General features: G+C 51.1%; 1 protein-coding gene across 1 annotated transcript; it reads left to right on the top strand.

Annotated features, from left to right (window-relative positions):
* The first annotated feature begins 27,302 nt into the window (after nt 1-27,302).
* On the top strand, nt 27,303-56,848 carry Sox13 (SRY-box transcription factor 13). The gene is given in 15 exon segments (XM_051147412.1): nt 27,303-27,655; nt 47,226-47,427; nt 49,493-49,604; nt 49,692-49,778; nt 50,526-50,698; nt 51,142-51,210; nt 51,907-51,933; nt 51,935-52,022; nt 53,229-53,311; nt 53,483-53,645; nt 54,212-54,321; nt 54,458-54,554; nt 54,893-55,036; nt 55,796-56,012; nt 56,572-56,848. Coding segments are annotated over 15 exon segments (1,986 nt in total). The 5' UTR covers nt 27,303-27,518.
* Nucleotides 56,849-57,049: the final 201 nt, after the last annotated feature.

Below are 57,049 nucleotides of genomic sequence, written 5' to 3'. Positions count from 1 at the left end.
TGGGCTAGCCTTGAAGCTTCTCCCAAGGGCTGTGTTCCCATCTTCCACATTTAATAAGCTGAGAGAATTGAAAACAGTTAAAAAAAAAAAAATGGAAGCTAATACAATGGACAATAAAAAGATAAACTAAAAAGAAATTTAAAAAGATGGTTAAAAACAGTTAAAGGAGAGAGGGGGACAGCAGGCAATAAAGTAGGGACTAAAAATAAGCCAAATAGACTCAAAAGAAATTAAAAGATAGAACAAAGGCACGATAAGGCAAGGGTTAGAAATAAGAGACAGTGATAAAAGAGATAATATAATAACAATAAATCTAGAAGATAAGATGAGATAAAAGGAAATAATATGAAATGGCCAGAAGAAAGACAAAACCAGATTAAAAATGACAGAGATAAGTAAAATCATTAAAGCCCAAATAATAAAAAGCTAAAGAGAAGAAAACAATAAAATGCATTCAAAGGCTAGCCAAGGCAGCCAAAGCTCCAGCCAGTATGGGTGGACACATCTATTACCTGAGTACTTGGGAGACAGAGGCAGAAAGATTAGGAGTTCATGATCATCTTCAGTAACAAATCGAGTCCCTGGCTAAACTGGCCACCGGAGACGCTGTCTCCAAAAAATAAAGAAAAAAATGTATATATGTTCATGTATGTGTGTGTGCATGTGCATGTATGTATTAAAAGACTGGGCTACAGGGGAGTGGAACAGGGTAATAGACTAATTTCCTTTCAAGTCAACATAATGCAGCATTGCAAGTACATAGGCCAGGCTCCCATCCACAAAGCCTGAGTCGAGGCAGCCCACTTACACACACCCTAGCCCCTGAGCATCTGTAGCAATTGCCAAGGCTCCCAATTGCCAAGGCTCCCTGAACAAGGCACCACGGAGCAAGCGAGGAGCTTGGGCATCAGAAATTAGTCGACCTCCCACCTCTGGAGTGGAAATCATGGCCAAGGGGAGTGTGGGGCTGGTTCCTTCCAAGGCTCTGAAGGAAGGTCTGTCACTGACCTCTATCACTCGCAGACAGTCCTATGACTTTGCATGTTATCAGCCCCCTACATGGCTCTTGGTTACATAAAGACACCAGTCAAACTGATGTTGGGCTTGCTCTAATGGCCACATTTTAACTAAATTGCTCCTGTAAAAGCCCTGTCTCTGCTTGGCACAGTGGTATAATCTCAGTACTGGAGGCAGAGGCAGGCAGAATCTCTGTAATGTTCAAGGCCAGCCAAGGCTACATAGTGAGTCTCTGTGTCAAAAAACTATCCCCAAATATGTGCTATTGGGGTGCTGGGGGGGTTATAAAATAGGAATTTGAACTGACACAGCCCGTCCTATAGCAGTACCACCCCAAGGAGACCTGGGAGGTTGTCATTCAGAGTGGTGAACAGAAAGCTTGGGTCTCCTTAGAGACCTTTCCAACCTTTATTATGATTTTTTTTTTCTTTTGGTTTTTCGAGACAGGGTCTCTCTGTGGAGCCTTGGCTGTCCTGGACTCACTTTGTAGACCAGGCTGGCCTTGAATTCACAGCGATCCGCCTGCCTCTGCCTCCCGAGTGCTGGGATTAAAGGTGTGCGCCACCACGCTCAGCTCCTTTTTAAAATTATTTTTATTTTTTATCTTTTTGAGTCAGTGTCTCACTGGTTAGCTCTGGCTGTCCTGGAACTTTCTATGTAGACCAGGCTGGCCTTGAACTCACAGAGATCAGTCTACCCCTGCTTTCTGAGTTCTGGGATTAAAGGTATGTGCCATGGTACATGGCACAATCTTAAGTTTCTAAGGCAACTGACTTTCAGTCCTGATTTTAGCTTTTGACACATATTCGTCATGTTACGGGGGCCCACATGGCAGAGAAGCCGCCTCAGAAGCACAGGCAGGTATGGCACCTTACCCCATCTTCCTGTGATGCTAAAACTGCAGAGAGCAGCAAAGGTGCCAGCCACAGTCTTCCTACTGTGTGTGTCCACGAGGCCAAGGCTGGTGGACCTGGGTTGTTCTGTTCTTCTCTGAAAAGAAACACCTCACAAACCCAACGTGCCTTCTGAGGAGACAGAATCTCCACAGTTTGGGGATCACATTTCAGTCTCCTCTGCCAGTGCGGCCTGATCACCATGGGTCATTAGATCACATCACTTTTTTGTTTTTGTTTTTGTTTTGTTTTTTCGAGACAGGGTTTCTCTGTGTAGCCTTGGCCATCCTGGACTCACTTTGTAGACCAGGCTGGCCTCGAACTCACAGCGATCCACCTGCCTCTGCCTCCTGAGTGCTGGGATTAAAGGCGTGCGCCACCACGCCCGGCTCGATCACATCACTCTTAAGAATGGGTTTCCTTAGCTGGGCATGGTGGTGCACACCTGTAATCCCAGCATTCTGGGAGGTAGAAGCAGGCGAATCTCTGTGAGTTCAAGGCCAGCCTGGTCCACAGAGCAAGTTCAGAACAGCCAAGGCTTTATTTGTTAGTTAGTTAATTAGTTTGTTTCTCTTGTAGGTGTGTCGGTCTGTCTGGGATTCTGGAACAAAATTTCCAGACTATATATATAATTTATAAACAACAAAAATTCTTGAGTTTGAGGCCAGCCTGGTTTACAGAGCAAGTTCCAGGATAACCAGGGCTACACAGAGAAACCCTGTCTCAAAAGGATGGGAAGGTGGCAGCAAAGTAGGAATCAAGTTAAGGGTTTGTTCCTCAAAGATAGCATCTTCTGGGGGGCTGGAGAGATGGCTCAGAGGTTAAGAACACTGACTGCGATGCAGGCATCTGCGATCCAGGCATGGTGGCACACGCCTTTAATCCCAGCACTCAGGAGGCAAGGGCAGGCAGATCACTGTGAGTTCGAGGCCAGCCTGGTCTACAAAGCAATAGATACACAGAGAGACCCTGTCTCGAAAAACAAAAACAAAGCAAAACAAAAAGAACACTGACCGCTCTACCAGAGGTCCTGAGTTCAATTCCCAGCAACCACATGGTAGATTACAACCATCTATAACGTGATCTAATGCCCTCTTCTGGCCTGCAGGTGAACATGCTGACAGAGCACTGACTGTATACATAAAAATAAATAAATCTTAAAAAAAAAAAAAAAAGGACAGCACCTTCTGTATGTCCTGGCATATCGGAGGAGGCAAAGCGACACCTTGAAGGCTCTTTGACAAGGGTGCCATCCCATTCATGAAGGCTCAGCCCTCACAACAAAGCTCCCAAAGTCCCTCCTCGGCATTCAGCTGGGGGTAGGGTGAGGGTGGGGGTGGGGTGGCAGAAACATTCAGGCCAGAGCACATAAACATGTGAGCAGAAGTGAAAATTCTTTTCGTCTTGGAGAGGAAGCACAGGATCATGAAAGAGGTCAGGCAAATATGGTAACGGTTCAATCACCTCAGGAGCTGAGGAAACAAAAATCCAGGTGGCCAACTTGGAGCGGGTGGCTCACAGCAGGACTCCTGGCACTCTAGGAGTGGAAGCAGGAAGATCACAAGTTTGAGATCAGGCTGGACTCCATATTGAGTCAATCAACGGAGGAAAAGACTTGCCCCAATGTAGGGTCCCAGTTGAACCCCTCACTCAAACTAAGTAGGCCAATGGAGGTCAGGCCCCACGCTGCTCCCTGCAGAGTTGGCTTTGCACTGGGAATCCTTAGCCTGCGACTTAACACTCTGCTGTCACCATTTAAAGTTCCTCGTTCTTTTTATTTATTTTTATTTTTCTTTTATGTGCATTGGTGTTATGCGTGCATGTATGTCTGTATGTCTGTCAGATCTTGGGAGTTACAGACAGTTGTGAGCTGCCATGTGGTTGCTGGGAATTGAACCTGGGTCCTTTGGAAGAGGAATCAGTGCTCTTAAACCACTGAAACATCTTTCCAGCCCCTTCATAATTCTTGATCCAGGGACTCTACAGTGGTCCCCTCTACTGACTGCCTCATCCTAGGACCAAGTCTACCACCTAGCCAGGGCCATCAAGCTGGCTTTAATCAGGCACTATCTATCCAGGGCAGATTTGGCTACAGCTATTAGGAGAAAGTAAGCCCTTCCGAGGGAGGGCTGGGATGCCTTTGATTTGGCCTTCCTTAATGCCCCAGGGGACTCTTAGGGACACAGCCTTGGAATGACTCCTCAAACCTCTCCTCTTGAGACTTGCCAGTCCTAGGCCTGTTCCAGTCAGGATCTCCCTGGTCGCCCTGGCAGGAACCCAACGTGGTGTGAGAAGGGAGGGAAGAAAGGAAAGTGAAAGGACCAGCCTCTCTGGATGGCCCCTACTCCTCCTCCTCCCTTGCCAGCCTCCCCCCCCCCACCGCGTTGTCATGGAGACCAGAACAAAGCCTCCCTTTCGCCTCTTTTCTGGATTGTTAATTGTCTTTACTCCATGGTGCCTTTGTTAATTGTTGCCAGTCCCTCCCAGGATGGGGATCTAGGTTTCCTCCAGACAGGAAAGAGGCTTTTAAAAAAAGTTAGGTGATGGGGGTGGGGCCCTCTGAGCTTGGCTGGGGTGGAAGTGAAGGGCCCCTGAGGCGGGTCTGAGGCAGCATTTCCTACACTGCTCAGGCTGCTGGGAGTCTGGAAAGGCTTTCTTCACCTTCTCCCCTTCCTCCTTCAACCAGCTGCCTTTTTCAGGTGGGTAGGAAGAGATGGGAGGGAATAAAGGAGAAAGGCAGTTCCAGCATCATGTGTGTGCAATAGGTGTTTGGGGGTGTCCTCTCAGGGGGAGGTGGCCCTCCCAAGTGGGGCAGTAAGACACATACAGCCTGCTTATTACTCCGGCAAGACGCTCAGACACAAGGGGCTGGAGAGATGGCCCAGCGGTAAAGAGCATTTGCTGCTCCTAGGGAGGACCTAAGTTCAATGCCCAGCACCCATGCTCACAAACATTGTAAGTCCAGTTCCAGCGAATCTGCACCCCCTTTTCTGACCTCTGTGGGCACCAGGCATACCTGCGGTACAAACACATGCAGGCAAAACACTCACTGAATGAAAACACAAGTGACACATGCCTTTAATCCCAGCATTTGGGAGGCAGGGGCTGGTGGATTGCTGTGAGTTCCAGGCCAGCGGGTGTACAAAATGAGTCCAAGGCTACACAGAGAAACCTAGTCTCAAATAAATAAATAAATAAATAAAATTTTAAAAAGAAAAGAAAAATAAATTGTACACAGTTGGGGAAGGGGTGGATAATAAGTAAAAGAAAACACACAGCCACAGGCCAGGCCCTAGAGTAAGAATGATCAGCACTCAGTTCCTCATGGCAGCTGAGATGTGAGGGATAGATTTTAGGAGAGAGAGAGAGAGTGACAAAGAGAGAGATAGAGGGAGAGAGGGAGAGAGAGAGAGAGAGAAAAGAGGGAGAGAGAGAGGAAAGAGAGGGAGAGGGAGAGGAAAGAGAGAGGGAGAGAGAGAGAGAGAGAGAGAATATCCCATGCATGCTGTGTGTATTTGTTGGGTCTTCCTCTTGGAAGACAGAGCTGTCTGCCACATGGAAAGCAGCGAGCTGCTTGCTTACCTAGGGTCCAGGGTACCAGCAACACTCAGCTGGTTTATGTGGCTCAAACCCTAAGTGTTACCCAGTGCGGCCCATTTTGCCCACCATACATGTGCCAATCACGGAGACACTAAGCTTTGCAAAAGGAGTTCATTTGTGAGGAGGTAGGAGCTTCCGAGTGTCAAGTATGTCTCCCTGGGGATAGGGTTTGGGGCATGTATGTGGTCTGAGATATGGAGACACGACTGAAGTGGTATTCTTAGCATGGCCTCCTGAGGTCAAAAAGTCAACTCTCTGACACCAATATACAGGCTCAAGTGAAGGGTAGTGGTAGCCCACCCTTGGAGAGCACTTGTGACTTCCATCTCTAGTATTTGTTTGGTCAGAATTGAGAAGACCTGACTGATATCATCAGATAAACCCCACTAGGTGGGCCTGCCCAGTCTAACCCAACCTTTGTGATGGCTCCATCTAAGCCTCACACAGGGGAGGACCAGCCAGGGGCTGGAAGCTGGCAGGGCAAAACCAGACAAAAACCCTATCCTTCCTCCCTTTTCTGTTTCAGCACTTTCTCAGGAAACAGCCCCTGACTGAGGAAAGCAATTCAGGCCTCCTCCAGGTTTAACCCTTTCATGGCTTCCAGCAGAAGCATTTGCTTGTGACATCACATAAGGTAAAGAGAACATCGGTCGGGAACCTTGCATACCTGGGTGGTCCAGCTCCCCCAGCATTTTAGCAGCTAGCTGCATGCAAAGCTCATTGGAAATTGGAGTGGTCATCCACACCTGTAATCCCAGAATTTGGGAGGCAGAGGCTGGGGTGTTAACAGTGATTGGTAGGGTCTGAATCGAGTGTTTCCAGTACCTTGTCATCTTATTCAAATAACTGAAATAAAGGTGAATGCTTGCTTCAACAGCACATACGGTAAAATTGGAGTGGGGGGAAAAAAAGGCAAACACAAATTGCAAAGTATTAAGGAAAGTATTCAAAAGCAAAACCATAGGACCGACAGCTGAGCTATGGCTGTCACTTGGGTCACCATAGTAAGAGACTATCATAGGGCTTGAAATTATTGTCTAGGGCTTGTTTTAGGGGGTTCTTTGGCAAAAGCAGGGGCTTAGTTTCTAAGGAGCATAGTAAGGCAGGTCTCTATTTTGATTGATAGCATATGCCTGTTCCCACAATGTACTTTTTTGTTTGTTTGTTTGGTTTTGTTTTTGTTTTTTTGAAACAGGGTTTTTCTATGTAGCCCTCCCTGGCTGTCCTTGACTCGCTTGGTAGACCAGGCTGGCCTGGAACTCACAATGATCCAACTGCTTCTGCTTCCTGCGTGCTAGGATTAAAGGCGTGTGCTACCATGCCCAGACTGAATACCTAATTTTAAAAAGTCATCTTATACTTATTTTACATGGGGGGGGGGCATAAGATGTTGAACAAGTGATTCTCCTTAAAAGTTCACGCTAATTGGTAACAGTTTGCCTTGTGCATACACCCAAAACTAGTTCAGGCCAGATCAGCCAGCCCCTAACTACCAACACTTGGATAATCTGGGACTTCATTGAAATGGAAACCGTACCTTAAAGTGATGAGCCAGCCTGCCCCATCTTAGGTTTGAAAGCCATCTTAAAGACAAACTAGGCTCCTTCTTGTTTATGATGAAATCTGTTTCTCAAGGATTGCACTATGCTCCTCCTGTGACCTTAACCATAAATGGTTCTGCACTGCCTGTTCGAGGAAACAACCATGCCTTTGTTTCAAAAAGTTGTTATGACCATTTTACAACTCTGTTTTTGTTTCAAAAGGTTATCATAGCCACCTGTTGTTATGACTACCTTGCTATAACCACCTTGTCATGTTTGCCTGCCAAACTCCCCATTTATAAGCCCCTTACCCCTAAGCTATAAAAACCTTTGTCTTCCTTCCATACAATTGCTGACTTGAACCCAGCCTAAGAGGGAGGCAGCCCAGGTACATGAATAAAAACTCTTAATTTGGCCGTGATGATTTGGGTCAGTGGTCTTTCTCCTTGAATCTTTGGGGATTAACACTAGGAGGGTTCTAAGTGGGTGTTAAGAGCAGAGGAGCATGTCATTGTTCAGAGTGTTGCTCAATGCGGGTTGTTAAGTACATTATCAGCAAAGGGCACTTGTGCATCGTACATGCAGGTAGGGACCCAAGGGTGCAAAGTGAATTGTTAGAACAGGGGTGTGGTATAACACAAGCCAAGTGGAGTTCTAGGTTACTAATCTGTGTATGCTTTATACTTGGTTGTCTTAAAATGATTAGGAGTTCAAGGTCATTTTTAGTTATGTAGAGAGTTTGAGGCTAATCTGGGCCACAAAAACAAACCAAAAACAACAACAAAAACACCACCACCACCACCACTACCAACTACAAAAACAAAAAAACCTGTCTGGAAAACCAAACCAAATCAACCAAACACAAATACATTAGAAGATGGCTTGTTGTGTGACTCACAACTGTAATTCTAGCTCTTGAGAGGCTGAGGCAGGACAACTTCAAGTGTGAGGCTAACCTGGGCTACACAGTAAGTTCCAGATCAGCCTAAACTATAGTAAGACACCCTATCTCATGATCCTCCTGCCTCTGCTCCTTCAGCAAATCCTAATGTCAGCAATCGGGAGTTTGAGGCCAGCCTGGTCTACAAAATGAGTCTAGGACAGCCAAGGCTACACAGAGAAACCCTGTCTTGAAAACAAAAACAAAACCAAAAAAAGACATCCTATCTCAGAAACTTGAAGGCTCGATTTTCTTTTTTTTTAATTTATTTTATTTATTGCATATGAGTGCTTTATCTGCAGAAGAGGGTATCAGATCACATTATAGTTGGTTATGAACCACCATGTGGTTGCTGGGAATTGAACTCAGGACCTCTGGAAGAGCAGGCAGCGCTCTTAACCACTGAGCCATTTCTTTAACCCAGGCTCAATTTTCTTAACAACTATATTTTGTTATGAACTGATTAAACGAGCCTAACTCATTTACAACCTGACTAACCCAAACAATAGGAAAAGGAGATTAAAGAACACAATAATGAAACCTTAAGGATATCAGTCCTGAGGAACAATTCTCCTGGCATAGTCAGCAGGATCTCAGCAAACCTGCAATTCAACCAAGGTTGCTGTCTTGAGGCCTTCCCTGGAGCAGTTCTCTCTATGAGCATCTCTAGAAGTGCAGCGATGAATAGCCAAAATGATCCCAAGTCCTCTCTCTCTGTCCTCTTGGTTTGGGCATCCTCTCAGAGTCTCTACTAGGATGTTTTCAGCTGGCAATATCCAAGCTCCCCCATGAAGTGGTTCGACTTCTAAGGGGATAAACACCCTGCTCTCTCACTAGTCTGATCCCCATCCCACACTTGGGGTCAACACAAAAACATGTTTATCTCTCCTACAGAAACTTGGTTTTGTTTTGTTTTCAAGACCAGGTCTCTCTGTGTAGCCTTGGCTGGCCTGGATTTACTTTGCAGACCAGGCTGGCCTTGAACTCATAAAATTGGCTGGCTCCTTATCTCAGAAACTTAAACAAAGGAACAAAGAAAGAAAAATGCAACAACAAAAACAAAACACATATACACCAAAAACAACACAGCAGAGAAATATTCCCCAAAGCCAACCTAAATCATCTCTTGAGCAATTAAATTATTATTATTATTATTATTATTATTATTATTATTATTATTATTATTATTATTAATTTATTTGTTTGTTTTTCAAGACAGGGTTTCTCTATGTAGCTTTGGCTGTCTTGGACTCGTTCTGTCTCAGAAACTTATTTTTTTGCATTATTTTGTTTTGTTTCCTCCAAGACAGGGTTTCTCTGTATAGCCCTTGGCTGTCCTGGACTTGCTTTGTAGACTACTCTGGCCTGGAAATCCCAGTGATCTGCCTGCCTCTGCCTCCCAAGTGCTGGAATCAAAGGCATGCGCCACCACACTCGGCCCCAGTTGTTATTTTTTTAAAGGGTTGTTTATCTTATTTATGTGTAATGGAGGATGTGCCTATGTGTACGAGGTGCCCACAGGGGCCAGAGGGAATGTCAGATCCCAGGCAGCCACTGGATGTGAGTCTGAATGCTGGTCCTCTGCTTAGAGTAGTAAACACTTTTAGCTGCTAAGGCATCTTTCCAGACTGGATATTTATTTACTTTAAAGTTTTATTTATCTTATTTTATATGTATGACTGTTTTGCTAGAAGACAGTGCCAGATCTCTTGGAACTGGAGTTGTAGATGGTTGTGAATGACCATGTGGGTGGTGGGCATGGTACCCAGGTCCACTGCAAGAGCAGCTAGTGCTCTTAACTGCTGAACCATCTCTCCATCCCCTTTGGATAATTATTTTTTGAGGGTTTACTGCACACTCTAGAAATTGAGGCACAGGGCAGACGAGATACTCCAATTCATAGAGCTTACCAAAGGGAAGCAAGAAAAGACAAAAACAAACAAAGTAAGTGCCCGCTGGGGTTGACGGCACAAGCACGCACATCAGATGTGAGGCTTTGTTTGTATCAGATGATGCTTTGAATAAAGTTTGGGAAAGCCCTCTCTGGTGAAAAGAAATTTCTATGGTTTTAGTAGTCTGTTTTTTTAGTAATTTTTCCATATGGCCCTCTGGTTGAAATAAGGTAAAATGTGTGGCACACCTATTAGGATTAAAAGACACAGTGAGAGCTGGTTGTGGCGGCATATACCCTTGACATCTTCCTTCAGCGGCTGTAGGCAGAAGGTTTTCTGTAAGCTTGAAACCAGCCTGGTCTATATAGCAAACTCCAGGACTCCATAGAGAGACCCTGTCTCAAATACATAAACACACACACAAACAAACAAACAAATAATAAATAGGACACAATGGGGGAGAATCATCAAATACAAACAAGCTGATAAGTGGTTGGTTTTCTCAGTTAAACGTGGCTGTTTATACAGACTATTTTTAGGTCAATTATTTTCAAAAAGTTCCTGAAACAAATAATGAAGTTATTTACTGGTTTTCAGTGTTATACTTCTGGAACAAATATCAGAGTCATGTGGAGGTAAGCAGGTGGCCTCAGAGACAGTGAGACATCCTGGCTAGGATGGGAAGGGTGACAACAGAGAAATAGATGGGCTGGCTTGTATATTTGGAGATAGAACAACATTGCCCACTAAATTGCCTAGATGGGAAGATGGCAGGATGGTGGTTAGGTTATTGCGTTGGACCACTGAGTTAGCAGTGGTACCCTTAGTTGGGATGGAAAAAACCAGAACAGGCCTACGTTGTGGTGTGGGTGTGTGTAAGTATGCTCGGTGAACTGATTGGTCTAGGAGAAGGAGTCTGTAACCCTAGTGACTCTGGATGAAGCAAAAGAGTCACGAGTTCAAGGCCAGCCTGGATAAGTTATTGTGACTCTGCCTCAAAATTAAAAACAAAACCAAAAAGCTGGGTGTGCACACGCCTTTAATCCTAGCATTCCAGAGGCAGAGGCGGGTGGGTCGTTGTGAGTTCAAGGTCAGCCCAGTCTACAAAGTGAGTCCAGGACAGCCAAGGCTACACAGAGAAACCCTGTCTCGAAACAACCACAACACAAACAAAAATAAAAAAGGGAGGAGCTGAGACTATAGCTTAAGGAAGAGCAACTTTTGCTTGCCTAGCATATGAGGGCTCCTAAATAGTTTAGTCACAAGTGGTGGTGGAGGGTGGGGGCATTGGTTGGGTCGTTGGTACATAGTACTGTTGGGAACAAGCAAAAGAAACTTGTCCTAAATACTGCCATTTTGTTTTCAGACTCCATTTTAATCATAGGGTGAATCTAAGTTCAAGTTCCCAGGCTGTAGGGGGCTGGGGACTTCCCAATAGCTGACCAGCTTCCTTTACTCATCTTTTGTTCCCCAAAACATAATAACTGCTCCTGACCACAGCTTCCGTTACTCCTCTTTGGTTTTCCAGTGTACAATGGCTGCTCCTGACCATGGCTTCCGTTATTCATCCTTTGTTGCACAAAACATAATGACTGTCCCTAACCACAAAAGAACAAATGGATTTGATTGGCTAGACTGTAAGACCTACCTCTCTATTGGCTGACATAGATGAAGCACATAAGGGAAGCCCCCTATCCCTAAATTCTGATTGGCAAGAACTGCAAGTTGGCAGAGATGTTTGTGGTTTTCAAGGTTAAAAGCTCTGTAACACTCTGGCTCAGGGTCCCGGTTCAGCTCCTGAGTCTGTTCTGCAGCCCTGATCGATCAGTAGCAGCTTGGTAACAATACATTTTTGTCATCTGCATTGACCTGGTGTTTGAGTTGTGTTGGATCTAAGCAGACCCCACAACAGTAACCAACATTAGGAGAACAGATAAAATTTCATCTCAGGAGACTGGAGACCTGGCTCAGTTTGTAGAAGGGTAGCCTAGGGTGCCCAAGGATCCTAGCTTCCATCCCCAGCACCATATAAACCCTGGAATGCTGTGCATGCCTATAATCCCAGCATTTGGGAGGCTGAGGCAGGAGGATCAGAAATTCAAGTTCAGCTTATAGAGTTTGGGGATAGCCTGGGCTACATGAGCCATTGTCTCAAATTAATTTTGTTCTCATCTTAGGAAAGAAGGAAGATAGGCAGGGAAGTGGGGCAGGAGAGGGTCTCAGAACACGCACCTGGGGACAGAGCAGAGAAAGGATGCAAGCAAGGGCGGCCGAGGAAGGACAAGCTGTGAGTCTGGAGGACATTCAGGAGTGTAGGGTGCAGAGCGAGTATTACAAGGCTAAAAGGTGCCAACTTGATGGCATGATCATAAGAACGAGCCAGTGTCTTTCGTCAGTTTCCTCCTTCCACGTACTGTCTATAACTTGAACTTCATTTTTTTTTTTCCCACCTCCAGAATGGTGATGACAGTATCAGTGTCACAGAATCAGAGTAAGATGCCACCAGATATTGTATGGGGACACCAGTCTAAGACTCAGCAGGCAGACACTCCAGAGCTTAATTTGGTGGTAGGGAAAGGGGAGGGCTGTGACAAATGAACTGCTGGGTAGTATGCGTTGGAGACAGAAATAGCTATCTCTCAGTTTTCTGTTGTTTTCAGAGGTGCTAGGGCCTTTGTTTTGTTTTAATTAATTAATTAATTTATTTATTTATTAATTTATTGAGACAGGGTTTCTCTGTGCAGTCTTGACTGTCTGTCCTGGACTCGCTTTGTGGACCAGGCTGGCCTCAGGAACTCACAGCAATCCACCTGCCTCTGTCTCCGAGTGCTAGGATTAAAGGCATGCGCCACCGTGCCCGGCTTATTATTATTATTGAGACAGTGTCTCACCATGTAGGCCCAGCTCTGTAGACCAGAGTGCTTTCAACACATAGTGATCTACCTGCCTCTGCCTCTGCCTCTGCCCCCTAGGGTTTAAAGGAGAGCAACTCCACACCCAGGTAGCTCTGCCCTTCCTATCTGTCTCTGTCTGCTATAGCTAATGGCAGGGATAGGGAGGGGCCCATAAAGAGGTGTGCCACTGAAGGTAATCAAAGGCCAGAGGGAAACCACACACAAGTCTGGAGGCACAGACGTGTTATCTGGGAGGAAGGAAAGATGGTGGAACTTGGATAATTCTTTCCCGGCTTCTGAAACGGTCCCATCCACTCACCCTGAATGCTGACTTTTCCCCATCTGCGTTCCCATACCCCTAGCTCAGGCCTTCATCCTTTTGGCTCTGGTCACTGGCCTACCTCCGTCCCTCAGCTGGTCTGATCTCATCAGAGCCTTGCCTGGAATTCCATTCTCTTTAATCAGCAACGGATGAACACGGATGTACTAGGGACCTGCTCTCTGCCAGGTCCCATCTAGACACAGGGATCTAACCACGAACGAGAATGTATCCCTGTCCCGCACAGCTCATCACAGACAAGTGAACCCCGGGTTCTCAGAGCCCATGGATGGAGCCAGGATTTGATCCTCAAGAAAGAATTTTTGAAGAGTTGATACCAGCCTGAGACCCAAAAGACAAGAGACAATCAAAGCAGTTGTCATCCAGGCGGTAAGTTGGGGAATGACAAAAGGTAGTCCCTAGAAGGCTTTGTGAGCTTGCTGGCTGGCCACAGTCCGCAACTGGCATTCCTTCAATGGGCCTACTCCCACAGGTCCTCAAGACCCACATCAGGCGCTGGCCTCTCTAAGGAGACTCTGAGTCCAGTCTCCATAGCTTAGTGTCCTTGGTAGACCCTATGGCTCTAGCACTTTCTAGAATTGTAGTGTTCCCTCACAACACGGGGATCCAGCCAGAGCTGCCACACTGTCGTTCATCTTGGTGGTCCCTGGCACCTGCTTGGGTCAGGTCTGGTGTAGCCATTCAGTAAAAGGCCTGAATGTGGAGAACCCATCCTTCAAACACGCCTTCCTCCTTAACAGGGCAGGAGAAAAACGAAGGCGAGAATCTGAAAAGGATGGGACTAGGGCGTGGTTGGAGACATTAGGAAGCGGTCTCTCCGTGATCAGACCGGGTTAAAAGCAGGTCTCTCCTCCGCTGTCCCTGTCCCTCGCCCCCCCCCCCGCAGGCTGATTTAAAATTGAGACCCTCCTGTCTCAGCTTCCCAAGTATTAATGTTATAGGCAAAAGCCACCCCCAACTTTAAGGGCTGCTCTCAAGTACAGTTTAAAAAAACAAAAACAAACAAACAAACAAAAAAACCCGCAATCTAACACAGGGCCAGGCCAGATAGAGCACGCCTTTAATCCTAGCACACTGGAGGCAGAGGCAAACAGGTTTCTGTGAGTTCGAGGCCAGCCTGATTTACCACTCAGAAGAAAAATAAGGTTCAATCCAGCCTGTCTCACAGGGGACTGTGAGCTGGACAAATAGCTTCTTAGGGCTTGTTCAAAGGAATAAGGATTCCCTTAGCAACTCTCAAACCCGGGTCGACGGAGTGGGCCGAATTCAGCTTCTTTCTACTATTTTCTCTCCACTGGCCTCGCTCTGGAGAACCTCCACTCTCTCTCAGCACAGGTCCCCAGCTGTTGAGGCCTGGCTGGACCAGCTGCTGAGAGGAGGAGGAGGAGGAAACTCTGTCCCTCCCTCTTCCATCTCCCCACCTCCCTCCTCCCCCGCCCGCTCGCGCCCTCCCTCCCTTTCTCCTCCGAGGCTGTCGAGTGGCTTTCGCAGAAGCGAGCGGCGAGCGCCCTGCTCCAGTCCCAGCTAGGAACTGAAGTGTACGAGCGCGGCTCCTGCAACCGGAGCTCAGGAGCGGCCGGCGGGGTCGAAGGCCGGGGAGGGCGCGCTCAGCTTCGGAGGCCCTGGCTTTGGACCGAACGGGCTCGGAATTGTGCGGAGGGGGAGAGCGCACGGCCGGCGCAGCGGCCGGGAGACCGGGAGCGGGACCGCGGAAGGCAGCACTGCTGCGGCCAGCCGGGGGCAGAGGGCACAGTGCCGAGCGGCCTGGCTCGCCGGAGGGCGCCGCCCGGCCCGGCCTCAACTCGGCACCCGCGACCGTGGCCATCGGAGCCCGGCTGGCCGCGAGTCCTGAGTGTCTCCAGCCCACGCCTGGGGGGGGGGGCGTGCCGCCCCGGCCCGCTGCCCGCCGTGTTGCGGGGCATGTGAGCGGGAAGGCCAGGCTGCTGGCCGCCGGGACGCACTGAGCCGAAGCCGGATCGCGGGACTGCGACCCCGGGCCAGCGCCTGACCGATTAGTAAGTGCGCCCCTCCGCGCCGCGCGCCCCTCTCCCCAGCCTTGGGAAGTTTGACACGCGCGCCCCCGCGTTCCTAGGGACACGCTAGCTCTCTTCCGCGCGCGACTTTACATCTTAGGCAAAGTTTTGCCAGGCGGAGCCGATCCTACCGGACCCCAAAACAACGCCGGCCGGTGGCGCCGCTCTGACCTGGAGAACAGTGGCCGCAGGCCGTTGGAGGTAGCGTGCGCGAGCCCGGTTTCGGGGGTCCTCAACGTTCCCGCCCTCTGCGACCCGCAGGCTCTAGGTCTTTCTCCTTAGCCTGATCAACGCGCCCAGTTTAAGCATTCCCACCCGAGCTTAGGTGTCCCGTGCGCGCTCCACGTGGGGCTTCGGTACCCGCGATACGGTGCGTGGGCCGCTGGGGTCCAGCGCGCACCCTTCCCATGGCTCCGGTTCATTCCTTGCGGACGAGCCGAGCTCCGCCTCCCGTTTTCCAGCCGTTGCTGCTCTCGTCCTCCCTCCACGCCAGCCTGCTCCTTGCCCCCCCTTCCTCCCACGGTGGAGTGTTGGAGGAGCGCCTTTCACCCTCCTTTTCATCGCAGAAATAAATTGAGCACAGGGCTGGTGGGATGAGGCAGGGGGTGGTCCCGTAGTCCCAGCGGTTCGCCATTGTTTTCCCACCCCACGTTCGGTACGTAAACACACACACACGAGTGTGTTTGTGTGTGCGTGCGCGTGTGGGCACGCGCCGGCTGCGGCTGCTCAGATTCCCCAAGAGCTCTCTAGGGTCGCCGACGGAATCTCCCCGCAGTCTGCCTACACGTCCTGGCAGGAGGTGCCCCATTACTTGGAGCTGAGGGAAGAGGGACGAGAGCGTGGGAGTTGCCCCAGAGTCCTTGGCGGGGCCGGAGTCCGGTCTGGGCTGGATATGAATTTTGAACTTCAGCCCTGGACCTTTCCGGGAGGACCCCGGGCGCTCAAGCAGCGGCTCCCGCCTGGGAGGGTCCCCAGCAGCTGGCGCTCTTGGCAGCGATCTCTGTGACAAGGCTTAGTGGAAGCCGAGGAGTTTTCCTGGGAAGTTTGCTTTAGCTCTGTGGGAATTTCCGGGCCGGGCGCCTCCGCTCTGGCATTGGCGAAGGGGGTCTGACCTAAGGCAATTAGAGATGCTGCCGCCCGGAGCTGGGTTTCTAGAGACCCTCTTTCCAACCACTTGCAGTTCCTCTCTGCGTGCTGGATTCAGCACACTTGGGTCTTGTTCCCCACTGAGAGCAGCCGCTTGAACCTGGCCATTTCCTATCATCGTCAGTACTTTCCCCAATTTAAAAAAAAAAAAAAAAAAAAAAAAGGACGGATATGTGCATCTATCTTTTAAACTGGCCTATGTGATGGTTTGAAGGATACTGTTCGGAAATCTTAAGCCTGCACCACGGAGAGACAGATAACCTAGTAGTTAGAACCAGAAAGCTAGAGCTGTACACCAGTACAATCGCCGGTGGTGCCACCATCGGCAGTTCAACACAATCCCCCTGTAAAAGGAGGTTACATTCTGGCAATATCTAACTCGTGGGGGTGGTATTAAGGATGAAAAGTCTTAATGGAATATCAGACGCAGCGCAGCACACAGTAAGTGCTCAGGAGTTGTTAGTTGTTGGGGTCCGGGTGTAGATTAGTAGTAGAGCTCTAGCTTAAAGTGAAGGAAATTCTGGGTACTCTATTCAGTGTGTGCGTCCCGGAAGTTAGCCGTTGATTATGATGATTAATTATTTGTTTATTATTAGGTTCAGGGTCTCTGCGTGGCCCTGGTTGCCCTGGTACTTACTTGTTGTGTAGACCAGGCTGGGCTTGAACTCATATTCTCCAGCCTCTGCCTTCTGAATGCTGGAATTAAAGCCATGCACTAACATGCCCAGGTAGCTGTTGTCATTATTGTAATCACAGTATTGTGGAGGCTGGGGCCTACTTTATGCTGGGGAAGCTACTACTCTGGAGCCACACCTCTAACTTGGGCAATATAATTTAAATGACCTAGTACAGAGCCGAGAAGAACTCCAAAGGGTTGTGTCCATTTAATCAGGTTTGGTAATTATCACTTCTGGGGAGGAAGTGACTGCACATTCCTACCTCTTGTTGATTTTGATCCTTCAGATCAAACTTACTTTCTTGCTACTCATCTGCTTTGACCTTCTTGGTCATATTTTCTTCCTTCTTCCCTTTCCCTCCCTTCACGGTTTTTGTGCAAGGCACTTGACTCTCTCTCCTTCCCTCATTCTTAAAAATTAATCTTGGCACCATGTAGCTAGCATTCTCCCTGGGAACAGCCCCAGGAAGGAAACGTCTTCAGAAGGGCGTCCCCTGGACAACCTGATCTGTGCTGCAGACTCGGGATCGGATGTGCATTTGTGTCTCAGGGACTGGATGGATTTCCACTGAGAGGATCCCAGGTGTCTGGGGTTCTAGGGAAGTCAGGTGGGACAGGCAGGCTGCCTGCCCCGGAGGGTTCTGTTCCCCAGGTAGTGTCTGTTTCCTGTTGTTGGAGCTCACTTGAGAACCAGCTAGCCTGGCTGCCAGGGCATACTGCATCTGGGACTTAGATAAATGAAGGGCGGGGGTGGGGGGGCAGTGGGGGGAGAGAGGGGGAGGGGCAAAGATGTCACCTCCAACCTCCCAGTGGCAGTTGGAGGGGGTTTCTGGGAGTGTAGGGTAGGCACAAGTTCTTGGCTTTATTGTTGCACAGCACAGCGAGCAGCCCTCCTCCTCCTCTGACCCTCTGACCCTCACCAGGCATGCGGGGGAGGGTGGCCAGTGTGGGAAAACTTGGTGTTGGGAAGGACTTGCAAGGAGGCAGTTTGCAGATGGAAACCACCAGTGCAGAAGGCATCCGCTTCATCCATTCCTTAACAGAAACTTGTGGAAGGAACGTGCCGTTTTCCTGCCAGGCCTGTGCTAGGTAGGCAGTGTGATGCTAGGCAGACAGACACACAAGTGGGCTGCCTATCTGTAGAGAGACTGGCTGCTTCCTAACCGGTGTCCGGTGAAGACAGTACCCTACGTGGGGAAATGGTGCATAGGGTGGTGGGAGTGCTGGGAGGCTAGTGAAGCCACCGTGGGAAGAACTCAGCTCAGTGAAGGCTTGAAGGCAGAAGGAGCCAGCTGCATACAGCTGGGAAGAGAGGGCATTCCTGCCTGAGGCACCCACACATGCTCGCCCGCGTCCAGGTCAGAACCAAGTATACAGCTTTGTGGTTGGAAAAGAGAGACTGGAGGATCAGGTGGGTCAGAGCCTGGCTTGAGGCACCTGGTGGAGTGACGGGGGGGTGGGGGGGGTGGGGGGGGTGGGGGGGGTGGGATGTATTTTATTGTCAGCTCCACAAGAAGCCACTGGAGAATAGAGTGAAATGACTGATATATGATTTTTTAAAAGATGATTTGATACTTGTGAAACTCTGATCCTTATTGCCCCAGAACAGGAAATGATGGCTGAGGGGGAGGAAAGACTGTGTTTTGCTGTAAATTTCTCTTTTGTAGATTTAGTACATGTGCGCACATACCAACTATGCCCCAAGCCCCAAAATACATCTAACAGAATATCTTACAACCTGGAAAAAGTAAACAAACAAACAAACAAACAAAACCCTGATATATGTACACACATTGATACATGTCAACTACAACCTGGTAAAGATAATTAGGGGTTTTGGGTTTTTTGTTTAATTTTTTTAAATTACACTTACTTACTTGGTCTTTGTGTGTTGGTGGTAAGAACCTGTGGGCCACTGCATTCATGAGGAGACCATGCATTGATGGCCCTTGCTTAAAAAAAAAAATCCCTATGTCCAGGTGGAGACTTACTTGTGGGGAGGGAAGCGTGGAACAGGTGTGGTTCAGGAGAAACCAGAGGGGAGGTGAGAGTGACCTAGGGTGGGCTCACCTGCATAGTGCTAACTCTGTCACAGAGTGTGATCCAGGAGTGCCAGGACCAGGAAGGGGGAAGAGGCTTTCCCAATCTCAGGTCCACCTTCCTTTATCTCAGGCCTTACTTCCAGATGGGGAAGAGGCCAAGCATGGTCTCTCTCTCTCTCTCTCTTTTTTTTTTTTTTTTCTCTCTTTCTCTCTCTTCTAAGACAGGGTTTCTCTGTGTAGCTTTGGCTGTCGATTTGTAGGCCAGGCTGACCTCAAACTCACAGCAATCTGCCTGCCTCTGCCTCCCCAGTGCTGGGATTAAAGGCCTGTGCTACCAAGCTTGGCTCCCAGCATGGTCTTTTTTTGCTGGAAAACTTAACAGATTTTAGAACTGTGTGCCGGATGAGAGGGACTTAGGCAGAACAGATGTCCTGTATCTGGTGTTTGAGGTGAGACAGTGGCCCCAAGAAGACCTGCCTCTCAGAGCCGCTGAGGGTTCTGGGCTGTAAGGTTGCCTGGTAGGTGTTGGTAGCTGCACCTACCGGCCCTGGGGACCCACGGTTCTTGCCCTTGAGGGGCTGACGCTGCCTCATGTGCACCAGCGTTTTCTCAGGAGGTTTGGGGTGGCCTTTCTTGGGCTTCCATGGGAGAGTTTGCAGGAAGGGGCTGCCATGGTAAGAGGATTCCACAGCGCCTGTCCTACATTCCTATCCTCAGGACATTGGATGGGTGAAGCTCAGTGTTTGAAAAGGCCTCTGTGTGGTGGTGGTCAGGGGGAGGGCTGCCCCCTTGAGTGGGAGCTACTTTCCTGTTTGCTTATGTCAACCAGGGTGGTGGCCAAAAATGCCTGTCACCAGGTGGAGAACTAGCACCTACAATCTCCCTGATACAAAGACAGAAGGCATGCTCTGAATGGGGGATTCTTGTCTGGTGGCCTTCTTAGCCTTGGGGAAGACTTGGGTAGGAGATTCAGCGTTTCCCGTTTGGGCAAGGTCACCTCCATCCTTCGCCGCTGTCCCTGGAGGGGATATGTATCAACCATGTGCATCGCGATGAAGATGCATCCTCCTAGGTGTGCCTGTTGAGTGCGGAGGAGACAGGAGACCCTGCGCCTGCACCTGCTCCTCCAGGGGAATTCTGGTCCTCATGACCCAAGCTTGGTAGGAGGCTCCCCCTCCCCTCCTTTAAGAAGACTGCTTGTTTTCATGGCTTGACGTTTAGGGGTTGGCGTAGAGGCCCGCTAGGACTGTCAGTGTGATACTGTCAAGAAAGACTCCAAACCCCAGAGAAATACCTAGAGAGAGGGTCGGTCATCAGACCTTATAGGCTGTGAGGGGAGGAAGTGGCTGGTTTCCATCCCAGAGCTGTGCAGTGTGTGGCCTGGTACCCACCGGTGCACCCGGGACCAGACCAGCTAGAAGAGGAACCCCAGATACTGAGGGGGCAAAGGTACAAGACTAGGGGCCAGAATTCCAGCGGCTGCTTTTTCCTAAGTTACATTCTCTAGGTCTCTAGGAAGCTGTCAATTCTGGAATCCGGTTCCGCAGATAGGAACCCACATCCCACCCCCACTGGCCTTAGCAGGAAGCCAGGTAAACTGTCCCTAGGGATGAGGTAGGGCTTGGGGAGTCCAGGAGGAGCATTAGTTTCGTCCCCCTACGCTGTTACCCTCCCCCCCCCCCCCCGGGGGCTTCATGGGGACAGGTCCTAGGTAAGGTTTCAATGTTCTGGCTTGAAAGAAAGGGAAGGAGCCGCCTGGGCGCTCCGCTGGTGCCTGGCCCCTGGTGTTTAGGTCTGGAATCCCCGCCAGGCTTGGCTCCCTGGGGACCCGCCCCAAGGCGGCCAGCCTGTCCTTCCAGCACCCCGCCTCCAGCCTGCGGAACCGCCCGGGCGGAGAACCGGTTCCTGTGGGCCGCCCCGCCCCTCGGAAGGACAGGGGGTTGGCGCCTGCGCGGCAGTTGTGGCTGAGGCAGGTGCCTTGGGGTCCAGGTGTGACAAATGGACGGAGTAGCTGACATGGGGGCTCCCTTTGCCCCAGTAGGCCTTTGCCTACGGCTTTTGCCGACTTCTTTTTTAAAGTTGTGGTTCATTGATTTTATTTTTTTCCTGCAGACTTTCTGTGCTGGGGAAGGACCCCAGTGCCTTGTTTGACTATGCTAGGCATAGCACTGAGCCACACACTCAGTCATTTCTAATCTCTAAAAGTAGTATCGTAGTGTGGTACTTTTGTTACCAGAATGAGAAATCAGATTTAAGATAAAGCTAGATTTGCAGGTGAGACAGAGAAAGGAATGGATGTTTCCATGAGAGACCTCAAGGAGTTGGGTGCTGAAAGGGGCTTCCTGCCAGGGGGGTGACCTTCACAGGATATGGGACCTATGGAAGCAGGGCCAGACCGTTTTTTGTAACACTTAACAGCACTGGCTGAGGTGCAGTCAGAACTCATCAGTTCAACGTTGGCCTTGGTGCAGTGAAACTAAACCAGAGGGGTCTGGTCCTCCTTGAAGGTTTCTGTGGGTGAGCCACCCCTCCAAGCTCTGCTGAAGGCGTATGAAGTTATTCAGCCAACCCAGGGAGGCCTAGGTGCTCAGCCTGTGTCTTGAGGAGGGTGGGGTAGGGTGGGGAAGGAAGGAAGGAAGGAAGGATGAAAGACTGGCAGGAAGTCTGCGTGCAGGTACAGTGGGGCTCTGAAAGCTGGAGGAGTGTTGGGTGGGACAGGACTAGGAAGTGTTGAAAGCAGAGGGAGCAGCCTGCCATTCCTTGGCTCAAGGGGCTCCCCCCTTTTTTTTGAGAGGAGGGAGGGGGGAAGTTGTGTGTGTACCCTGGAGACCCTGGTCCCTGGAGCCAAGTGGGGCATCTGAAAGCAACAGGGAGAGACCTTGAGGACATTAGAGCAAGGTCTCCAGGGGGAAAGCAAAGAGCGACTGGGAGAGAAAGAACGAACCAGAACAGAGCCCTTGGTGAAACAAGGCGGAGGGAGGTCCAGATTGGGGTTTCAGCTGTCTGCTGGGGAGGGGTGGTCAGCAGGCACCTTCTTGCTCCTGTTTTCTGAGGACTCTGTTTCCACAGTCATGGAGCCTCAGTTCCTGTCTCTCACTAAGGGTAGGGTGATGGGAGCAGGTATTGGGCCCTATAAGGGACAGCCTTGTAGAGCCCAGCTGGTCCCCAGCAGGGGTTACTAGGAAGGTGAGAGGCCTTTTCTATAAGGCTCAGTGTGTTCCCTAGCCAGTAACACTCTCCCCACCCCTACCCCCCATGGGGAGCAGGGAACAGAGGGTAGGGCTCTGTGTCATAGCTTGCTTTGGGAGTAGGAACTAGCAAGAGTGCTTTCTCTCTGCTATGTGAGAGACAAGGGGTGAACTGACTTGCTGACTGCCAGAGGACTGCGGCAGTGAGCCACCAGCTCAAGGTGAGTGCTGCTTGGAGTTTCTCAGTGCGTGGCCTGCAGGGCTGTATGTACACTTGACCCTGTTGCAATTGCCTGCCCCGGGGACCTGTTGAGAGACTAGGAGTTAGGCTCCCTGGTAGGCAGATAGATAAGGAGAGGGCCCGCCCCCCCCTCCCGGCCAAGATAGTAAAGATAAGCCTGGCGGTGGTGGTGCACGCCTTTAATCTCAGCACATGGGAGGCAGAGGCAGAAGGATCTCTGTGAGTTCGAGGCCAGCCTGGTGTACAGAAAGGGTTCCAGGACAGCTAGAACCGTTACACAGAGAAACCCTGTCTTGAAAAACAAACAAACAAACAAAAACAAAAAGTAAAGATAGTGAACTTCCAGTATGACCATCTTCTTCACCCTCTTGATCCAGAGTCAAAAAGCCTGGCAGCTTGAAACAGGCCTTTGTAGGCTTTTGTCTTCCACCAGCAGGACCCTGCTGATGGACTGGCCCAGCACATGACGAGGCTGCATCAGGACACATCATGCAACCGTTTGCAAACTGACATGACTTTTCATATTGTACCTCCCCTGTGTGTGTGTGTGTGTGTGTGTGTGTGTGTGTGTGTGTGTGTGTGTACACATATTCAGGAGTCAAGTCTTTCTGCCATGTTGGATCAGGATTAGTCTCAGGCCATCAGGCTTAGCAGGAAGCACCGTTTTCTGCTGGGCCACCACTTGCCACCCGTCTTTCCTATCCTACTAGGTTTGTCTGGTCTTGGATCAGGGTTCCTCAATGTGACACCCCAAGCTGGTTTTCTGAGATAGGGTTTCTCTGTGCAACACCCCCTCGTTTTCCTGGAACTGGATTTGTAGACCTGGCTGGCCTGGAGCTCACAGTGATCCTCCTGCCTCTGCTTCTGGAGTGCTGGGATTGTAGGCGTGCACCACCACTGCCTGGCCTGATTTTAGCTGTCTTTTTTCCTCTTTCCTTGGCTTTGGTGTGAAATTGTGGAGAACCAGAGTTTTGAGGGGAGGGCTTGTGTTCAAGTGTGACACACTCTGCAGCCTAGAGAGGGACTGTGGGCTTCTGGCTACATGGACACAGGAGTAAGACTCCTGATGCCCGAGGCAAGGTTGATTGGCCAGGAGTGCTTGGATGGGGCCCCAACACAGTGAAAGGAGCATGGCAAGTGAGAGGGGTCTTCCTTGCCCCTGTGGCTTCAGCACATGGGATCATGGCATCAGAGCTTTCCTGTCTTCACCTGTCTTCAGAACTTGTCTATCCACGTCCTTCATTGGGGGATGCTCTGGCGTCTAAAGAGCTGACTCTCTGGCCAGTCTAGGCACATGGGGGTGGCAGCAACTTCACGGGTAACACCGTAAGGTAAGGCCTTAACCCGGAAGCCAGCTGGGGCCTCGTTAATCCAAAGATTAATGAGGGGACAGAGGCTGGGTAGGGCTGGCTGTTACTACAGGGGCTGGAGGGAGCTACCTTCCTTTCTAGCAGAGTTTGGGCGGTGTGATACCAGTCAACTGGTCCAGTCTCTCCCAGGCAGCACAGGGTTAGTGTTGCTAGCCAAGCTGGTGTGAAGTGCTTGTGCTGTTTGCCCACCCTTTGCTGCCCTTCCCAAACCCAACAACAGTGTCAGCGCGGGCGATTGTGTTTGACTGGAGCCTCTGGGCTGCCAGGACCAGGCAGGTGCTGGCAGGGACTCTGGAGCCCCACGCAGGGGTCAGGCCACCAGTGCCAGCACTGCAGGATAAACAAGGCTGCTCACAGGCTCGGGGAAGGAGGGAGGCCACAGAAGGCAGGAGAGAACAGGTGTCTCAGGAGCTGCTGACACAAAGGGCCTCTTGTTCCATCCTCCTGCCTCGAGGCAGTCCGTTCCCTCCCTCGGGCCTGCCCAGAGTCCAGTAACCAGGTCAGATGAGGTGCTGTCCCTCAGCCTGTGTTTATGTTTGCTTAAGACAGAGACTGCAGGTACACCCCAGGAAGAAGGGGACCAGCTTCTCATAATCCCATAGCCCAGAGGTCTCTATGGGTCTGAGTTTCCCCTGTTGATGCAGTGAGCCCACAAGGAATAGGTGAGAAGATTGAGACAGGGTAGTGAGTGTCAGGAGTGGGAGATCCCAAGGAATCCATGGGGGGGGGGGATCTTGGGGTTTGAGTAGCTAAAGTGTGATGCCACCTCCTCCCCTCCTTAATCACTCATGAGAGATCTTTACAGCTTGCTCTGTTCTAGGGGCTGGGGAGACAGTGCCAAAAGTCAGGAACACTAAGACTTAGTTCCTCATCTGTAAAATAGGGGTGAACCAGGTAATTGCAACCCAGTTAAGCATTAGAGAGCTGGGATGCCCAAGGTGTGTCTGCAGGATGAGCTTGTGGACAACCGACACTTACAGGAATAGGGAGGGGTGGTAAAGGGGGGGAGAACTTTTCAAAGGGGTCTTGAGTGAAGTGCAGGCGTTTGCTGCTCAGGGATGCAGGCACGTGCAGAGGTGAGTTCATGATGTATGGAATGCAATGTTGGGAGGGTGACGGTTGAAAGGTGGCCTGGACCCTCCTGCAGGCGTGTGAAGCGTTAGGTTCGGGCCCCTCCAGCTCAGGTACCAGTTTCTGTCCTCGCAGCATCCTTCATCCTCCAGCTCCATTGAGTGGTAGCTCTATTATAGAGAGGCCGGGTAGCCTAGTGAAAACACCCTGGGGTGAGAGTCAAGCTGTTTTAGACTTCTAGGATTTGAATGTTGATTTTTGGCTATTTACCTAGTTTTGTAGTTACTGTTTTTAATTTGTTTGGTGGGTTTTTTTTCCTTTTTTTTTTTTTTTTTTTAAGTTCCATCTTTCTTATCTACAATATGGGAGTGTTGGGGGAGTGGAGATTGTTATCTCCCACACGGTTTGTGTGAGGACGGAGAGGGAGTGTGGCTAGGTGTACAGTACCCGGTAGGTGAGGGTGCTCCCTAAGGTATGTGCTGTGCAAACCTGTTATGTCTGTAACAAGGAAATAATGAACTGTCTCTTTTCTTTGGCTTTCTAGAGCTGAAGGCCAGGCTGTCCATTGCCTGAACGCATGGGTGAGGCTGGGAGGTCTAGGACTCCTGTGGCATTGTTGAGGACTCTGCTATCTCCCTGTGCAGAGCTGAATGGAGAGGTCTGCTCTCATGAGTGGGCATCATGAGGCATCAGGCTGTGCTTGGAGCTGCCCAGAGCTGGTCCTGTGCCTTTCTTACTGGGGAGGAGGACTCTGGTATCTCCCCTGATAGTTGTATGTGTTGGGGGTGGAGTACAGCACTGTGGGCACCCTGCCGTGTGTGGGCATGTGCATCTTAGGCCTGTCAACTTGTCTCTTGGAGGTTTTCTTTCAAAGGCTGATGGTGAGAAGGCCTGGGAATATACAGAACCTTCTGGGCTCCAGGGGCTCCACCCCAGTGGGAAGCACACAGCAGCCCCCAACAGATGCAGGCAGATACCTAAAGGTGCCCACCCACAGGGGGGCCATCCACCATCTATTCTGTCTGTGTGAAAGGGCCTTTGAGTCTCCTAACAGCCACAGACTGCCCATCCCAGACATCTTGAAGGCCATGTGCTAGGCAGGGGCCACTGCTCATGTCCTTGCCTGTGTCACTTGTCCCTGTGGCTATGTCCAGTGTGACCATAGATAGTCCTTTTTTCTTCCGTCCCTGAGTCATGTTTCTTAGGTGAACAGAGGCCAAAGAGATGGAGTTGCTTTGAGGGTGAATGCTGGGAAGTAGGGCTGGGATACTACTCTGAGTTTACATGGCCAAGTGGTGAAGATGGCTGCACAGGAACCCTGAACACTGCACCAACAATTGAGAGAAGCGGAAGGAGCCGTAGGGACCCCTGGTCTTTCCCCCAGGGCCTTGTCAGTATTTAACGTAGCACAGCCAAGTGCTCAGAACGTAGAGTTACAGCCCACGTCCAAACACTCAGGTTTGTCTCTCAAGATGGGTGCTTCTTCTGGCTTTTTCGTCATGTCCATGTCTTTCACTCCTGCTCTCCCCGCCCTCCTCACTATGGAGGGCAGGTGCCTATTGTCTCCACCTGCTAATGGCCACCTCTGTGCTGGGGTCACGGCTGTACGCAACAAGTATTTAATAAACAGGACCTAAAGCAGAATGGCAAGCCAGGGGTGGTAGCACATGCCTTCAATCCCAGCAGAGGCAGGAGGATCGCTGTGAGTTCCAGGCCAGCCTGGTCTGCAGAGCGAGTCTAGGACAGACTGGGCTACACCAAGAGACCCTGTCTCAAAACAAAACAAAACAAAACAAAACGAAAGAGCAGAGTGGCAAGGAGCAAACTTACAGGTTCCTGTGGCCTGACTTGTGCCTACTAAGAAAGGCTTCCTGGTGAGTGAGGGGTACAGGGGAGGCTGCCAGAGGCAGAGGTGAGCCTGCAGGAACCGGTTTCTCTGGAAGTGACTGGCCTAAGGGAGCTATCTCTTCCCTGGCTTCATGAGGACTAGTAGTGTTGGGCTCTGAGAGGAGCAGAGAGGAAGAGGCCTACGGTTTTGTTTTTCAGACTGAGTCTGCTAATAGCAATTTATTGCATCCGGGTCTCCAGCCAAGCACATTCTGTTCTCCAGTGCCGGGGGAGGGGGAAGACACTTGGACATGGCAAGGCTAGACAGGAAGGAGGAAGGGATCAGCAGTTGTGATTGACGATGGTGTCTTGGGCGATGGAGGAGGCGCCAGTTTCGCCACATGCATACTAGCTTGAGCCTGGCCTGTGTGAGGAGATGGATGCACGCGGGGCTGGGGAGCTGAGTGGGCAGCTCCTGTCCTGCACCATTGCCTGAGGGGCCTTGGACTTGAGCTTTCTGTTTGTCAGACGGGAGTTTGGGCTGTGATGCTGAGCAGGCCTGTGGTGATTCTTGAGCACTCTGGAGAGACCCCTATAAGGAGAAGGAGGACAGTCGTGTAAGAGAGCTCCAGAAGAGGGGGAGGCAGGCAAGATGGCCACCCCTGTGGAAAGAATGGTGCATGAGCAAAACGCCCCCTTTTTTGCGATGTGCTGAGCTGGCGGAATTTCACTCGGTGGCTGCAAGATCGGGCTGCAGATACAGGTCTGTGGGCACCTGGGGCTGTGTGTGTGTGCGCGCAGATTGTCATGTGGGGGTCCAGGATGGAGAAAGCAGGGCTGGCGTCTGGGGTGCCCCTTCCTCCCAGATGCTCCCTCTGCTTCCCAGGGTACATAACTGAACCCCATTCCTGGAGGCAAGTCCCCTACCTCTCTCCGTCTCTCAGGTAAGCAAACTTTATTCTTTCCTCGTTTCCCCCGTCGTCTTCCCAAATGTTCGGCATTGACTACAGGCCGTCCTCTCATTTTCTCTCAATGTCACTCCGAGAAGCCACACATGGTGGGGAACCTTGCTCGGGGTGGTAGAACCCGAGTGCCAGGGCTGCTCAGGGCTGCCTCCCAAGCATGGTGCCGCTTGATGGTCACTGAAGGTCGTGTTCACTTTTTGGTGAACACACTGTGTGTGTCAGGCAGAGGAGCCTAGGCATGCGTCTTACCTGTGAGGTTTGGCCAATTATTGTCCTTCGGGACAGCTGGTGGCCTCTTCACTCTGAGGCTAGTCGCCTGTTCTCTCTCTTCTCTGAACTGACCATCGTCCTTCTGAGAGCTCCAGGCTCCAGTAGCATCCCCGGTGTTTTTCACATCAGCATATGTTGGATGCCTAGGGCTAGGTACTATGTAAAGCAGCCCAGAGACTCAGGAGGGAGCCCTGCTGGGTCAGAAGGAGCAGAGGGGAGAAACATAGACTGCAGTTAGATAGAGCCCACCCAGCTCAGCCAAACCTTAGTCCTAGGCCACAATGCTGGGACTTTGTTGACAATGGGGAAACAGAGGGTATTTGAGAGAACTTTCAGAATGGGTGGCTGGTTCATTCAGGCTGAAGTGCCTCTTATTGTCCCATGAAAACTCCCAGCAGTCTCTGTTCTTTTCCTTTCCGTTTGAAGCCATTGTTGCTGCCTTCCGTCGTGATGAATGGCTGGTGACCGAGGGACCTTGCCTTTGCTTGCCAAGACTAGTAGTTGCTCTAGGCTTGTGGGCTCAGGATAGCAGCTTGGGAGCCATGTTGCTCTTAACTACCTGCCCTCCAACCCTTGGTGTCCATGGCTTTTTGGGTGTCACCACCTTGCCTAAGACGCCTGCAGAAGTGTGGGCTTTCTGATAACTGGGCAGATAGAATAGTTCAGGCTGGTCTCTACGTGCCCTTTGTAGAAGGCAATGATTTGGTGGCCAGGGTAACCCAGACTACTTCTGAGCTGTGTGGTTGAGGATGGCCATGCTCTCCTGATCCTAACTGTCCCCACCTCTCCAGTGCTTTCCTAACGGGTGTGTGTTACCGTGCCCTGCCTGGTTGGAGGTATTTTTTGAAGTGAATGACATTCCCATAAACTTTAACAAGACCTCATTCTGTGGGAAGGACTGAGCGAGGTGGCAGAAGACACTGCCAGGCTCCGTTCTCTCTGAAGACTGCTCTGTGGGACCTGACAAGGTTGGCGGGGGTGGGGTGGGGGGTCGTTTCCCATCCCAACGTTCATGGGTAGGGAGGTTGAGTGAGAGGCCTGAACTGTGATTTCTGACAAATACCGGAATCAAACACATATATATTCATTCATCCCCCTCCCCACCTCTGTGTGTCTGTCTGTCTGTCTGTCTGTCTGTCTGTCTCTGTCTCTGTCTCTATCTCTCTCAATTCAAGGATAAACTTACCAAATTTTAAAAGAAAAACCCCTGGGCAGGTAAGCTGTGAATCTCAACACCTGCTTAGAGGAGAGTGGAGAAGAAAAGGGGGAGAAATGTCATTTTATTTGAGTTAAGCCATCATGGAGGTCAGCTAGCCACATGGCGGACAAGCAAGCACAGGGCAGGGAGGGCAGTGGCAGAGAAGGAAAATAAGGGACCCCAAAGGACCAGAGAAAGTGTGCTTACAGCAGAGACAGAAGAAAAGGAAATTGTTAACACTTTTTTTTTTTTGGAGTGATTTGGAAAAGCAGGCCGACTTAGGAAGCTGCCAGCCTGGAAGCTGTTTTCTTACAGCAGAGTTTTCTCACAGTAGGAAAAGGAATAATAAAAGACTAAAAGATAAAAGGACTCAGCGAAGTGATCTGTGGTGATTGTGGGGGCATCTGGCCACTGAGGCTTGTCCTGGGCAGGGATAGAACTACCCTCCTGGGCCCTGACAGGACACCACCCGCACTCTGATCACGCTCTCTGGAAGGTCGGGTAAAAGAAGCTACCTCTCCAGGGCATGGTGGGCCCAGACGTTGGCATCTAGAATGCCTGTTTCAGCTTCCCACAGCCTTCTTCCTTTGGATGCAGAGAGCAGCTGCACCGTACACCCTGGTCAAGCTACCCCGTGCCTCGGTGCTTCTTTCAAGGGCTGGCCACCAGTGCGCGGAGGGTTCACAAACAGGCTTATGTGAACAGTGCCTTGGTTGGGGCCTGGTTTAGAGAGCTCTCCTCCAGGTGTTTGCTGCTGTTACTGGCTGCTGTGGCCACTGTGCTATCGGTGACCATTTCACCCAGAGAAACTGAGGTGAGAGCTGCTAGCCTAGGCATCCTCCAGCTGGGTTGGCGCATCGACCCTGAAAGAATAAACGTACAGGGTAAGTGTGACGAAAAAAATGACAGCTTGTATCTGTCTCCTCCAAACTAGAGGCTGTAGTTCTCACCAGGTAGATCCAATGGAGACACACACACACACACACACACACACACACACACACACACACACACACACACACACACACACACACACAGGAAGCTGGGCCATGCATTTTAGTAATCTATAGTAGTCAACAGCCTTCAGCTGACCTGTGGACCCTGCTGCTGGATGCTGCAGAAGACAAGCAGGAAGTGAAGGCTGCATGGATGGCTATATGGGTCTGCTTTTTCCTCAGACCATGGCGGCAGGGAGAAGTCTTGCTGGGTCACTGTCCCCGCTACAGGCAATTTCCACAGATGGCAAAGGCTCACTGGGGCCTGGAGAGTATAAATGACCCCCAAGCAGAGGTCCTGGTTTGTGGTTTGAGATTTGGAGTCAAGCTGACTCTAGCTGCACCCTGCTCCCACCTCTTAGTTTCAATTTCCTTGTCTGTGAAATGTGTCTGGCTCACAAACCAGCCCTGTGAAAGAGTTCAGGGATGACCAAGCTAAGCAGAGGCATGACACTGAGGATGGCTATGAACTGGAACAGATACAAAATCATAAACTTACTTAAGACAACACGGATCTTGCTGCCGCAGTTCTTATGTGTGTGTTTTTGTAAATTGGTTGTGTGGTTCTGTAGTGTGGACTCTGTAGATGACAAGACAATGTTAAAATGGTTTGAGATCACCCAGTAGACGGCTGCCGCTGAGTCCTTTCTCCACATGGCCTGCTCCGGGCTACACCCTCATGGTGGAAGGCTCCTCCCCGCCTTTGCATCAAAGGCCTGAGACCCTCACCTATAATTTAATCACTGGGAGAAGTAATAATTGACTCAGTGCAAATGTCTGAGTAATGTGCGCCAGACCCGTCCGTGAACTAAAGGTGTCCAGATGACTGAGTGCATGGGGCTGTGCAAATCATTCAGTGTATCAAGTGCTTGGACAGAAAATAAGTGTGCTGAGCCCCCTCCCCCATCTCAGGCAATTCCCTGACTCCTTGTACAGAGGGGGAAAGCTGAGGCTCGGAAAGACCTTTAAGAAGCTTGGCCAGAACTGCACCGGGATGGGGCTCACATCTGGGCAGGCGCTCTCTAGTGAGCTCACTCTACCCTTCTAGGCCCTTCTGCAGGTCTTTTCCCCATCCATGTAGACAGGTCTGTTAAGGTGGGTAGTCTCAAGCCAGGAGGAGGAGGGTTAAATTCTTCCTAAGTGCGGAGCCTGGAGCTTCCAGTGACCCCATCATTGACCCCCTGCCCTCCCCTGGGTCAGGTCTGCAGACTGTGGGGGGAGGGAAGCTGCCGGAGTTTCAGTGGTCTGAGATGCCCCGGGCTCATCGTCTTTTTCTTTCATCAAACAGAGATAAATGAAGATGCTGGTGGCTTTCCAGTCGGCATAGGAAGTCCCTAGGGTCCTTGGGGCCTGCACTCTTACAGTACACTCTTACAGTACAGGCCACTCTGTGGACATAGCAGACTCTGATGTGTTCTTAGCCAGCAGAGAATGAGGGTCTTTGTCAGTTAAGTACTAGATTTAAAAAATAAATAAATAAATAAATAAGAAAATGAAACATCAGATGGGTCCTTAGGGCTAGTGGGACTTTGGGACCAGTTTGTAATTTGTTGGAGGACAAAGATGCCCAGATGGCTGACAGAAGCCAGTGTCTATGACCTCACGTGGATTCTTTCCTCAAGATCATCGGGACAGCAGTGGCCCTGTCCTCCCTAGTGGCTCCTCCGCACAGGACAGCTGCTGTGACACTTTACTGCCCGGTGTCCTCTGTAGACAGCAGGGCACCCAGAAGTGGCCTTATTTCACAGCCCAGCATGTACAGCAAGTCTGCAACAGAGCTGTTCTGGAAACCAGCTAGCTCCAAACGGTCACCCTAGGGGGACCTGTGAAGAAGGAGTTTCTGGGAGAGGTAGCTTTGAGGGAAGACTGAATATCTTCCTCTGTCCCCTGCTTCCCACCTCCCAGCTGGAGGATCTAAGTACGCCTCGAGTCTGCATTGCAGGTGGAAGCCTTTAATCTTTCTTAGAGACAGTAAGGGGAAAGAGACCTTGATGGCAGAGCTGGGCGCACGCTGTCTGGCTCTGGCCGTTTCTAGACTCTTCAATTAGTGACTTTAATTATGGCCTCCTGAGCAGCCGTGCTACCCCCTGATGCCCCATCAGAGGCCAGTCACTAGTCTCTGGTGCTGTAAAGCTCTTGTCTTGGCCTATATGTGGAATAAATGTGTGTGAAGTACAGTTTATTGATGGCTTCTTACTGATGTGTGTGTGTGTGTGTGTGTGTGTGTGTGCGTGTGTGTGTGTGTGTGTTACTAGGTATGGAACCCAGGGCCTCGGCACATGCTTGGCTAGCACTTTACCATGAACTGCAGCTCTAGACTTTGCCTCTTGATTAAAAAGAGGAGTTTTGGGGGAGGGGGTGAAGTGAGCCAAGGTGGTGGCACACACCTATAATCTCAGCGCCCCGAGAAGCTGAAGCAGTAGCATTACCATGTTTTGAGTTTAGTCAGTCTGAGTTACAGATCAAGGCCCTGCTCAACGAAGCAAACAAATCATGTCAAAATACACATAGCATCAGGTTTACCGAAAAACCCATGGTAAAATGTAGCTCAAGGGTGTTCGCCGTCTTCACGCTGTTTGATAAGGATTGTTTAACTCTGCCATCTCTCCTATGAAGGGTTCATCAACCCTAAACTGTCCACCCATGGAATTCTCCGGTACACTTCTCTCTGTCCTTTTGGTCTCTGCATTCTTTTTCGAGACACAGTTTCTCCTGTAGTCCTGGCTGTCCTGGACTCGCTCAGTAGACCTGGCTGGCCTTGAACTCACAGAGATCTGCCCGCCTCTGCCTCCCCAGTGCTGGGATTAAAGGCGTGCAGCACTGTGCCCAGCTCGGTGTCTGCACTCTAAGCCCCTCAAAGGTGAAAGCATGCAACGATTGTCCCTTATGTCTGGCTTTTTTCACTTAGCGTGTTTCATGGCTCATTCGAGCTGTGATGTGTCATTTCCTTCCTTTTTAAGGCAGAGAGTCCGTAGCATCTATAAACTGCGTACTGTTGCCTTGTTTCTGTCTTTGGGTTGTCATAGTGTTGCTCTAGAGTTGCTCTAGGAGTAGAGCTAGTTTTCAGTTCTCGGGGGTTGTATATACCTGGAAGGGATTTCTGGATCGGATGGGAATTCTGTGTCCAAGCATTTGAGGAGCCACCACGCTGTTTTCCAAAACGGCCCCATTTTATATTCCACATCCTAGTTGATGCTAATTTCCATCTTTAAAAGAAAAAAGAAAAGCCATCTGAGGGGCTGAGGAGATGGTTCAGTGGGTAAGAGCGCTCGCTGCACCAGCACCAGGACCAAATTTCAAATTCCCGGGGCCCTTATAAAAAGCCATGTATTACCACACATGTCTGTAACCATCAGCTCTGGGTCGGTGGACAGTGTGGAGACAGGGTTCCTGGTGCTTGCTGTCTGCCAGCCTATTTCAAGAGTCAGTGAGAGATCCTTGTCTCATGGGAAGAAGAGAGCGGTAGAGCAGGAGGACATGAGATGTCTTCCTCTGGAAGTGAAACCCTGTGAAACACAGATGTACCTTTTTTTTCCTAGAAGCTTCCTGGCTCAGCTCATGGCCTCCTTGCTATGTTGTTACTAAGAGGAGGCAGATGAGGTCCACTGTAGGTGTTCTTGCTTTCCCACCTGTCACAGCAGCAGAGCAACCAATATACCAGCAGAGATGGTGGGGGTGGAGGTGGGGTATGACTTGTGGGAGGTGTGAAAGTGTATTGAGGTATGGGGTAGAAGCTGTGCAGCCATTAAAAATGGCTGCCTGAGGAGCTCCCAAGGCCTGGTGAGTACTGAGAAAACGGTCTGCCGCTGGGGCTGCATTCCCAACCCTTGGGTTTTTGAGATAGAGTCTTCAGGGTTAGCTCAGGCTAGCCTTGAACTCATTGCGTAGCCTAGGTTGGCTTTGAGGTTTTCTTGCCCCAGTCTCATGGGTGCTGGGATTACAGGCACTTGCCGCTACACGGACTCAAAGAATAGTATTTATTAACACAGGGATTCCTTTGGTAGCCATTCCATGGGAGAAAGAGAATAAGAAATTTATTTATTCCAGGCTCAGTGATGAGGATCAGGATTGGATGGGCCAGATGATCATTAGGATGTGAGCCAAGTGTCTTCAGAATTTCTGTCCTTATATCACTTTACATAAAGCTTTTATAGTTTTCTACAGGGTGTACACATTCTTTTTATAGTTTAAAAAAAAAAAAAAAGTAAGAAAAGAGTGACCACACCCATTCATGAGGCATCTACTCAGTGCTGTGGAGAGTTCTGGGGGTGAATAGGAAGCTTTAGGGAGGGGAGCGACAACATGGAGATAGGTGACGCGGAAGAGAGGTTGGAAAACAAAGCAGTGACCTATGTAAAGGCCTGAGCGGCCCTGTGAGCCTCATATGCCAGGAAGGTATTGTGGGTCTAACTGGGGCTTTGAGTCCCTTGTCCCTGCAAGAGCTGTGAGCAGGCCACAGTGAGCTCTGCACCTGTGCTAACCTGGGGTCTAGGATTGAGTGATGCTGTGGCCTGGGAACTACGCCTGCCAGGCTTGCTGTGTGAGCTTCACCAAGCCGGGGGCAGCCAGCGATGACCGATCAGGAGTAGGGCTCTCAGGCTCCAAGTGAGAGCTCTCCATGGCCAGGCTCTGGGCTCAGCCTCTTAGTCACCATCGGCTGTGACTTTTGCCTCTTTGTATCTTGTGTCCTCATCAGTAAGAGAGATGATTAAAAGTAACTCTTTCACAGCGCTGATGAATGACAGGACAGAGCTGAGGCTGGCACTCCGTGTTGTTAGTCAGTTCCTGTTTCCTGGTTGAGACGTGGATGGCAATGCTAGGCTGGCTGCCTGTGCTCAGATCTCCTTGGTGGTTAGCAATAGTGCCTGCCTCAGACAATCCCTCTGGAGCATAAATAGTTTAATAGGAGTAAAACCAATTTGGATAATGCTGGGAGTGAAATAAACACTCTAAAAAAGTTAGTATAGTTGGGGGGGGGGGTCCTTAGCCACACACGCTGGGGTGACTCAGCCACTCACTGTAGCCTCCATCTGCAAACTTGTCTGATTGCCTAATAGTCAATGTATTTAAATGTTTTTGGATGTCACCACCACAAGTTTTTCATCTTGGTACTGCCTCAGAGACTATGAAAATAAAAAAAGAAATGTCAGTTTCATGGCTGGCCCTTGGTAGGTAATGGGAGTGGAAATACGGCCTCTGCAGAGAAAATGGACGAAATGCTGTTCGTTGGTGAATGGGCGTTGTGTGAGCGAAAGCAGCTGAGCTGGGGCTTCTGGGGAACGTGGGGCCGGGGAGATAGAGACTGTTAGCTTTACTTGAGACATGCATAGAAGCCCATCTAGGCTCCTGGGATGGGGAAGAGAGGTAATAGGGCCAACTAAACAGACATCAGTGGGTAACTGGTGTCAGGATTGGTGACCGAGTGCCATTGGCCACCTACTTTGTCCTTAGTGTCTACACAAGCTGGGGAAGTAGATGCTTGCAACCCTCTGGAGGAAGCCCTCGTGCCTGGCAAGGAAGATGCCCCACGGCTCTTAGATAGGTGGTCCTCACTGACTGTTGGCATGACAACCTTCCTGGTCACAGTGCCCATGGCTTGCTTGGTGACCAGCGTCAACTGTTGTCTTCATCTTTTGAAGTGTTTACACAGTCTTGATTGCTGACCCATGTCTTCGCTGCTGCAGTGGGGTGGCTGTTGGCAGCAGAGCGAGAGAACCTGGGAAAAGAAATGGACCCCCTTTCTGCAGCCTGCAGGGACCCCAGATACTGTGTGGAGGAGTTTGCCAATCAGGGGACAGGATGTGGGCTCCTGAACCACAGAGGCTGGTGTTAAAAGCCTTTAAGGGGTGCCTTCAGAATATATCCTGCCTGGGGCTAAAGCTCTGGGCCAGCCGAGACACCCACTTCCCACTTCATTCAACGCTAGAGTGCTAACTCCCACTCTGCCTCCTGCAGACTTGGGCTGAGCGCTTGCTTTACATACAGTAACTCCATGACTCTCCAGCCTGCTGCCTGCAAGGTGGTAGTGTGAGCTCCACCACAGGGGGAGACCAAAGTGTAAAGAGAGGTGGTCTCTGCTCACCAAGCAGGTTGGGCAGTTCCACATTTGTGCCCTCAAGCCTCCTAATCTATCTGATGGCTGTGGCAACAGGCCTCAGAGTTAACTGCTTAGGAACTTTGTCCATGTTATGTCATTTGCTACTCAAAACACTGTGTGTGTGTGTGTGTGTGTGTGTGTGTGTCCCCATATTGTCACATTTATAGTTAAAGAAAGTAGCAGGCTTAAAGAGTTAATACGTTGACTATTAAGAAGAGTGCTTGGCTGTGGTTACAGGACCCAGAGGATAGAAGCCAGGTCTAATCTGAAAACCTCCTTCCTGGGGACCATCTTTCATGATAACAAGAAAGCACCATGCTAGCATCGAAAGGAGGGAAGCCACTAGCAGTCCTATCCATCTACAATGCTTGTGAACCACCACCACCACCAGCATAGCACAATAGCCTTCTCGGTGTACTAGTGGCGCACATACCTTGGTGGTAACCAACAGCTCTTTAATGGGACTTGAGATGGTTCAACAAGAGTGAAATCATTCATGCCTGGTACTTAGAAATCTAGATGACTACTCAGAGGTAGTGGTAAAGTAGGAAGAAAGATACCAAGGGAACAAAGCCTTTTAGACACAACAGGACTAAGCCAGAAGGGCTCCCCATGCTGAGAGGGCAAGTGGGCATAGCCCCGTCCCTAACCCAGAAGCTATGACCTCCAGTTGATAACCACTTAGGAAGAAAAAAAAAATTCTCTTCAGTGGAGTCCCACTGGGAGTGTACACCACACCCAAGGGCAGGCCCCATACCCAGTAGTAGACGGCCCACACAAAAAGAACTTAGTAGTAGGCTTTTGTTTTTGTTTTTTGTTTTGAGCTTTGTTTGTTTGGTTTGTGAGGTGGTTGTCATCGTTGAAGTCATCTTGAGTAAATGTGTGAGGTGGAGCCGAAGGATGGAGATCTGTGTGGCAAAGACAGACTCACAATCTTTGCTTGTCTGACATCTCAGGGTGGCAGTGCTGGTTCAGGGAGCGAAGTCATTATTTGCCTTTTCAAAGTCCATTCCCGGGGGAGCGCTCAACGGTGGCCACCTTTGTTCCCTTTTGTCATTTCTTTTTTTTTTTTTTTTTTTTTTTTTTTTTTTTTTTTTTGCGGTGGGTGTGGCACTGGAACCCAGAGCCTCACACTTCCCAGGCCAGTGCTCCAGCAGTGAGCACCAGAGGTGGGGGATGGGGACCAGAGTGTAAAACTCCATCCTGTTCCATCCTTGCTGCCGAGAGGCTGCCAGCCCCGACCCAGATTGCTATCGTATGAAAAGAGATCATCACTTTGGAGAGTGCCAGGGTTTTAGGAGTCATGTGCCTAGAGACTGGTGAGGACCAGTTACACGTACCCCACAATTCCCGGGAAGGTCCAGGGAGCCCTTCTTGCTTCTCTTACTCCCTCTGTCCCTGACCATCTATGTGGCCAGATTCTTGACCTGTACATCACCCTTGTAACCACAAAGCAGGCCTTAGATTCTCTGTACACAGGAAGAAGCAGAAGAGTTTTTGTTTTCTTTTAAAAGAGGATCTCACGTAGCCCAGGCTAGCCTGGAACTTCTGACTCGTCAGCTCCTCTTTCAGAGTACTGAGATTACAGGCGTGGGCCGCCATGCCTGACTGAAACTAAAGCTTTGGGAAATAGTCTCTTCTACAAGTTCCCAAAGCTGCCTTGGTTTCTTTTGACCACTTTTTTCTTAGCCAGAACTCAGTGAAGAACTGACCTTGTGAGCCTGGTGTGGTGGCGCACGCCTTTAATCCCAGCACTTGGGAGGCAGAGGGCAGGTGGATCTCTGTGAGTTTGAGGCCAGCCTGGTTTACAAAGTAAGTCCGGGACAGCGAGGGCTACACAAAGAAACCCTGTCTCAAAACAAAACAAAACAAACAAACAAAAAAACAAGAAAAGAACTGACCATGACCTTGTGAACTATGCTGAACAGAGTGGTCTTTGTTGGGCTAAAACAAGGGTAGTGGGAGAATGAGTGGGCTTCAGCCGGTGGATGATGCATGCAAGATGCAGTTTTGGCATTGATGGCTGTGACTTCAGATATCCCAACTCTGCTAGATGGGATGCCCCAGCCTCCAGCTTCTGTGGTGTTCTTCTGAGAGACAGTGGAGTACCTACCCCACAGCGCTTGTGGCCAAGTAAATCCCGTACTGTGTAGCCTCTTGCATTTTGTTTCTCCTTCCTTTGGTTAATACCCAGGCCCAGTCCTGGTGAGGTTTTGACACTGTGGGCCGGTCCCTGCTGCAACAGCCTAGAATTCTTCCCTTCCCGAGTGACAAGGACGGCCCAGTTGACTCCTTGGTTCCTTTGGGATGGAGCGTGTCTGGAGATGCTCCCTAGAGAAGACTTCCTGGGGAGACATCACAGTGTGAACTCACTCTCCCCCCCCCTCACTTCCCCCCACCCCCTTCTATGTTGACAATAAATCTTCTAGCCTGGGAGGCCCTGTGGAGGAGGTAAGCCATCTTAGCCACTGTCTCTGCCAGGCCACTTCTTTGCACTGTACTCTTGGGAGCTCAAAGCTGAGGTGGGTTCTCACTGGTGGGTGGTCACCACCTCTCCCAGGCTTCAGGCAGGAGCTAGAATCCCACTGAGCACCCATCTGCCCAGGTGGATAGGTAAAAGATTTCTCCTGTCAGGCCTGAGGCTAGAGTGTAGGCTGTTCTTAGCCAGCTGAGACTTAGACCAGCCACAGCCGGATCCCACCCGCCACCAGGTTGCCAGGGCAAGGGAGCTATCAGGAAAGCGTTGTCCTCAGCCTGCAGCCAGCCCAGCTCCCAACTCTGAGTAAACACAGAGATAGGATCGGGTGGAGCCAGGAAGGGTGGCAGGGTGCCGCCTGTGGGAAGAATGGCAGGATGTGGCACGGGGCACCATTCTGGGCACCCACGCCTTGGGACTATTGTTCAGGGCAGCCCGAGGCTCTCAATTCTCTGGGGTTTGAGAGGAAGTGACATTCCCTCTGGAACCGGGGCCTGCCCCACCCCATGTTCCTTAACGTGGATCTCTTTTCTCTGGCGATGCCATTGGCATCAGCCACTCTGACAAGTTAGGGGAAGGGGCAGCAGTGGACATTTGCTGTGCACAGTGGCCCTCCTCGGAGGGTTGCCTAGCTATTTATTGCATTGGTCTCCCCTGCCCCCCAGGTCTGAGTCACAGTCATCCTATGGTAACTGGAATCTCTCTCTACATCTAGAAATGTGGGGGGACCGGGAGCGCTGTGGTTACGGAAGGACAAAGGCCCCACAGTGAAGTCTTTCCCTTGATTCCCCTTCGGGGGTGGCGGGGTCTGTTGTTGAGTGATTAGAAGAGGAAGTGGGTGGTGGTTTGTTTGTCATAGAAAGGGGGCTGGCAGAGGGTGGGAGTAGGGGCCCGGGAAACCTGCTTGTGGGGGAGAGCAGGGCTCCTACGTTGTGTCCCAGCAGCACTCTGCCCACAGGTCATCCTTGGAGGGGCTTCTCCGTGCCTTTATAACAGACAGTTTATAAATTCAAGGGAGAAGATGGCTGGAGACCCCTCATCCTTGGGGACCGCACCCTTTAAGGATGCTTAGTAAAGAGCAGGACGTGGTGGCGGATGCCTGTAATCTCTTCCCTCAGGAGGCAGAGGCAGGCCGATTTCTGTGAGTTCGAGGCCAACCTGGTCTACAGAGTAAGTGCAGGATAGCCAAGGCTACACAGAGAAACCCTGTCTCGACAAACCAAAAAAAAGAAAAAAGAAAAAAAAAAGATGCTTAGTGAGATAAGCTGAGGAGGAAGGAGTGTAAAAGGCCTATGGGCTGGGCTCCCTAGAAGAGTAGGGAGAAAACAGCTCAGCCTCCTGGTTGTTGGAAGGTCCCTGACTGGCTTAGAAGTAGGGCTGTCCCAAAGAGCGCACCCACAAGATGTCTCTAGCCCTCAGTATCTCCACTTATTTAAAAGAAAAGCTGTGATTCTGGACAAGAGAGAGGAGGGACCAGCTAACACAGGAGAACTTCCACTGAGTTGGGCGCCCGTGGGCTGCCTCAGGTATGGCTCCTGACTAGGACTTGGGGCTGCAGGAAGCGTAGAACCGGGGGAGCTGGTAATTGTCTCCTGTGCACTGACGGCTTTGGGCTTCTGAGCATCTGAGGAAAATCCCCTGTGCTTTGCAAGGAAGGAGTGAAGGAAGTTGATGGTCATCCTCGGACCCTGGAAAAGAAGGGCCTTAAAGGAGGCCCCTGGCGGGGGGGGGGTGTCTTTTAGAACCAAAGAAGGGGGGAATGTTTATCAGTCAGGGGAGAAAGAAAAGGGAAAAGGAGCCTGTGTGGGTGTCCCTTCACACGCGGGAAGGGCGGGGAGCAGCGTACGTCTCCCCATTTCCAGGCACTGTGCTAGGGTCTGGGCCTACAATGATGAGTATAAATGGGTCTATTTCCACACTGTCTTGGTTGTGTTCCCAAGCTACTGAGTGAGCCAGAAGCATCGGGCGATCGAAGACATCGCCAGCTGTGATGAGTCCTTTGAAGACCAAGTTCAAGGTGCCCTGAGAAGGTCAAAAAGGCACATTTGATAGGTTTACCATCTTCATCTTAGGTTCTCTTATTTCCATTGTACTTTTAAAAATTCAATGAAATATGAGATATGAAATATAAAATATGCACAGGGAGGCAAACTGGGATGGTGTCCTAACAGTACTGAGGAGGAAACAGGCCCAGCAGTAGTTGCTATTCAGAGTGCTAGCGCAGATATACCCAGGTCTGTGAGACTCGGAGACTTTGCTGCTATCCACCAGACTGAGCATCCTGAGCCATTCATATACAGGTATGGCATGCTCACCCTGCATTACTCCATCCCTACAGCCTATTGTGAGGTAACTGCCCAGTCTGCAGGAGAGAAGACAGGAAGTCCGCCGGGATCAGGCAAGAATCACAAGTCTAAACCTTGGTTCCTAGGCCCAGGTTGTGTCTCTCCTTAAGTCAGCTCAGAGCCGACCGGCCACGAGCCCTGGCCCTGCCTCTGACGAGCCAGGTGCCTGTGAGCGCTGAGGTACCTTGCCATAAGCAACAGGATCTGGTAGGGTTACCTTGAAGGCACCAGGCTAAGGTGGCTAGGCTCACAACTCCAAGCCAGCCTGCTGGCATACTGGGAGCCATTTCCTTAGCTTACCTGTGCTGTGCTGGGAGTCCTAAGATGCCACTGTCCTAATATCAGTGTGGACTGAAGGTGCTGGGTGGGTTTGGGTGGAAAAGGGCCTCGAGGCCCAGCAGTCGGAGGTGGTCTGAGGAGCACAGGGAACTCACATACATGGTGTTACGTCTCCCAGTAAGTACGTATTAATAAGTAAGTAGATAAAAAATGTTGGCTGGGCTGTTCAGTGGTAGAGGGCACACTAGCCTGGTGAGGCCCTGGGTGCAGGCCCCTTCGCAAACCAAATAAAATTATAAGAAGAATCAGGGAGATTCTTGAGTAGGGAGGCAGGTGGGTCTTGAGTTCAGTCTGGCCTACACAGTTAAGCCCTGTCTCAGAGAAAGGAAAGAAAAAAAAAGAAAGGTGAAATGAATTTTAAGAATGTTTTGACTAGAGCTAGGAAAATGGCTCAGAGATTAAGGGTTGGTGCCACTCCTGCAAAGGACAAGCAACCAGGTGGCTTAAAACCACCTACAGCGAGCCGGTCATGGCGGCGCACGCCTTTAATCCCAGCACTCGGGAGGCAGAGGCAGGCAGATCGCTGTGAGTTCGAGGCCAGCCTGGTCTATAAAGTGAGTCCAGGATGGCCAAGGCTACACAGAGAAACCCTGTCTTGAAAAACCAAAAAAACAAAAACAAACACCTACAGCTCCAGCTCCAGGGGCATCTGATGCCTCTGGCCTCCAGCATGTGCACACACATATGATACACATATAATTAAAAATAAAATAGATCTTTAAAAAGGGGGAGTGGATAGAGAGTGTTTTCATCTAACCTAATCCATCAGTTTGTGACCATAACTGGTCATGAACGAGCGAGTGAGCCTGTGCCTAAGTTTTGGGACCCTAGGTGGGTTTGATGTGGCACATCCCCACCAAGTCTGCCTGCATCCCCAGGGAGGGCTCTGTAGCCAAAGGTAGCCAAGGGGGCTGGTTCTGGGTAATCAGAACAGGCAGTGGACTCTTCTGCCTCCCCCTCAGGGGGGTGGATGGATGGTTCCCCCATGGCCAATGGGGCAGCATTTGGCCTCGGGGGCCCTCATCTCATCTGCTCTCAGGCTGCGGTGGCCGCAACTACTTGGACTGAGGTAGGAGTTGGAAGCCCTGAGGCTGGGCCTAATGAAAAAGAAAAGCTCTTGGGACCCAAGTCTGGCCAGAGGAGGCGACCTGGTGGCAGCCAGCGGGTGTGGGATGAGGTGGCTGAGAGGGATCAGAAGCCCACAGGCCTTCATTGTGCCCCTGTCACACTTCCTCTGGCTTTATTGCTTTTGTCCAACACCCTATTGTCTGGTTTCCTTTTGTCCCAGCTTTCAGCACCGCTGCCTTTTATTTTCCAGCCAGCCTGGTTGTTTTCATTTCTTTTGTCTGAAGTTCCTGAGAGGAAGGTTTTATTTTCAGCGGTTTGATTAATTCACAGCTTGAGCCCCGGTTTGTTTGTTATGTAATTGCTGCCCTCAGCTCCAGGATAATACCCCCACCCCCCACTCCTGCCCCCTGTGGGGCCTGCCTCCTAGCCCCTCCCCAGCCGGATGAGCTGAGCTGCCTGCTTTCTCTGCAGGTTCTCCAGGCACCCCCTGGGCTAAACTGGGCTGGGGGCTCTTTTCTCTTCATCCAGGTGAGGCGGGGGGACCAATTAGAGTCAACTAGCCTTCTCTCACCCTGCTGCTCTATCCTTGTGTTCCTGAGGCACCTCGAGCTCAGAAAGTGGGTGGGGGAGCCAGCTGTGGTCTGATCTCTAGTCCGTTCGCGTTTGTCTTAGTCCATTAGAACAGCCCTGTAGCTATTCTTAAATCACCTTATGTATTGTGTTGTATACACAGCTGTATGATTCTGTCCCCAGCACCAGAGCGGTTGTGTAACCTATAGGCTGCAGTGTATTCTGTGCTAGACAGATGTCAAGTACAAATGCACTGGTCCCCTTATTTTTAGTCTCGCTTAACATGGTTTCAGGTTTCCACTGTTGCTATGATTAATAAAAAGAAAATAAGGTGATAAGATAATAAGATGCCAAGCAACAGATTTTATGTTGTAGAGTTTATTAAATGAGCATGGGTGGGGGGGTGGGGAAGAAAGGGAGGAGGCAGAGACAGAGTGAGAAGAGAGGAAGAGAAAGATGGGTAAGAGAAAGGGAAGGAGGGAGAGAGAGAGAGAGAGAGAGAGAGAGAGAGAGAGAGAGAGAGAGAGAGAGTGTGTGTGTGTGTGTGTGTGTGTGTGTGTGTGTGTGTAGAGGGGTAAGGGGTTTGTCCTTTTATATGGCCCTGGGCAGGGCCACGCCCCCGTGGCAGATAAGCAGTGACATCACAAACAGGCTGACTGAAGCAGAAGCTAAGAACTGATCTGAAAGTATTAGATGGCAAACCTTAGAAGTGAATAATTCATAAAAATTTTTGTTTGTTTTGCTTTGCTTTGCTTTAAATGTGTTTATTGTGTGTGTGAGAGGGAAAGGGAGGTATTTGTGTCCAGCATGAATGGAAGTCAGATGGCATTTCTGGAGTGGTTCTTACCTTCCACACTTTTGTAGGTTCCAGGAATTAGGCTCTGGCAGCCAGGCTTGCACCGTTGGGCAGCAAGTGCCCAGCGTCTGCTGGCCTCGTTTTGGTGTTTTGAGACAGAGTTTCATTGGGCCCGGGCTGTGCCTTAACCTGCTGTATAGCCAAGGGTGACTTCGAGCTTGTGACCTTCCTACTTCTACCTCCTGAGCTCTGGGGCCACAGGTGTGCACCGCCACACCCAGTTTGTTGTTGTTGTTGCTTTGGTTTAGGTCTGTAGACCAGGCTGGCATCAAACTCCGAGATCTGCCTGCCTTTGTTTCCCAAGTGCTGTAATTAAAGGCATGCACCATGCTCTTTGGTTTGTTGGTTTGTTTGTTTGTTTGTTTGTTTTGGTACACTCAGTTTTATATGGTGCTGGGGATGGAATCCAAAACGCCAGACATGCTAGACAAGCTCTCTCCGCCGTGAGTTACACTCCATGGCTGTATGTTTATAAGTGGCACACTATTTGCAGTGGCAGAAGGAACTCTTTGGCTTCCTGGGCTGTGGCTCATGCTTTTTCCAATGTCTCTACAGAGCCTGTGGGTCCAGTCAGCCTGTTGCAGCATTTGTGTTTGGTCTACTCCTAGTTCATGCAACAGAGTCCCCACCCTGCAAGTGCAGTGACACTGGAATCCGAGTGCCTGATTGGAAGGGTGAAAGTTGAGGCTGGAGGGATGGCTCATTAATTAAGAGCACCTACCTGCTCCTCTTGCTGAGGACCCTGGTTTGGTTCCCAGCACCCACATGGTTGCTCACAACAACCTGTGACTCCATTTTAGGGGAATCTGATGCCTTCTCTGTCCTCTGTGTACACAAACAGTTCACTCAGGCACACATACATGCACATACAATAAAAGGTGAAAGTTCTCCATTGAGGGAAATTTTTTTGCTAAAGTTAATAAAAACCTAGTGAGAAGACATGGACCATGAAATCGTCCAGAAAGGAAAAGGATTTTGTGTCGTTTTTTGCTGCAACCCGAAGCTGCAAATGCAATAGCTTTTGTGTGGGACCATGGCTTGGTTAAGCTGGAGAGTAGGATGGCTACAGGAATCTGCTGGGGGTATGTCCCATAAGGTGGCACCACTGTGGCACACTGCCTCTTCTGTTTAAGGGTCTGTTACTGCATCTGATGGGATGCCCTGCACCTGCCCTGAAAACTGAATCCCTGTGCATGTAAGTGTATTTTCTACCATTGCAGAGGCTGGGAAGACAAACACCTTCTAGCTGTGTTACCCCACAGCAGGAGTACAAGGGAATTGGTTCAATTTTTCCAATAACACTCTGCCCCCCAGTAATGACCTTAATCCATTTGTGAAGGCAGATAGCTCCTGACCCAGTCACTTCTAATGGAGGTCCCACCTCCCAAGGCTTTTGCAAGAGGCCAGACCCTTGTGTGCTACCAGAACCCTGAGTCCACTGAGTGCTTGCCTGGGGACTGGGGATGGTGGGCAGCTGATGCTCTGGGCTCCTGACTGACAGGACCCTGGAAACTACTCTATAAAGTTCTGCACATGCTCACCCTCTAGTGGTGCTGGGCGGCCCTATGGCGAGAGAGGAGGCAGCTTCACAGGAGAGTCTACCAAGCATATAGCAAATGGGGTATGGTGGCACAGGCCCATGGTCCTAGCACTTGACTTCAAGCCTATCCTCGGCTACAGAGTGAGTTCAGTACTAGCCTGGGCTCTCATGAAACCCTGTCTTGGAAAACAAACAACTGTAAAAACCCAAGGGATGGGGGACTGGTGAGATGGCTCCATGGTTAAAAGTCCTTGTGCAGAGGACCTGGATTCAGTTTCTAGCACCCACATGGCACCTCACAATTATCTGTAACACCAGTTCAAAGGGATCCAGTGCCCTGTTCTGGGCTCTGAGTGCACCTGGCATAAATATGGTACATGTGTGTATACATATATGTATACACACACACACACAGTCAAAATACTCATACACATAAAAATAAGTTAATAGTTAAAAATGTAGTTTTGGAGGAAAAATACAGTCAAGGGGCTGGCAAGACAGCTTAGCTGCCCTGCAGGGGACTAGAGATCTCTTCCCAGTACCCACATCTGGTGGCCCATGACCACGTTAACTTCTCCATCTTGAGGAGATCCAATGCCCTCCTGTGGCCTCTCTTGGCATGCACATACATGGAATTAAAATTTAAGAGTAAATATATTCTTTTAAAAATCCTCATGCAATCCCCAAGCCTGGCACTACAATTATCAGTGCCAGCAGGGAGAGATCCCACTGAGGACCCCAGCTTGAGAGCAGAACGTATTTCTCTGAATGCCGTTCATTTGTGTTTTACAACGTGCATTGGGTACGTGACTTACAGACACATGTAAATATAAGAAACATTTCTCTTTGACTTGTCCCTACAGTGAGAAGAATAAGGAATTGGCTGTAGCTTCATGGTAGAACAGATGCTTAGCTTGTGTGGGGTCCTAGGCTTGATTCTCAAGGCCTTGAAAAAGAATAAACGTCATGTACTGGGGAGTTGGTTCTTGGCTTTTTTTTTTTTTTTTTTTTTGGTCAGGTTGGGAACTAAGGCAAGTTATACCGTCTGTGAGAGGGCTCCTGCCAATTCTAGCCAAGTTGGTCATTGCACTGGAAGTTCAAGTCCAAAGTGTTTTTGTTTTTGTTTTTTTTACGGGGGGTGGATGGTTGTTGGGGACAGATCTCACTGTGTAGCTCTGGCTGTCCTGGAACTCTCTATGTAGACCAGACTGGCCTCGAACTCACGGAGATCTGCCTGCCTCTGCTTCTGCCTCTGCCTCTCAAGTGCTAGGATTAAAGGCGTCCGCCACCACCGACCAGCCTACAAATTCAGACTCTTACAGTGCTGATTCTAGATTTTAAGCCATACTAACTAGTTCCAGTTTGTATGTTTACACATATAAAATGTTTAGTTCTCTTGGGCAGCCAGTTAACCCTCTCTGGCTGTCTTCCGGTGAGCCCATTATCTCACTAGAAACAACACTGCAAGAAGCCAGGAGTGAGTTGGGGGTGCAACACAGCTGTGTTCACCTAGCATGTGCAAGGTCCTGGCACTGGAAAAAAAAAAGGAGCCGGTAAATGTCAGAGGGTCGGATCCCTAGATGGATTTTAAAAATTAAAAAAATAAGAAATCAGGTTCTAAAGTAGGCATATATTACTAACAGTTTCTAACAGTAACTTTGAGAGGTGCCAGGAGGTGCTTGGGTTGGGGAAACAAAAGATGGAGGACACCTCCTGGTGGACAAGGTGGGCTTATTTATAACTGGGCCATGGACCTCATTCATTCAGTGTCCTGTGTCCCTCCCTCTTCCTGCAGGATGTCCATGAGGAGCCCCGTCTCTGTGCAGCCGGCCCCGGACAGTGCCAGCACCATGGTGAACTGCACCGTCAAGTCTGAAGAGAAGAAAGACCCTTGCCACGAGGCCCCCCAAGGCACAGCCACTGCAGTGGAGCCCCTCCAGCCTGGAGCCCCAGTCCTGGCTCCCAAGGATGCTGCCAACGCACAAGCTCCTCCTCAGGTGCCTAGCACTTTTTAGGGACCCCCACCCACACCCCAGGGTCACCAACCCCATTTTGCCTTCATGGCTTCACGCCTGATACCAATCCACCCTTTCCACAAGGCCTGCATACAGCAATGGTCTCTGCAAGAACAGGATGGGTCCCAGGTGAGCAGAGGGGAGAAGCCACCCTGGTCAGGGCCAGAAGCTGAGTCACCTGTCAGAGCAGGACAGGGGCTGGCTCCTTCCTTCCCTACCTGAATGACTGTTTCTCAGAGGGGACAGTCCTTGTACCTGATGACTAGGTGGGGAGACAGTCACCCCAAGTCAGTCTTTAAGATGGGGTAAAATTGCTGCTCACACACTGTAATTCCCTTAAGACTGGAGCTAGGGCTGGAGACATGACTTGGCAGGTAAGGGCGGCTGCACAAGCCTGAGGATGGAAGCTTGTTCTAGAACCTTTGTCAAAGCCAAGAAAGTGTGGCTGCTGCCTGGAGGCAGAGAATGGGAGTCCTGGGATCAGTGAGAGACCTGCTTAGTAAATAAAATGACAGGTGCTTGTCACGTATGGGCCTACACAGACACACACACACACACATAGGTGCACACATGCACATACACACACATGTGCTCACAATCACATGGGAACACATGCACACAGTCACAGACAGAGGAGAGGGGACTGAAATAGGTGGCAGGGATTCTGCAGGTCTTCTGTTTCCATACAGGAAATTTTATTTGATGACTCTAAGGAGGAACTCAGTTTGGAAGAGTGGGGACGGTCAGGGAACACGTCCTAGAGGAGTGGGGCTTAGGCACCGGGAGGCTTGGGGGTTAGATGGGACATGAAATAATGCTGCCGCTGCCGCCGCCGCCGCCAATTTATTTACTTATATTTTTTCAGATGTATGTATGTATGTATGTATGTATGTATGTATGTATGTGAGTTGTTTGCCTGAGTGTGTATAAGTGCACCACCTGCATGCCTGGTGCCACTGAGGTCAGAAGAGGACTGGAGTGGTTGTGAGCCGGCTTGTGGGTATGGGGAACTGAACCTCGATTCTCTGCAAGAGCAACAAATGCTCTTAATCACTGAGCTATCTCTTCAGCTCCGTGTGTGTGTGTGTGTGTGTGTGTGTGTATGTGTGTGTGTGTGTGTGTGTGTGTGTGTCTCCCCGTCCCCGTCCGTCCGTCCATCCGTCTCTCTGTCTAGGAGTATATGCTCCTGAGTGCAGTTGCCCTCAGAGGCCAGAAGAGGGTATTGGATCCTCTGGAGCTGGATGTGGGTGCTGGGAACAGAACTCTGGTCCCCTGCCAGAACTTTCAACTGCTAAGGCATTGCTCCAGCCCCAGGGACCACTTAGAGAGGCCACAGTGGTGGCTGTAAGCAAGTAGCCTGGCTGGAGGAGCACATGGGCTCGCAACAATGACTAACTGAGGGCGTGTTCTGCATGAGTTACTTTTCTAGTGCTGGGACAAACTGTCCAGACAACTTAAAGGAAGCAACCTAAAGAAGGCTTTGTTTTGGCTCACAGTACAAAGATATACGTGGTGGAAGGTATGGCGGCCAGGAACTTGAGGCAGCTGGCCATGGTGTGTCTGTAGTCCGTGTGTGTGTATGTGTGTGCGCGCGCGTGCATGCGTGTGCAAAACAGTCCAGGACCCTCCATTCAGAATGAGTCTTCCCTTCCCAATTAAACCTTTCTTTTCTGTAAGCATGGTCACAGACAAACACAGACGTATGCTCCCATGATCATTCCAAACCCATCATTGGCCCCCTCACTTAGTCCATGGATCCCAGAGACAGTTTTGACTTTGAGAGAGCTGTCAGGGGCTCTGTGAGATCCAGCCCACCGTGAGGCACCAAGCCAGGTCTGTCTTGTCCCCAAGTCTCTGTTCGTTTCAATGTATGATCTATCAGGTAATCTGAGCAGGGCTTGGGAATGGGAGAACGAACAGCTATTGGTTGGGCCCATAAAGTCTCAGGGTCCCCCAGAAAGGACACTTGTGGTATTTACTCAGCCCTTTCTACTATGTGCTCCCTTTCTTGGGGAGAGTGGCAGTGATAATTCAGAGTGTCTTGCAGGACTGTGCCTCACCAGAGAGCAGTGGGTCCCCAGACCCCAAGAGACCAGCAGCTTCTGAGGCCGCTTCGGGAAGCCAGGAGCGCCTGGACTTCAACCGCAATTTACAGGAAGGTAGGACACCTGTCTGGTCAGAGGTGAGGTCTGGGCTGGTATCTGTCTGGTGGGTCCTCACCCTGTGCCTACCTTGCCACCTTCCAGTTGTGCCAGCCATTGAGAAGCTGTTGTCCAGTGACTGGAAGGAGAGGATTCTGGGAAGAAGCTCTGTGGAAACCAAGGATGTCAAAGGTGCGGGCCCTGGTGCAGAGAGCAGGGGAGGGAGGGCATCTCAGTGCCTTTCCCTTCCGGTCTAGTCACGCATTCTAGGTAGATAGAGAGCAGTGCCCCGTACACCTGTCCTGTGCCTTGCCTCCCACCTGGTTCTGAGAGTTATTACCATGCCGTACCTGGATGTCTCTGTCTGGCACATTCCCACGTTGGAGAGGCCTGCCTGGAAGCAGATCCCATGGGATGGATCTTAGGCTCTCATTCGGTACCTTAGGTCTTCTCACTGTTGGTAGTTGAAGGCTTGCCTTCCAGGACCATACTGAGAGCTGTGGCTTACCAAAGAGTAGTCATTTTCTCAGTGTTGATGAGCACACCCACAGTGGGAGCTTTAAGTCCATGCTCATGCTCTCCTTCCCCCCTTCCCCCTGCCCCATTTGCCAGCTGGGAGCCTGAGCTTCCCATCTTGGGTATAAATGGTCCCTAGTTAAGCCTTAGGAATAAGCTGCCACGTCAGACAGCCAGGTTGGGATGTAAGGCAGGGACACTTCCAGGTACTAGACAGACAATATTTCACACTAGCGCGGTGAAGTGACTGTACCAATCAACAGAGTTAAAAAAAAAAAAAAATCCCCTAAAGTATAAAAGAAGTTGGAGACTGAGCTGGCAGAGTCCTAGGATGGAGCAGTCCGCCATCAAATGGGTGGCTGGGTAGATAGACAGGCGAACTAACAAAAACTCTCATGGCGGCGGGCATTTCACTGCAAGCAGGGACCCAAGAGAGTCTGGCGGAGAAGGAGCTGCAGCTTCTGGTCATGATCCATCAGCTGTCCGCCCTGCGGGACCAGCTCCTTACGGCCCACTCCGAGCAGAAGAACATGGCTGCCATGCTGTTCGAGAAGCAGCAGCAACAGATGGAGCTGGCCCGGCAGCAGCAGGAGCAGGTGCTGGCCGGGGCTGGGGCTTCCGAGTCCTCTGTGGGGAAGAGTGACCACCCATAAGAGGAGACCAGGTTCTGAGAACTGGTGCTCTGCTGCTGTGTCCCCTGGTGCTCTGCTCCCCTGGTGCTCTGCTGTGTCCTCCTCTGTCACCTGGTGCTCTGCTCCCCTGGCACTCCGCTGTGTCGTCCTCTGTTCCCTGGTGCTCTGCTGTGTCCTCCTCTGTCCCCTGGTGCTCTGCTGTGTCCTCCTCTGTCCCCTGGTGCTCTGCTGTGTCCTCCTCTGTCCCCTGGCGCTCTGCTATGTCCTCCTCTGTCCCCTGGCGCTCTGCTCTGCTCCCTTCCTCTCTCCTTGGCCTCCTGGGGAAGTCAGGGCTAGGCTGGGCCAAGCATGGGAGGGGGTCCAGGGCGGTCCATGACAATCCCCTTGTCCACTCCGTGCCTCACCAGATCGCCAAGCAGCAGCAGCAGCTGATTCAGCAGCAGCACAAGATCAACCTCCTCCAGCAACAGATCCAGGTGAGGATGGGAAGGGCCAGGCCCAGGTGACCCCAGCCCAGGGAGGAGCCATCAGGAAAGGGGGCTGCGGAACAACCCTCTACCCCCTGCCTGCCCCCCCCCACTTGATGAAGAGGCCATACTTTTGCTCCAGTCCCCTCCGATTCTGATGTCCCATTTTTTTTTCATACAATTTTATTTTTTTTTAATCTTTTTTTATTAATTTATTCATATTACATCTCGATTGTTAGCCCTTCCCCTGTTTCCTCCCATTCTTCCCTCCCTCCCATTTCTCCCCTTCTCCCCTCCCCTATGTCCGTGACCGAGGGAGACCTCCTCCCCCTATATATGCTCTCAGTATATCAAGTCTCTTCTTGGTAACTAGCTATCCTTCCTCTGAGTGCCACCAGGTCTCCCCATCTGGGGGACATGGTCAGAAAAGGGGTACCAGAGTTCGTGTGAGAGTCAGATCTCACTCTCCACTCAACTGATGTCCCATTTTTAAGGGGTGACCCAGGATGTCTTAACTTCTGCCCCCACTGAGACTCAAGGGCAAGGAGGTGGGTTCACAGATGTGATGTGGGGTTGGATGGAGCCTTTAGAACATTGTCCCTACTCTTATGCCCTGTGTGGACCCACCCCACCCCAGGTCCTGGGCTCAGCCCAGCTGAGCTCTTCAGGTCCCCAGGGACTTACAGTGGGTTTCGTTGCCTTCAGCAGGTTAACATGCCTTATGTCATGATCCCCAGCCTTTCCCCCAAGTCATCAGCCTTTGCCTGTCACCCCTGACTCCCAGCTGGCTTTGCCTATTCAACCCATTCCATGCAAACCAGGTGAGTGGGGGTGGGGGAGGACCACCATAGAGGAGAAGCCCAGAGCCTCTCTTCATCCATTAGTTTGCTCTGTGGCCTTTCCACAGTTTGGGGTTTGTCCGGTGGGTGAGTAAGTCCCTTCCGAACCTGGCTGGGAGGACTCTGTGCGCACTGCAAAGCACAGAGAGTCTCAGGAGAGCGAAGGCTAGAGAAAAGTGGGGTGGGGGTGGGGCTCCCTGAGGTAGGTAGGAAAGTGAGGGAGAAACTGGAACTGGGTGGGATAGGAGGCTCAGGGAAAGGAGGTTGCAAAGACAGTGTGAGAGAGGCAGGGATGTAGGATGCTGCTGAGGATCGGAGCGTGGGGTCCAGGAGGTAGGTGGGCTGGAACATTTGCGCAGTGAGCGTGTTGTCTCTGGTTGTGGGCGATGGGAATGAAGGTGCCTGATGGGATGATCCCAGTGAGTTCTGGTGACAGTGCCAACAGACAGAGTTGGGACAGGGCTGACATGCTGCCCGTAACTGCCCCAACAGGATGGGTAGCAATGAAGACTCCTCCTGATCTCCCCTCCGTGTTCCACAAGCCCATGGCTTAGAGTACAACAAGCTCCCAGCCAAAGAGCCCACCTTGCCTGCCAGCTGGGTTCATCATCATTACAGCCTCGTCCCTCACTGCCCCATTTCCACCCTAGCTGGGACAAAGTGCCCTGACACAACCTCCTGTGGGCCCTAATGGCTACCTGCTGTGCGGCTAGTGGTTTGTACACAGGCTTATCTCTCCTGAACTGTCGCACCTCCTTGATTTCTAAGCCTAGTGAGTTAAGGTAGAGAGGAGAGAGAACTGTATAGGGCAAAGATAGGTTGTGGAGTCTAGACCTGGGTTCAAATCCCGGTGTTGCCGTTGAATGGCTTTGTGGGCAGCCCACTGAGTTTACAGGGTCTGTTTCCTTACCTGTGGTGATGTGTCGGGAACCCTGACTAATAGACCTGCATAATGAGGTTGACGCTTTGAGCACCTCTTACATACCACATGCTTTAACATAGGAGATAAGCGCGTGAGGCAGGCGTTCCTCCCAACACAGGAGTTTTGCCTCCTACACACAGTAGGTACAAGACCTTAGTGTGCCCTCTCTTGCATGCACCATGGGGAGGGTGCTGGGACCTGTCACTCAGGTGCCTGCTGTTCTCTGCTCATCTGGGGCTTGCCCCTTGCTGCTCTTCTTTCCACAGTGGAGTACCCATTGCAGCTGCTGCACAGCCCCCCTGCCCCTGTGGTGAAGAGGCCTGGAGTGGCCACCCACCACCCCCTCCAGGTACACCCCCCCTAACCCACACTGCCGCCTGGGGCTTCCTCCCTTGCTGAGCCACTGTCCTGTCTGCTTTGGGCATGTGTGTCAGGCTCACTTTCTCCTCCAGTCCAGTTTGTCCTGAGATGGAGGCGAGGTTCCTCCTCCGGTGTCTCTCACTCTCTGTCTTTCTGTCAGGAGCCACCCCAACCACTAAACCTCACAGCCAAGCCCAAGGTGCCTGAGCTGCCCAACACCTCCACATCCCCCAGCCTGAAGATGAACAGTGGTGGGCCTCGCCCCTCCAGCCACGGGGCTCCCACAAGGGACCTGCAGTCCAGCCCCCCAAGCCTGCCTCTGGGTAAGGTTTTTTTGTTTTTGTTTTTAATCTGCTCTCACTTTAGAAGATGGTTGAGTCAGATGCCACGTTGGGCACGTCCCTTCCCTTTCTCAGTTCCAGTTTGGGGTTTTAAATCATTCTAAATTGCTCCACCCCAGCCTCTGCTTTCTCAAAGCCAGGGATGAACCAGGGTTGCTCCGAGGCCTCCTTCCATGCCCCCATTTGTCCTCCAGGATCAGATTAGACAGCGCAGGGTCAGGCCGCGGAGCTGCAGATGTGGGAGTCTGTTTCATTCCCAGCAGCAGCAGGTCCCCGCGAGGAGGTGTGGGAACGGGCAGGGCCGAGAATGCCACCACAAGGAGCTCCTAGGAGTGACATGGCAGGAAATGTAGGAAGTGTAGGTCGAGCCCGACATGGTGGCGCACGCCTTTAATCCCAGCACTCGGGAGGCAGAAGCAGGCGGATCGCTATGAGTTTGAGGCCAGCCTGGTCTACAAAGCGAGTCCAGGCCAGCCAAGGCTACACAGAGAGACCCTAGGATGAAGGCCTCAGGTCCCCTGCCCTTCACTTCGCTCCCTCTCCAACAGGCTTCCTTGGTGAAGGGGACGCTGTCACCAAAGCTATCCAGGACGCTCGGCAACTGCTACACAGCCACAGCGGGGCCTTGGAAAACTCCCCCAATACCCCATTCCGAAAGGTATATCCCCTTCCCTCCCCCATATCTTCCCCGCCCCCTCCCTCTCCACACACACTAGAGGGCAGGAACGGGTGATATAAGATGACAAGGTGAAACAGGAAGTTCCAACATTACAAGTTGTCGCTGTCACCTGCAGGACCTCATCAGCCTGGACTCATCCCCAGCCAAGGAACGGTTGGAAGAGAGCTGTGTGCACCCCCTGGAGGAAGCCATGCTGAACTGTGACATGGATGGTGAGGGCTCTGGCCCTGGGCACCCCTTAATTCCTCTAGGGCTGTGTCTGTCTCTAACCACCTCTCTCCCTCCCCTCTCGGCCTTTCTAGCATGCCTCTCCATCGGTCCCTGGTGTCTTTATGGGGAGTCGGGTGGGGGTGGGTATGTGCTCTGGCTCGGGGGAGGGGGTGTCTCTGCTTACTGCTGACCTTTGCTTTCCTCCTTGTCTTTCTACTTCCTGCCTGGCTAGTCCTGAGCTGTGTGAGCTTCTTCAGTGCCTCCTAGTGGCCATGCAAGGGATGTCTGCCATCCCCAGAGCAGTTGCCTGCCTCACCCTACCTACCTACCTGTTCTCCAGGGTCCCGCCATTTCTCTGAGTCTCGGAACAGCAGCCACATCAAGAGACCCATGAACGCCTTCATGGTGTGGGCCAAGGATGAGCGGAGGAAAATTCTCCAAGCCTTCCCAGACATGCATAATTCCAGCATCAGCAAAATCCTTGGTAAGGTCAGGAGGCGGGCCCTCCACAGCTCCTGGGGCCGAGTCTAGGGGACATCCTTTACTAGGACCTGGGTCCCAGGAGCCAGGCTTGCCTTATTCAACCCTGGTAGAACCTCACAGGGTGTAGCAGTTGAGATGTGCTGAGCAGCTGGATCCTAGGACCTTGTACCAGTGGAGGACTCTTCTGCTTGCTCCTCCCCTCACGACTTCATGTGTCCTTTACCGCCCTCATGTCCCCAGTGCCTCCTAGCTTGTGCTACGGCAGTAAAGGGAGATCGGTATCCTGGACCATCAGTACTGAGGAGTAGCAGCGCAGGGTTTCCTGTCTGGAATACCAGGGTTCCGTTTCAGCTTTGCCACGCTGGCCATGTCGCCTGGACCCTGGCACATGCTGGGCAGGTGCTCTACCACTGAGCTGTACCTCAGGCTGACACCAAATACTGGGTGGCCTGGAGTGGCTGCTCTTTTGTGAATGCCCTCAGCACAGAGACCTCAGGGGTGGCTGAGTTGTTTGGCGTGAGGGTGGCGCTGACTACCTGTTGCTGCCGGCTTCACCCATCTTCTTGCCTAGCATCCAGGGAGCATCCATCCACACTAGCCCGGGCCCTTACTGAATGCTTATGCCTGTATCACTTGCTTAACCCAATTGAGGACCAGGATCCTATCAGGCCTTCTATCTAGGACCTGGGACTTGGGGGTGGGGGTGGGGTTGGGCACCTCTGAGAGTCTGGCCCTGAGTCCTTGCCTGGGGTTGAATCAGGCTCTCGCTGGAAGTCCATGAGCAACCAGGAGAAGCAGCCGTACTATGAGGAGCAGGCCCGTCTGAGCCGGCAGCACCTGGAGAAATACCCGGACTACAAGTACAAGCCAAGACCTAAGCGTACCTGCGTTGTGGAGGGCCGCCGGCTGCGTGTGGGCGAGTACAAGGCCCTGATGAGGACACGGCGCCAGGGTGCTCGCCAGAGCTACGCCATCCCGTGAGCAGGCCCTCCCTGGTGGCCAGAGGCAGCTGTGGCTGCTGTGAGAGACTGGGTTCGTGTGTGGCGGCTGGTCTTTGCGTGGGGGCGGGCGGGCGGGGCTTGTGTGGCTGCCAGCGGGGCATCTGCGTGAAGGGTTGTGTGTCTTGTGCCTGTGCGTGATTCCTGCTGGAGAACGTGTGTGTGACTGTGGGGGCACCCGCTGCCTGAGAAACGCTAGCAAATTCAGATGCGCTACAGGTATTCATCCCATAGGGAGGTTCGTTATTTAACTATGGCAAGCAATATTAGTAGAATGCTATAGACAATGACACTACAGTGAAATAATATTCATGTGCCACCTTCCAAGAATACACCCACGGCTCTGGATTTTCCAGCTATAGCTGACAATGAATTTGGCCATCAGGAAGCCAGGGTATGCTGGGGCCAGGGTATGCTGGTTACCCAGCCGGGACTGGGATTGGCATGCTGACTTGTGAGGCCTGGAGACCGGCTAGTGAGGCGGGGCTGGGAGGGCTCCTGGGTACATCTGTAATTGCATCTTTTCTCCGCCTCTCAGCCCGCAGGCTGGCCAGGCACAGGTGAGCTCCTCAGATATCCTGTTCCCTCGGGCAGCAGGCATGCCCCTGCCCCAACCACTGGTCGAACACTATGACCCCCAGGGCCTGGACCCCAACATGCCTGTCATCATCAATACCTGCAGCCTCCGGGAGGAAGGGGAGGGCACAGATGACAGGCACTCAGTGGCTGATGGAGAGATGTACCGGTACAGCGAGGACGAGGACTCAGAGGGTGAAGAGAAGAGTGACGGGGAATTGGTGGTACTCACGGACTGATTCCCCAGCTTGCTATCACCTTGGCCTGTCACCACTCCAGGGCGAAAGACCTTGTTCCCAGCCTGACAGGCACAGCCAGCCTTCCTGAACTATGTTGGTACTTGGACTTGGCAGGTGTGCCAGGTGATGGGTGATGCTGCGCACTTGTAGATACACTCCCAAGATGGGGGTCCTCCTCTTCACCACACCTTCTGAGGAACT

Source organism: Acomys russatus, chromosome 6, assembly GCF_903995435.1.
Source record: "Acomys russatus chromosome 6, mAcoRus1.1, whole genome shotgun sequence".
NCBI classification, from domain to species: domain Eukaryota; kingdom Metazoa; phylum Chordata; class Mammalia; order Rodentia; family Muridae; genus Acomys; species Acomys russatus.
Note: the sequence above shows the minus strand (reverse complement) of the source record. Positions and strands in the feature narration are given on the sequence as shown.